Source organism: Numenius arquata, chromosome 10 (assembly GCF_964106895.1).
Source record: "Numenius arquata chromosome 10, bNumArq3.hap1.1, whole genome shotgun sequence".
NCBI classification, from domain to species: domain Eukaryota; kingdom Metazoa; phylum Chordata; class Aves; order Charadriiformes; family Scolopacidae; genus Numenius; species Numenius arquata.
In genome coordinates this window covers 45,191,807-45,263,523 of record NC_133585.1, presented here as the reverse complement: position 1 = coordinate 45,263,523, position 71,717 = coordinate 45,191,807, and the positions used below count along the sequence as shown (strand labels likewise).

At 42.6% G+C, this 71,717-nt stretch overlaps 4 protein-coding genes across 4 annotated transcripts; 2 read left to right on the top strand and 2 right to left on the bottom strand.

The window, feature by feature from the left end:
• Positions 1–21,547: 21,547 nt before the first annotated feature.
• LOC141469484 (kelch-like protein 10) lies at positions 21,548–23,016 on the bottom strand. The gene is made up of 3 exons (XM_074155011.1): positions 22,990–23,016; positions 22,716–22,906; positions 21,548–22,079 (listed from the first exon to the last, which is right to left on the bottom strand). Exons 1-3 carry the CDS (start codon positions 23,014–23,016, stop codon positions 21,548–21,550), a joined length of 750 nt encoding a protein of 249 aa, XP_074011112.1.
• A 6,302-nt stretch (positions 23,017–29,318) lies between these two features.
• On the bottom strand, positions 29,319–49,264 carry SPATA18 (spermatogenesis associated 18). Its single transcript, XM_074154407.1, has 11 exons — positions 49,178–49,264; positions 45,840–45,945; positions 45,613–45,728; positions 43,971–44,089; positions 35,837–35,971; positions 34,559–34,796; positions 33,405–33,563; positions 32,685–32,860; positions 30,614–30,737; positions 30,188–30,262; positions 29,319–29,381 (listed from the first exon to the last, which is right to left on the bottom strand). Exons 1-11 carry the CDS (start codon positions 49,262–49,264, stop codon positions 29,319–29,321), a joined length of 1,398 nt encoding a protein of 465 aa, XP_074010508.1.
• SGCB (sarcoglycan beta) lies at positions 49,263–58,518 on the top strand. The gene is given in 9 exon segments (XM_074154408.1): positions 49,263–49,334; positions 49,337–49,453; positions 49,455–49,655; positions 49,658–49,735; positions 51,799–52,008; positions 52,891–53,076; positions 53,189–53,380; positions 54,760–54,891; positions 55,688–58,518. Coding segments are annotated over 9 exon segments (1,392 nt in total). The 3' UTR covers positions 55,892–58,518.
• A 508-nt stretch (positions 58,519–59,026) lies between these two features.
• LRRC66 (leucine rich repeat containing 66) lies at positions 59,027–67,055 on the top strand. The gene is made up of 4 exons (XM_074155147.1): positions 59,027–59,510; positions 62,217–62,386; positions 62,933–63,263; positions 64,621–67,055. Exons 1-4 carry the CDS (start codon positions 59,027–59,029, stop codon positions 67,053–67,055), a joined length of 3,420 nt encoding a protein of 1,139 aa, XP_074011248.1.
• Positions 67,056–71,717: the final 4,662 nt, after the last annotated feature.

The window sequence follows — 71,717 nt, the reverse complement described above, 5'->3', positions numbered from 1 at the left end:
ACATATGTGCCTAGAAAAGAGGAAAAAAAAACCGCATAGATTAAAAACTTCATGATCTCATTTGGACCATCTTATGTGAGTTACTGCCCTGGAAAGCAGAAAGTCTTTGCTACTGAATATAGGGGGGAAACATGGTTTGCCAAAAAATCCTATTGAAAGATGAAATAAAATTCCTTAAGCAAAAAGTACTCAGAAGCTAGAGAATTTGTATCCATTTCCTATTTTGGCAATAATTGTATAGCTGACTACAGCTTAACCAAACACTACAGAAAATAGAATATTCCTTTAAATATTCCCTTTCACCAAAAGAAAGGGGATTTGTTCCTATTTGGATCCCCAAAGAATCATTTGCCATTGTTTAGCAAACATCTTTTTAATTGCATTTGAGCAGCCAGGCATACCCAAGGCATTTATGTCAAATTTTACTTGCCTGAGTTTATCTCTGAAATATCTTCCCTCTCCATATGTCTAGTTATGAGAACTGCTGTTTGCTTACATGTCCTCCACATTTTCTCATGGGACTAGATTCCCTGCAGAGGTTAGTTTGATTGTATGATCCCAGAATCTGTTCCCTGTACTGACACACTGGAGATCGCTCCAGCACCTGCAGAGAAAAGCGTTGTGAACTCTAGTCCCGGTGAACTGGGGATTGAGACGTCCATTGCCAGAGCAGCCAAACAAGAGAAACAGCACAAGGCAGAGCAGAGAGGCCCTTGATGGACATCAGAGTAAGTGGTGCCCGTCTAGATGATTAAGGCCACTCATGAGATGGGATCAATATCCTACTTTTTTCCAAAGCTGATTAAACCAAAATCAAATACAAACAGGAGTATCTCCTCCTCTCAATCTCAGCCATCCTGCAGAAGAAGAACAGTTGACATATTTTAGTTGTTGTATTTTAGTTATATGCCTCAGATATGACTCTTGATTGATCTCACAGCCTGAATCTTTTATGATGAGTATAATGGACCCTACAATAGAGAAAGAAAAAAAAAAAAGGATAGAATTCCAATTAGGAAAATACTATAGTCTCATTTAAATCCAGGTTGTAAGAATAGTGAGGCAAGGATTTTCTTTTCTTTTTTTTGCACACTGTAATGATAATTTAAAATAACCCATTAAAAACAGTCCCGCAACATTTTGAGGAGTCATCAAAATACCATCTGGGGTGGAATCTCTCTTACTCTGGGAGCCAGTGATTTCGTTAACTTCTCCCATTCTCTATACCACATACAACATGAGCATGTCAAATATCAGCCTCATCAAAATTTTAAACAGTAAAGAACCCCATCTGGGCAGCACTGCCCACGTCATACTCTACCAGCCAAAATGAAACCTGAGCTACATCTTGCTGCAGTTTTCACTTCTCTGGGTAAAGATTTTCCACTTCTCTCATCACAGAGGTCATTTATGTCTTCCCAGTGTCTCCTCTGCAAGACTGGAAAATAATTAATACCTATTCCAATCAATACATTTTCTTCATACTCTGTGAATGGTGACTCTCGAGGGCTGCCCACAAGACAGTGTGTCTTTGCTCACAGCGGAGCCTCTCCTGAAGTGAGCAGGGCATTTCTGGCCATGATCCTCTCCTCCCACTCTCTCTGCATAGTATAATTCTGTAATGACACCCTGCCTCCCTTCAGCCACAATCTCACACCTTATTTTCAGATGTTCACCCTTCCAACCCAAGACCAAAACTTCTGTAGAGAGGCTTTGCAGACAGAAACGGCACACGTTCCTCCACTTGCCTTGCCAGGCATGGCTGGTAGAGCCAGCCTCGGCTACTAACCTCCAGCTGGGAGACGTGATTAAAGCCAGATGCCCTGCCAAGCACACTGTCTACCTTGAAATGCGCTACCTCCCTGCCTGTCTGCTTTCCTCTGCCCTCCTTCCAGCCAGCAGCAGGAGCCTCCCCTGGGCTTTCTCAGGAGGGATCTGCTGGCAGAGCACGGCTCACGTGGATCTCTCAGTTGCGCAAGGTTCCCTCCTCCTTCAGTCGAAGGGCATCCAAGCCCACTGACCTCCGGAACAAGCTGGAAACCCTATCTGTTTCCTCCAGCTCTTTGTGATGGAGAGCAGAATAGATCCTGGGAGCATGTAGACCAACGAGGTGTTTCTAAGCTTCAGTTTTCAAGCAATTGGTTATCATTCAGGGCTTGTGGTAGTGATGAATTACCGTGTTTCGCTTTCTCTTCTTACTGGCTATATTGGTGTTTGTGCTATCCAAAGAATCAATGACCTGATTTTCAGAGGCAGTGACCTCTCATGGCACTTATGTTGCTCAGCACTGTAGAAAACGTAGCTTCCGAAGTCTCTGGTGAGTTTTACTTACAAAGTTTTTTTCAATCTAAAAGTATAAATAATAACTGGTTGTGAAGCCCTCTGGCATCTGTGTGGCTATGAGCCGCTTCTTGCACCTGCAACATGTGAAAACCTGATTCCGAAAGAAGTTACTACTTACTCACACACTAGGTTGCTGGTAACAGGTCGGCCAAAGGATTGCTTCCAGTTCACACTTCAGCTATAAATAAAAAAACGTCTGGAACACTTGCTGTAGATTACTAATCAGGTCAGCCAAGGAATCATGCCTTTCTCTACAGGTCTCATCAGAGCCTGAACAGAGCATCTTTTAAGCCTAAAAAATGACACCAAAGATTTAAATGGCATATTATTCTTAAATTTGAGTGTCATAGGACCTCTGAAGGCCACCTAACTCCATCACTCCCTCCTATTCTGGGACACCTCTTCCTGGGTGGACAGACTCAGAACCTTTGGGTGTTAAGCGGAGAGATAATTCATATAGAATTAGAGGAAGAGACAGTAAACTTTTGAGTGTGAAGTTTACTTATCCTTATCAAAAATGCCTTACATAAACCAGACCTATGCCCAGAGCTGTGTCTCAATTCATAGTAAGCCCTTAAGAAAGGATATGTGCAGCTAATGGAAAACAAATGTCTGTTTTGGCAGGGCCTGCAGCTAATGTCAGTTATTTTCCCCCCTTTGCTAAAGAAATAAAGAAATCGTCAAAATGAAACAGGCTAACTGAAAAGTTCTGGTTTTCTTTTAACTGTTTGAGTGCTTCTCTGATAGGCAACATATGCGACAGAGCTTATCTTAGTTGTTCATGAAGAGAAACAAAACTGCTGAAGAAATCAAGTTCTTTTTCATTAAAACATATAATGTCCTCAGGAAGGAAGTTCAAAGTTGAAAACAGATACGCTCTATAGGTTGATAGCTCTCAGTAAGGACTGTTTTAATTAGAGCGTGATTTCTAGACTTTGTTTTGCTGGAGTCTGGCCAAAACCAGAACAAGAGTACTAAGCAATCTTTAAACTGTTTTCTAAAGAAAACAAAAGCCTAGGGAGGGCAGAATTATTAGCTGTGGCCTAATATCTCAAAGCAAATTAATACAAAGTATAGTTACTGTTCATTTCTCGGGAAAGAACAGTTCTGTCAACACAAGCGTAGAAACCACCAGAAGACAATTCATCATCAGGATTATGGTCACTATCTCATATAAACCATACTAAACCACAAATACTGTTTTTGACCCAGAACACAATTAAGAATGTGACTTTAACTCAGTAATGACATGAATTCGGGGTCACTGAACAGCCTGTAGGATGTTAGCTTGTACCATGGTTGAGAAATCAGTAGTGTGGAAATACTGGGGCAGGCAAGCATTTACTGCATTTTCCCTTCCTTGGGTCCAAAGGGTCTGATTTCCCAACTGGGAAAGACAACTGCCTTGTCTTTACTGGGGCAGCTTGGTTTGCACATCCCAGAAGCTGTGACGGTGTACAGGAGAAGAATCACTTCTCTTCCATACTCCCTTTCCTGTGGCAACTGGTTTGAGCACAATTAGAGGGAGACCAGACTGGCCTTGGTGTCATCAAGCATGGCTGTTGTGACTTCCAATCCTCCCCAAACATGTAACTGAGGGTGCCCACATAATCACAAAACCCCTCAGTGATGCAGATGGAGAGATGCTGCAGAATAATTCTGTGTTCATGTGTCTTCGTATCATGACAGTGTCTTGTCATGAAGTTGAAGACAGTTATAGCCTTTTGTCATTAAGACAGAAAGCACTATTTCATTTTCTGGAAACAAGTAGTCAATAGAGGCCACCTGAAACCTCAGAAAGTGTTCTCCTGCCCATGCAGGAGAGGCTACTTCAAAATTTGAAATATGTGCATGCAGGGGCATGGCATTATCCAGGTGTTACATCAGCAAAAGAAGCACAAAAAGAGAGAAAGAGAGCAGCCAGAATGCAGGCACTGTCACAGAGTCGCTGGTGTGTACCCCTGGGAGAAAGTCACCAGAGAGTTTTCTGGGATAGGTGCTAGAAAACAGAGTTTAGGACTGTAACCATCTGTTGTTGGGCTCCACTTGCGTTCAAGCCAATGAGCTTTGTAAGCTCTTTAAAAGAAGATTTCACCAGAGAAAGCAGTCAGGCAGGTTATAGCTTTCCATACTCAAGGAACAAGGCAAATCACTGTCATGACCAGAAACCCAACTATCGAGGAACAGACTTTCCAAGGAACAGAAGAGACCAGGAGCTTTTATGTCAATATGGAAGTTTTTAACATGAGTCTTGTTGGAGTGACTGATTCCTCAGGCACCATTTATCTACCTTCAATACAAGGAGAAATCCTCTGCAAAACAACAGCTCGCAGCCAGGAATGACCAAGTGTATCTTCTGGAGAGCTTTCTGTCTGCTCGGACACTGTCTCTTTGCTGTGACCTTCCCTCCTCTTGTTTCTGCCCAAGCGCCTTTGTGCATCAGACTTGCCACTGAGGCTTTTTTTCACCTTTGCTATGACTCCCACTTGTCACCTGGCTGCAATTTGTGGGCTGCCTAGTGCTCAGTGCTCACCACATCCTTGCTCTGTCCCTGAGCTGATGCCTCACCTGGTCTCCTTGCTTCTGTCTTCATCAAAAATTCAACCCTAGCCTGCCTGTCTGCTGGGTTTCTCTGCACATGTGTTAGACCTATTGACGAGATGAGCTGCTGATGAGATGATGGAGCTAAGAGGCATTAGATCCACAAAGAAACTAAAGTTCAAAGACCCCAGTCAAAAGTCACTACTTGAGTAATTAATTGACCCACCAGAGAACTTTGCTAGGGCAGGATTTTCACAGCTATTTTGTAACCTATGGAGATCGAGGAAGCAGAGATCAGATTGTCTCAGCTCAAATAAGGAAAACATCTGCTAGTTTAAGGAGACCATTTGCTAAAAGGCTTATTTCTCTCTGTTTGTTATCCAGCTCACATAAATTGCTGGGAAGATGAACAGAAAGGAGTTTCCATCTTGAAGATGTCAACTCTGAAAAACACTAAAAGAAAAAGAAGAAAGAATATTCCAGGATAGAAGCACTCAGGATTTAGATTCGGTTTGGCTGAGTATAGCATGAGGTGGATCTTACATGAATGCCTTCAACATAATTTGAAGATACTTTTTGTTTAGGAATTGTCCTTATCTCAGATGTTATCAACCCTAGAGCATCAGTCCAGCAAAGACTGATGCAGAGGGAAGAAGCTCAGTGAACAACTGCCTCATCATTCAGTAACTGCAAAGGAGCAAGTCATCTTACAGGCCATTAAAAATTGCCTCAAGAGCCTTTTGCCATCACTTGGTGAAGAACAAAGACATCAGAGACCATCTAGGGTTGGCCACAGAGAAGTAAGCAGTGACTGTGAAGGAATTGTATCCTGTACCACAAACAAATGCTACCCCCAGTGCTGTAATGGACTCACTTGTTTTTCCATGCTGGATTTTAAAAGCAAGTAATGACAAATGAACCCAGAAAATAGGGAAAAGCCTAGACAGGGTCTGAGTCAATAGAAAAGACTGTGGTCACAACAACTTATAGGACAGAGAGATCATTTTGGAATAGCTAACAGCTACTGCATGACAGAGCTCTCTAAAAATCTCTGTTGCATCTAAATTCTACCTTGCTGTCTGCTTGAAAAAGTAAACAACATTCAGAGAAGTATAATCAGCAAGGAGGGAATTTCCACAAATAAAAGCAAAATAATACTGTGCAGAACTGGCCAAATTTCTAGCTTTGCAGATGTGCAGAGCTTCGTAGCGTTCTGCTATGACAGAAAATTCATTTGGGGCTTTTACAGGATCCTGGAAAATCTGTACACACTGAGCGAAAGTGGGAGAGCATTTCTCTGGTCACCTGAATGCACTGAAACTTTTCTGGAATTTAAAAAAATCCCTCATGACCACTCCCATCTTGATTTTCTTGTATCTCAAAACTTCTAATATTGGACACAGATGCTACTGCATATGTAGCAGATAAACAGACAAATAATTCTGCCACCCATGAGAACATCTGAGTACAAGTTTCTCCTGGCACAGCTTTTCCAGGGCAGTCTTAGAGGCAGAAGTCTCTGTCTTCCAGGACAGAGCCTCTTTCCCTGCTAGGGATCTTTGTCTTCAGGAGCTCTAAGGGACAATTTGCAACCTGTCTGGAAAAGCTGAAGCACTATAATTTTAGATCACACAAAAGCTTTGGCAGGAGCAGGAGCGGCCAGACAGTGTTGGTAAGAGCTGAAGATGCTTCTGTAGGAGGAAAGGAACGGATAGGTTTCTCAAAGAAGGAGGTGGACTTAAGAAGAAATGGTTCTTCCTTCCCTTAATGCTATTTGTAGAACTAGAAATTGCTTTTGACAAATGCTCCTCTGGTGCTTTCTAGCAGGCATGGGCTACTTCAAAAAATAGCCTCAAACATGTAAACTGGGAAACAGAGACCCTGACAGCAGCAGTAGTTCTCACAAACTGATGCTGAACCTGTCCCAGGGTCTTCCATGCATTCTCCCTTGGTCTGTGTGTATGCTTTGCATTTTAATAGGCTTGTACAACTCCAGTAATTCAGAAAACTCACAATTTCTTTTTGCTGTCATTATTTTGCCTAGGAAGCTTAACAACATGCCCATAATCCAGAGGGAAGTAATTGGAATTCATATCTGAGTTGTAACTTCCTGCAATAACATTTCTTGGTGATTTAGGTCTCCGACCAGCATCTCCGCGCAGCTGCCTTGCGATGCATTTGCAAAGTGCTTAACACCAGCAGCTCTTCTGATCACAAGATCTGATCGTGTGAATGGTTTGATTTCCTGGGACCTGCTGGAATTTCTTAGGAAACAACAGGATCTTATGCCCTCCGGTCACCATCTTCCTGGGCTTTTGGGAGTCTTCCTGATGTACCTGGCAAGTCGGTGCTGTCAGAAGATGTTGTGAGCAGGGTAACCCACTATGAAGTAGATACTGGTGGGAATACAAGACAAAACTGCACCCAGGCATCACTGTGACTGCTGAGACACCCTCTCAGCAGCACTTCTGGCTACATCAGACCGCCTACTCTGTTGGCAACAGCTGAGTTTTCAGTGTCCACCCAGCTTTCCTGATAACACTGCCCTTGGACTGGTACCTCTCCTTTGATGTCCAAGTGCAAGGAAGTAGAGAGGGGACAGAGCTTTTGCTCAGACAAGAAAAACACTGGGAAGGAATAAGTTTTTAAATTACTGACTAAGTAAGTTTTAGCAACTCTGCTCTTGTCAAAGATTAGACATGAGAACTTTTTTTATGGGGAAAAACAGATTAATAAAAAATGGCATACATCTTCATTCTTATAATCTGGAAAGCTTCATGGAAAAGACAAAATCAATTTTTTCCATGTTGCTGAAACCAAAAAGTCTTTGTTCTTTCACTCCCCTAACCAAAGATAGGACAAAACATATCAAAAGATCTTTCCATGTTGTCTTCTGTCTCCCGCATCTTCCCCTGCCTCTCTGTCTGCAACCATGTGGAATCCTGCTAATCCCACCTTTTGCATGGAGGTGAAGAGATCATTCATAACTGTGCACTTAGAGCAGCTCTCTAAGATTTTTTCCAGCAAACCATTCACTATAGTTCTCTGAAAAAAAAAAGTATGAAATAATCTCTCCATGTTAGTATAACATTATTTATGCTTCATTCCTGCTATCTCCTTGTTTCCTGTGGACAACATGTTGATTTATTCATGCTGTCAGGCAACCTCCTCTAACTGTGTTTCCAGTAAAAAACTGAAAGGGAGATTTAGCCGCCTACTCCCCAGATGTGCTGTGGCTCCAGCACTATGGCATCTGTGTAAACATCAGCAATAAACTTCTGACTTTGAGATTAAATATGGGGAGGCTTTCCTTTTACCCCATGTTCAGGCGCCTTGCATCAAAATATTTTAAAGGCACCTTTGGCGTTTTTTGTTATGAAAGCATTTTGCACGCTATTCATCAACAAGGTATGTCCCCAGGAATCTAGCCACCACTGGGAGACATCAAACCATAGGACACCCCCATTAGAGGTCAAAGCCACGACGTTCCCACCAGGGAAGAATACAGGTCTGAGCTGATCAGGGATGAACAGGGCTGCAGAGGCCTGGTTGAGCTGCGGAGGTGTCACTGGTATCTCATAAATGAGGATGCTGTAAGAGGGGTTATCCTAGGGTATTTAAATAATGGTAAGTTAACTATGCTAATTAACTAATGGTAAAAAAAAAAAAAAAGAAAAAAAAATATCTCCAACTTGATGCTTATCAACCTAGTGATTAATTCCCTGAAATCAGGGATCTGATTTAGTATTTTATAGGAGTCAAAGCACTGCTTCTGTTTAACCATATAGTCCAGAAATGGCCTAGAGGAAGGGCACCAGTGGAGCGTAGCTGCCCTCAGTGGGAAGTGCATGGTCTGGAAAGCTCCTTTCCACATAAGACAGGTTCAGTTCATTACCCTAATGACATTTTTTGCTCTACTCGCTCAGCTTGTACAAAACACGTCGTTGTACTTGGGCCCACAACTTGCTGAGGGGTAGAAGAAGGGCTGTAAGAATAAAAGCAACCAGAGCTTGGATGGGGCAGCCAGCAGGGCTGGATGGGGCAGAATAGCCTGGTTCACATGACCCTATCTTTTCCTTAATTGTAGCTTACTGCAGTAGCAGATTTTGTCCTCCAGGACTCTGCCAGGGAAGGGCTCTCCATTGCCTCCTGTATCATTCACTTTTGGCTCTGTTTACAGCTGCTGGAAAAGAGAGCTCAGGCTGGGGGTTATACAGGTTTTCCTGATGCTTGAGTGCTTGACTTCTCAAATGTGGCAATATTTTAATATATTTTAATATAAGAGCTGGAGCAGTTTCTTGTTAAAACCCGCTGAAATTGCCCCTCTTCAATGATGAGTTTAATCCTTGAATTATTAATACCCACCAACAAAAGGCAGACGGTTGATGTTACTGCCCTGAATTGGTAATGTTGCTGGAGGAAGAAAGTGCTACATAACAGACAACAGACAGACCAATGGCTGTAGACTTAGCTTGTGTGGTTGAATTTTCAGTTCAGTAACAGCTGATTTCAATCACTTCTAAACAAACTTCTGAAGTATTTTGTACAACCAGCTAATGTCTCTATAAATATCTTCTGTTTAACTATGGACAAATTATGTCCCAGCTTGAAAAGCTAACCACAGTTTTTTGGGGGGGTGTTTCCTTCATCTGTCTATGACAAGTAACTATCAATAAGAGGCAAAATGTTGCTTTGGAGCTCACCCAGCTGAGCCCCACCATGTGTAATGTGTAGCTGTACAGTACAGAACCACAGTGTCCTATATTGCTTTGTAACTCTGGAAAACTCTAGCAGCTTTACAATTAAACTGCCTGTCTTGCCAGGGTTTACTTTCTCAAACAAACCTCGAAACCCAAGAGTGCCCCAAACCTCAAGTTAAAAAGAAGGGAGTCTTTTGACCCTACTTCACTTTAAAGTGGAGTCCAAGATCTCATGCAATGCATGGTCTCCTTGGGCCAGAGCACGTCCTTGGCCGTCAGACTGTCCCGGCAGAAGGAGCTGCTCCCCATGTGCATCCCGTTGAAGCCTCTTGGGAATTACACAGGATAATGCACTTCCAGGAGTTAATCTCAGCTCTGTGGAGTAGCCCCGAGAGCCCCTGGGATTAAGTACGGGCTCCTGGGAGCGCTGGAGACACTCATCCCTTAGCTGATCTCTACCTGTCCATGTGCCCATTCCGCATGGCACCCCAGTACCAGGCAAGCTGTGTGCTGGCGTTTCCCCTCAAAGCACGTGGCAAGCAAGCCAAAGGAAGACAGGGGGCCAGGACTTTGCTGGCTGATGCCGGACAAGGCCCCGAGCCCAGCTTGGTGGCGAACAGCCATGGCTGGGGGCCTGTCCCCTTTCACAGCCTGAAACCTGCTGCGTGTTCCGTCCCCACAGGAAGATTCCCACTGGGAAAGGGGAGATGATGTAATGCAGGCAGCATCCTCCTGTGACCCCTTTACATTTGGCTTCATCCCCCTCTCTCCCCTCCTGTGGCGTCAGACAAAACATCATAGGTAGGTCTTTCCGACTCAAACACACATTTCCTGACATGTTTTGCAGTAAGCAGGACCTTTAAAACTATTTTCACAAAAGCTGATTTGGCTGCAAGTGTTGTTGCATGTTTTATTTGAGTGAAAGCCATGTCTTCCTCCGAAGAACTTCTGGTAAACAAAAACCTCCTTATAAATCCTGGTGGGAACTACTGTAAGGACGCTGGTGCATTGCACATACCGGCCAAGGCAGAGAGAGCCCACACAACCGCAGCTCTGAACAAATGACCAAATCACAGCTTTCATTTCCACTGGGAATTGTGGCTGCACCATAGAACATGGCTCCTGACAAAGGAATTCATCATTAAAGAAACCCACTGTTTGGGCTAAAGTCTGAGCTTAAATTAAAGAAGTTACATTTCTGTCTTTTCTAAATTCAAAATACACGGTGTTTTGAAAGTGCCATATCCAACTATAAAGGAATTGTCCAAATCTCGATTTATGCTATAGTTAGACCCAGCTTTGGAACATCTGCCCGTCAATGGCCATTATAAGCATTATAAGCAGATGCTGCCTTCAAAGAATTAGACAACATAGAGAGAGAGATGTTTCTTATTCTCTCTCTCCTGTGTGTATGTGTATGTGTATGTACACACATACACAGCAATGAAGGACTGCATTTGAAGAAAAATATGGAGCTATGCCACAGCACCCTGGCATAATAAACATATATATGTCTACAGATATCCATTACACATAGGCGCTATGGCATAGATTCATAACTTTATCACCATGCAGTTCCCCTGGGTTATACTGACAGTCCTAATAAGTTCCAAAGAGTTTGGCCTTCGCTATATCCTGCAGCTGAAAAAGCTTGGCAAGGAATAACTCAGCAGAAAACTTCAATTTTCCCCTACATATACCTTACTTAGAAAAAAAAAAAAAAAAAAGAAAAAAGAAAAAACAACTTTGGCATAATATCCAGGTTTAAAAAAAAAAAAAGGTGTAGCAGTAGTGAAACCTACATCTTGCTGTGATCTGCTGGCAGTCAGAGAGAGGTAGCAAAAATACAGTCTGTGGATGTATCACCTTCTGTTTTCCTCCTTTTAAATATGTGTAAGAAAGACAATTCTCCTAGTAGGACAATAAAGAGAAAACATATCTGAATCTCATTCTTTTCAAGCAGGAAATTGTTGTACACTTGAAAGCTGCTGTGTACCAACAGTAACTAGAATTTTGCTAAAATTATCATTATCAAAGAGTTATCTGAGGAATGCAGTGACTACCAAGCAGCAAGGAATACATCTGGGGTACGTCTAGATAAAAAGTTGGAAAAACACATACCTTGGTGCTCTGTGTACAGAAGAAAACCTCCTTACTGTTACTGTTCACTAACCAACCCTTCATGAAAGGTGCATTTAGACAATTTACCTATTAGATCATCACCAGGCTGTGACTGGCCGTGACACGTGGCACCCAAGCAGTATTTACATCACTACAAATAATCAGAGGCACTGATAAAGACTGCCAGCATCAACTGCAAGAAAATCGAGTTTGGATTTTGAAATTCTGTCTCCGGTTTGGTACAATGGGAAAGAAGATTATTCACACAAGGAGGAAAAAAAAAAAAACTACCCAGACAAGATCTCAAAATCGCTTTCAAATGAGAGAAAGAAATGATTGCTATTGCTGGCAAGGGGCAAACTCACTCACACTTCATTCATGCAGCTGCACTTTCTTCTGCAGGCTCAGGGTTTCCCGTGAGAGGTAACTGGGTAAGGGAATGGCTAAATCCAGTCCATGAGGTTGCTGGTTTTATCAATTTGATCTTGTGAATTATTATGTATCCCTCCTTTACTAATGAACCTGCCGTCTCCAAATGACGCAGATCCGCTTTTTTTTCAATATCATCTGATTTAATATTATTACTGTATGGTCTGCTATGCCACCATTAGCCAAGGCCAATTTTCTGTATGAAAAGATCTAGTATGAGCCTTTTTCTTTCCTCTCAGGGAGGACGTGCAAGTGGAATATTCTCCTGTACACCCATTTTTATGGATATTCTACCCAGCCAACTTTTTGCAAATGAAACCCTTGATATATTGAGTGCCACTCTTTCAACATGCGTGGAAAATTGCTTTTCTTTTGTTAAACAAGGAGTTTTGCACTCCACAAGCCTGCATGATACAAAGTTCAGTGTATAGCTGTAAAAATGTGTTCTGCTGTCTGTGCTGCCCCGGCCTCTTGAGCGCTGAGAAGGCACCAGAAGCCAGGCTGCAAATCAGTCCCTGCTGAGACCTTTCAAATGTTGACCAAATTAATGCATAACCGGGCACCACAATTTTAATAAGCTTGCATTTTATTCCAATCCAGTGCAACAACCACCATTAAAACTCCTAAAAGTTTGTGCAGTAAGAGAGTAACATGATTGCCTCTGCCTGAGCCTTTTTTCCTGTCCAGGGTGAAAAGCAGTCTTGCTAAAAAGCCATCCAGAGGGTTCCAATTATTTCATCTTCTACACAGAGAGGTAAAAAAAAAAACAACCTACCAAAGTCTGATGTTTCTCAGTCAGCTATTACTATCACTTTGTCTGTTTGTAACAGCAACAAAACCAAACATAAATTCCTGTTTCCGAGAGTCACCATGACACCTATAAAACCGGGCAGGCTGAAAGATTAAAATGAAAGCCTAAAAAATGATGGGGTATAAATGGTCCATCCAAAAAGACTTTAAAGGTGGTTTCAGAAAATGTCAACACATCCACATTTTAGAAAAATGATGAAAAGTCTAAGTATCTAAAAGCATTTGATTTATACTGCGTGGGTGTTCTTATGCCAAAAGTGGATATTACTCATAAAAACAAGAGTAAAAGACACTTCCATACTTTTAAAGCAAGATAATGTTTTATCTATAGTCACCCACCCTTCTAAAAGCAAGTAATACTGTATTGCAGTGCACTGAGAGACACCAAACCTGGAAAACGTATCAGATGGTTACAGCATATTAAAAAAAAATATAAAATAAATCAATGATAATGCTCTGCAGAGAGCAGTAAAAAATAATTACTTCAGACAAAATACCTGGCCCATGCAGTTAATGACATTTGTCTGTGTGCTGGCTTTGTACAAAGTAAGAAACACAAAAAAAAAAATTACACCCCCCAAAATTTCTCAGTTAAACAGACCCTGAATCAAAACTGTGAATCTGAACACTCTAAAAGAGTGTCCAGGAACAAAATAACCCCAGTCTAATCTACACAGATGAAGTTTTTCTTCACCTTCCACTTGGTGCAATTCACTAGAAAAACAAACAAACTGAAATGAATTTGTTATCAGTTGTACATCTACCCAAAACACCCCATGGCAGTAGAACATGACCATGTAGGCGATGCTGCAACTCCACGTCTTGGTCCTGTTACTGTTTTCTGTGGGAGATATTCTGCTGCATCCTGTGCCAGATGGTCTTCACATACCACCAAATCCCAACAGCCCAATTGGATGTGTTCTGCACAACGGTAGTGAACAGGCGCTGGTTTTGAAAGAGTCAGACAAGACAACTTATCTCTAGGATCAGACATTTCCTTCCAAATCACCGAGACACAGCAGAGAGGGGATCTCAAAGCCCCCGTGCCAATAGTCATCCTTTGGACATGTACAATGTTTGAAGGAATCTCAACCCAAGAGCTGAAATCTCTCCTCTAGATGAATTACAATAGGTAGTTGCAAATGATGTGGGTTTTTCATCAAAAGCAATCATCATCAACCCTAAAATCACTAAGACAATAGAGCGAGTGCTAAACTCCAGTTTCAGCATGGAATAGCTGATCTTTATCGAAAGACAAAAGGTTTAAGGAAACCAGGTGAGCCATACTCTACAAGCCCTGGCCAGTGCTGGCTGTCTTCTAACAGGCAATAGTTTCAGCCACACAACTGTTTAACAGAGAAATTGGAAACACTGAAAGCTATCTTAGACAGAAAAACTCACAATCCAAAGCTGCTTGAAGTCTCTCCGTCTTCAGACAAACTTAAAGTCCTAGTTAGAAGGTGAAGGAAGGCTAAACAACCTGATGCCTCCCAGATGGGCACAGGATTTCACCATTTCCCCAGCCTGGCCCAGTCCTGCAGAATTTCTTTCTCTTCCTCCTTGTTTTGGGCAGAATGCCTTCTCCTTTGCAGCACCTCACCATCTGGTCCGGTCCAAAGGAACATCCCTGCTCTATCAGTTCAGCACCTCTTTTCACATTTCACTTGAAAATGCCTCTGCTAGATAAAGAGAAATTTCTTCCAGATGTCAGGAACTGAACATGAACACATCCTTGTACAGAGAGGTGATATTACGTGATGGGAACACTCTGGATTAATTAGAAATAGAAAAAAAGTCTTCTTTTAGAGGTCCGTGTTTAATTCTCCATCAAGACATTTTAAATATTTAATGTCTCCGCAGTATTCCCTACCCTAACTATGCCATCCAGAATTTGTCTAAATAAAGGAAGTCTTGGGAAGATTCCAGAAATATGATCTACGTATTGAGGAATGACAAACTGCAAAGATGATAAAGACAAATCTCCCTTAAGTCCAGCTTGGTCCTAGAGTTTATCCTGTCTAGCCTTCCCCCCAGCAGTTTCCCCTAGGGGACCTGGGTGCACCTCACCTCGACAACGCTCCCGCCTGTGGGTAGAGGAGCGAAGAGGCGTCCTCTGTCTTGTAGCTACAAACTCCAAGTTACACACGTTGGGGCATTTTCTAGACGCAAGGCATGTTTACTCGGCTCCTCGCCACTACCTCTTTCCTCCTACAATGGGAGCAAAACAAATGCACCCCTTGTTCCAAACTCCAAGCGCAGTAACTGCACGATTGAATGATTGCTGCCATAGTAGTGGTTTATGACTTACTACATTTAGCCTGGTTCTTTGTAGCTGCATGAATATATATTATTCTGCTTCATATGAGGGTAAGTCTGGTTTTGATTAGGCTTGTAGAGAGCTGTCAGAAAGTCAGACTCGAGCAAATAAGCCCCTGTAGGTTCACTTGGAAAAGCCTATAAAATGTCTGCTGCTCATTTAAATTAGGCTCAGAAAGAAACATAAACCTGAAAGCTGCCAGTGTTTATATATTTGATTAAGAATCTTTTTTTCTTGGGGGGCAGAGGAGGCTGGGAGAGCAGTTATTCTGGGAATGAGCCTAGTCAGAGAGCAGCCTTGGGCCCAGACCCTCATTCCTGCACACAAAGCAAAGGAAAAAGAGGCTTATGCAGGCACCCTGAGCTATAGCATAGCCAGGATAAACCCCTCCCTTGAACCAAAGCCCAGCAGCGGAGGAGCAGCACAGCTACTCTGCACTCATTTCTGAAACCATTAGCTTGTGGCAGTGGCTAAAGCAAGTTCTGGGAATACTTTCCTATACATGGCTTGCTTAACTGCAGTTTTTCTACACCCCTCTGTGCCTCGGTTGAGGAAATCTGCTTGGGCTGCAACCCAGGTGGCAAGGCAAGGTGGCTCATGGCACCTGAGCATCTCCAGGGCTAGCCCAGGTATTCCCATGGGGCTGCCATCCCCAGAGCGTGATCCTTCCCTGTCCTTCACACAGATGCCCCCACATGCAGTAGTGTTTTGCCTTTCTTGGACTGGATACGCCAACCAACCCCTTTAGCTTGTACTGTGCTTTTATTTTCTTAAGTACTCACTGGTTTATATATCCATGCTTTAGCTGTCAGGGGGGGAGGTCTGCACCCCCAGCCTGGATGATGACATTGATCTGTCATCTTCAACTCTCACTCTGTGCTGTCTGAAATGCTACTTACAGTTGGTTTTACTTAGGAGGCATGGCCTGAACCCCCCTGCCTCTGCTCTTTCTGAGCCGAGCAGGCTGGCTGCTCCCTGGCCCTCTCCCTTTCATGCACGCACATGTGCAGCCTCAGCTCTCCCACACCCCCGGCTCACGCATTCTCCATATGAAGATAATAGGCTCAAATCTTCCCTTCTTTGCCTGCCTCTGCCTCATCTGGGTCCCACAGGCTCCAGCACGTCCCCTCCCAGTGTGCGGATCCAGGGTTGTCCTCCAGAGCCTTTCCCGAGGCACCTCCCCTGCAGCAGCCCCATCTCTATGATTTTGGGGCCATATCTCCTGCAGCCAGGCTGCCATAAATCTGGCAGCACCTCCCAAAGCCTCTGGCAGTGTGTTTTTTCACCTGCCCCCCTGCACTCGTGTGCGCACATCAGTCTTCTTTGCTGCTCCTGCTCGGTGCTTTCTCAACATGCTTTTGGCCCCCCAGGCTGGGACAGAGGACGGTCTCTGAGGTCTCTGGGCCAAACCCCTGGGTGCAGAGCCTCCCCCAGGACCTCCACCAGCACACTCCATCCCTGTGCCCTGCCAGCACACCAGCGTCCTGAGCTAGAGGCTGCCACTTCAGGGGGCAGCAAGGACAGACTTCCTCAGGATTTTGGCATCACAACTGCTAATTATATCCCTGGAAGTGTTCAAGGCCAGGCTGGATGGGGTTTTGAGCAACCTGTTCCAGTGGGAGGTGTCCCTGCCCATGGCAGGGGGCTGGGAACCTGATGATCTTTCAGGTCCCTTCCAACCTGAACCATTCTATGATTCTATTTGACTGGCTGGGAAATAAGTGGATCTAAACACAACCTGGAGGTTCTGCACACCAGTGTCTTCAACCACTCTGGATCAGCATTTAAGCCCCCAGAGGGCAAACTGGTACCTTGGACTCCAGATGGAGAGAATTTCTCTTTCCTTTCTCTTTATTTCTGCCTGGCCATCCACTCAAATGCTTACAGAGATGTTGTACCTGCTGCATCTAAGCAACCAGAACAAAGTCCCTTGATGCCCACTGCAGGGTCCTGGGGATAGTTTGGGAGCCTCTCAGAATTGAAACTTTCTATTAATTATTCTTATTGCTGCTAGCAGGAAGGTGGGAAAGCACTGACCTATTCAGCAGGGCAAGCAAGAGGTGCTGCCCTCATTTTTAATCAGAACCTCTCCTTCCTACCATACTGGGGTCAGGCTGCATTTGGCTGAAGACATATACACTAATTGTAGGAAGCAGTTAATAGGCACAAAGAATTATCTGTATCTTATCTAGTGCTGGCATTTTATTAATTGTTCCCAAAGACTGAGGCTTTTCAGACTTTCGTTTTAATTAGAAGGAACAGTTGCCAAAAGCAATTTCTCTCAGGCAACTTTCAGCATTCATTGAAGTCTTCACTTATCTGATATTATTACAAGGCTGGGTTAAAAAAAAATATTAAAAATTTATAAGATCAGCCTGTCTATTCAGGTTCTGAGAAGTCTCCTAGGCAGCAGCTGAGGGGAAGAGCTCACTTTGTGAAAAACCTCCTGTCCTTGGCTCAGCCAAATTTTCTGAGCAGCTTCTTTCCCTGCACGCACCCTGTGCTTCAGGGAGATAAGAGGAGGCTACCTTTAAGCCTGTTCAAAAATATAGGAAAATTGTATGATTACCTGCAGGAACACTTAACGGCCCATTTAGGTTTCAGGGGTGACTTAGGGAGGCTCTCTGCGTAGAGACAATCTGCCTTTTGATCGTATTCCATCTTATCCTCCCTCCCTGCTTTTATTGCTCCTAGGAATTTGTGCATGTGAACACTCACCCGGCTGCGCAGGTTGTTTTTCGTGATACCAGGTGATGGAGCTGTTCAAACTGCACGACAGCTGGGCACAGATAGCGATTGGTGCCATGTGACGGGAAGGTGGATGGGTCCACAGCCATCTCATGGGACCAGGTGAGCACCTTGCAGGCAGCAGCAAGAACAGCAAGGCTGCATCTGATGTGCAGGCACATCGCCTGTGAAATCCATCCCTGCCACACAAGCAGAGGTAAGAAACTGTCCCTGCCCTGGAGATTTTCATGTGAAAGAGGCAAGGAGCTGTACAGTAGACAAAACACAGAGAAAGAACCATGGGGGGGACAACCACATCCTGTGGGTGCACAGAGACTTAGGCACATTGGCAGGATATTTCAGTGGCAGAGGCAGCCCCACACACGCTGCCCACTTGGCTATTGCTGGTTGTGTAGTTCAGAACATAAAGCAATGGCCCCAAATCATCCCTAGCCTGGGGAAAGCCCCATCCAACCAAGGGAACAGACTTTAAAGCTCTGGATGGCCCTGGACTAACGGAGAAACAGCACAAATCCAGAAGCATCGCAGAACATACTTTTACGGGGGTATTTTGTCTGTGACAAGTGACATACATGCATTGTGGAGATGGCTACGATGGCCCTCAGTAAATTCAAGAGATGGGTAAATACGACTGAGAAAAACAACATCCGACAAGAAATGGGAACCATGTCATTGATCAATCAAAAGGTAAAGAGTTAGATGACTTATAAAATATTTCAATTTTATTTTAAGCTCTTGCAGCAAACCACCAGGCACAAAAATTGCCTTCTTTTCATGAGGATTTTCTAGTATTTCATTCTGCTAATACTGACAGAGACCTTGTTCATTGAATGGTACCCTGTACTTCAACAAGTTTATAGTGATACTCTTAGCATTTATTTCTTCTCTTGGGAAAGTGGATATAAACAAAGCAAAATAAGATATATTCCTCTGTGCCATCAAGCTCCAGGCAGTTTTTTTTTTTCTACTAAAACTTTGTAAGGTCGGTTGTTAAACTCCGCTATGGCAACTTAATGCAAGGCATCGCCCTGTGGTACTTTTTAGTAATAGAGGAATACACCATGATGCATTACAGCATCCACAGACACTGCTGTCCTGGCATGCATGCAAATGGATGTCCAAAGTTCAGAATTTCTAAAATTACTGTGCCACCTGTACGAAAGGCATTTAGAGATGGAAAAATCAAGAGACCACAAAAAAGTGTGTGGATGAATTCGTGTTCTAGGGGAAAAAGATTCATCAGTTTGAAACAACTGAGGATAATAAAGCTTATGAATTGATCACAGATATTGAGCCACTTACTACAGAGATGCTACAATGGTGCAATGAAATTGATAAATGTACGATACAAAGCTCTTGTCAGGCCTTATCCTGAATACTGCGCACTATTTCTAGTCATCTGCGCTCAAAAAAGATGGATTGAAACAGCAATATACCCAGGGTCACCCAAACAGGATAATCAAGGGAACAACAGAGGAGATGGAAAGATTCGGCTTTTTTAGCCCAGAGAAACAAAAACCAAGAGAGGAGATGATTGTTCTCATCAGTAGGGCAAATACCAAAGGAGGGAACAAGGACTTCTGAAGATAAAGAATGACACTGGCAGAAGAACAAAGAGATATAGCCTGGAAGTGAATACATTTGGGCTGGGAATCAGAAGAAAATTTCCAAGCATTGGAGAAGTGAAATTCTGGAACACTGTAATAAAAGATAGAGCGTGGTGCAAAACAAACTTCTTTAAAAACAATTGCTGGTGGTTCAGGAGACGCGATTGACCCTGCCTGTTTCTGATTCAGAGACTTTGCAGAATTTATTAGGAAAATACCTCTTTCTGTCATAGACAAAGAGAACAGTGGAACGACCTGCCAGCCAGCCATCACAACTGAACAATCACTCAAAATACGACAATTTTACAAGATGACTTTTTTTTTTTGAACTGGATAAGAACTAGAAATAATAAAAAATGGACAAATGTTAAGAGTAGCTAATTTTCAACGTGATTTTCAGTTTGGGATCGGTTGGGGTTTTTTTAAAGTAAAAGTCTTTGAGAAGATCTATCAGAATATAACCAGGTAAATACCATTCGCTTGAGAGCGCCACATCATTAATTTCAAAAAATTGACCCCAAATAAACCTAAATACAAACCACTTTCTCCAGTAATGGATTGATAGTGAAATTTATCTCATCACCCATATGTCGGGATTTTTCACATCCTTATCAGGCAGCAACCTTTAACAGATCAATCAGCGAGCTACTTCTCCATTCAACATCTGTTCATAACTCTCGGATCTGTAACGTTTATGCATTTGTTTGCAAGTCTCACTTTGGCAACCAGCTTTTTAAAATGCATTGAAGCAAAAACCTGCTTTTTCTGTGCATAAGGCAATAGTGCCATCTCGTGGGAAATGCTCTGCTTCGTGCCTTATGGTGGGCAAAAGAACTTGGAACCTTTCTTCACACAAATGTCTCCTCAAGAAAAATAGGTGTAGATTATTATATTTTTTTTTAAGTTGGGTCCCTCAGGTTAGCACGTAAAATTTCATCTAAAATGCCCGCTAGCCTTTTCTGGGTAAGGTTTTGTAAGGATTTTGCTCTGCTCCAAAATGCTCTCCTACAAACCACGGCCCCTGCATCCTGTTTGAGTACAGCCCAAGAGAGCCAGCAGGGGCCCATGGGCAGGAGCCCAGCTCCAACTCAGCCCCCAGGCACAGGCAATGCTACTCTGCATCCTCCAGGAAGACCAGCCTTGGTGGGCAAGCACTTGCCATGAGTCCTCAGGTCTGCTGCATGTGCACTACACACGCACACACAGAAGTGCCAGTCACATCTCAACCCTGCTTCTCCTATCAACATTTTTGGTCCATTGTTTCTGATTTTGTGCCTCCTTACCTTTTTTTTAGCAGAGCCAAAACACAAACAGCACTTCACACACCAGGGACCACTGGGAACCTTTTTACATTTAAAATGTCACCCAACTTACAGTGGGAAAACAACGAGGATTCATCTATTTCTTCCACAAGCAGTGAAAGAAGTGTAGCAGAATAAGGCCCTTTCTTCCTGCGAGCTCCATGGTGAAGAAGGAAACTGATTACCCCAAATTGGCTTCCTTTTACACAAAGCAGGTGTTAAACAGAAATCAGCTGCCTCCTTCAGACACCAGCCTTTCCTGCAAGGCTTCTCCTCCTACCGCCACGCTGGTCTGCTGTCACTCCTCAGAGGCTTTTAGGGTTTGGTGGACATCACCGTCTCAGAAGGAGCTGAGTTACAGTATCTACCTGGCAGAAAATCATGTGCTCTGCACTCGGCTGAATAGATGCGGCAACACACACAGAGCTTCCACAAGAGCATGCATCCGCCCAGGTCTCGGGCTGCAGAGTGTGCCAGAGCCATTGGCAACAGATGGTATAAGTGAGAACAGCAGTATGAGGTGTGACCAGGAGGACAATGTGAGGGTTTCGTGAAGGAGCTCCAAGGGGAAGTACAAAGGATAAGAAGCAATGTAAGAGAGTTAAGCAAAGTCTTAAATGTCAAAAATGATTATTTTATAAAAAAATATCCCTTCTGTCCATCCCTCCACCCTTCATTGCTCAGCAAGAACACAACGTGCTGCCTCCTGTTCTGCAGGTCATGAGCAATCCATTTCAGAAGGGCCTCGAACACGGCCTCTTCTTTCATATGGACACCATCCTTCTCCAGCATGCGCTCCAGCTCATTGAAGGAGAGCTCCAGGAACTCGGTGGACACCCTGGCCATCTCCTCAAAGTGCTGGAGGATGAACTCATGGGCTGCTTCTCGCAGATCAGGACAGTAGTAATAGTCCGTGAATCTCCAGATGCCCACGCAGTTTTCCAAGCATAGCTGGGATTTTACGAACTCGCAGCACAGTCGCACGAGGCCCATGACATTGAACTGGTCTGCTGCGATCAGCAGACTTTCCACATTGTCAGCCGTGACCGGTGCTGTCCCGGTGTAGGCGAACTCCAGAATGAGCCTCATGGTTTCCGGGGAGGTGCCGGGGATTGTAAAGACCATCTTCTCGGCATTGCTGCAGGTGTTGGAAAACAAGGCCCTGAAAAACACAAAGCAGAGCTGGGGAAGAAAGCAGCCTTGCTGCCTTCAACCCTGATCCATCCTCCCCTGGGCCTCCTTCCCCAGGCACAGCTTTGGGCACCAGCAGCAGCCATGCTGGCAGGCCCTGGACTTTTATCAATTCCTGTTTGATCAGCTGGTTCTTATAGAAAGGAGTCACAGCCTCCACCTGTGGACAGAGAGCTACAGGGTGAGTGGCCATTTGGCTTCAACAAGAACACCAGAGAATATCTTTATTTCTGTGGGGAAGGAAAACCTCCTCCCTGACAGCAGACAGGCCAGGCCGGCCACGCTCCCAGCCCTGCACCTGCAAATCTGAGGGTTCGTCAGGCACCACTTCCAGAGCTGCTGCTGGATCTGAGCTTGTGGATGAATTCTGGTGTGCGGGCAAGTACCAGGACTACGGGGAACTGCTGGAGGAGAGCTTGAGGGCCGAGGGAAGCACTGGAGATACACCAAGGCAGTGTGGCACAGACTAGGAAATACTCTTTGGCCCCCTCCCCTCTGGTTTCACTGAATTTCACTGAATTTTTAGAGTTGGAAGGGACCATAAAGATCATCTTGTCCAACTCCCCTGCTGAAGCAGGATTGCCCAGAGCATGTTTCAAGCGCTCACCTGAAGTATGGACTGCAGCTCCAGAGGATTGTCTTGTGAGCATTGAATTCAATGCCATCCACGCTGATGATCACATCATCACAGAGTTTCCCTTCCAGGCCAAGCCCGTTGAAGGCGGTGCAAGCCACAGCACTCATCTTCCTCTTCCTGGATGAGGAGGAGTACGCGATGGGAGCCAAGCTATCGTCCACCTCAAAGCCCAAGGCAGCGGAAGGTGCTTGTCTCAGGGGTGCTCACAGCATTTTATCCTTGCCCTCCCTCAGAATCCCTGTACATCAGGTGGCTCTGGAACGTGACCCATAATGGCATCACAGAGCCTGGGGGTGGGGGGACCAGAACCGGCTGTGAGCCCCTGCGCACGCCCTCTGTGGGGCAGAGGTGTGGGTCCCAGGGGACCGTATTGGTGTGGGGCAGAGCCGTGGGGTCCCTGCGCTCTGGGGAGGTCAACACAGGAGAGGAAATAAAAGATGGACACAGCACTACGCACTGTCTAGAAAAGACTCCAAGCTTTTCCAAGAAAGCCAAGAAGGGGAAAGAGATTTTTAGCAAACAGGGAAATATACAGAGAAAATAAGTTTTTGGGAGAAGAGTAAAGTCAGGACCCTGAATTTTAGGAAAGCGAACTTCCAGTTCTTCAAGGAGTTAGTTCTCCTGGGAAACTGCCCTCAGGGACAAGGGAGCAGAACAAAGCTGTCAGATCTTTAAGGAGACTTTCCATAGGGTGCAAGAGCTCTTGATCCCCAGATGTAAGAAATCAGAAAAGGAGGGCAAGAGACCAGCATGGCTGAGTAGAGACCTGCTGGTCAAACTAGAGAACAGCAAGGAGATGCATAAGCAGTAGAAACAGGGACAGGGGTCCTGGGAAGAGTACAGGAACACTGCCCAGCTGTGTAGGGATGTGGTTGGGAAGGCCAAGGCACAACTAGAGCTGAGCTTGGCAAGGGACACAAAGAATAATAAGAAGGGCTTCTACAGGTATGTCAGCCAGAAAAGGAAGGTCAAAGAAGGCACACTGCCCCAATGAACAGCACTGACAAACTGGTAACGATGGACAGGAAGGTGGCTGGTGCTCTACAGCTTTTTGGCCTCAGTCTTCACTGGCAGCCTCTCTCCCCACACCTCTCGACTAGGTGGACAACAAGGCAGGGACTGGGGGAGCAAAGTCCCTCCCACTGAAAGAGAAGATCAGGTCCGTCACCACCTGAGGAACCTGAACATACAGAAGTCCATGAGACCTGATGAGATGCATCCCAGAGCCCTGAGGGAATTGGCTGATGTAGTTGCCAAGCCACTCTCTGTCGTATTTTAAAAATTATGGCAGTCAGTGAAGTCCCCAGGGACTGGAAAAGGGGAAACATTGCACCTATTTTTTAAAAGAGTAGAAAGAAGGGCTCTGGGAACCACTGACCTGTCAGCTTCACCTCTGTGCCTGGGAAGATTATGGAACAGATCATCCTAGAAGCTCTGCTAAGGCACATGGAGGACAGGGAGGTGATTCGAGACAGCCAGCACGGCTTCACCAAGGGCAAGTCCTGCCTGACCAAAAATTTTTTACACTGAGGGTGATGAAACACTGGCCCAGGTTGCCCTGAGAGGTGGTAGATGCCCCATCCCTGGAAACATTCAAGGTCAGGTTGGACAGGGCTCTGAGCAACCTGGTCTAGTTGAAGATGTCCCTATTCACTCCAGGGAGGTTGGACTAGGTGGCCTTTAAAGGTCCCTTCCAACCCCAACTATTCTATGATTCTGTACTGTGAAGAGAAGGAATTAGCCCAAAGTGATCTCTCCTTGTTTTAAAAGAAAAAAAAAAAAGAAATTATAAAGAAATTTGAATGCAAGCCAAAGCCCTTTAGGAAGAAAAAATTTCACAGGAAGCAATACTAACAGTGGTAAACAGCATCTTTATGCTGACATTTTACTTTCAAGCAGGTAACATTGCTTTGAGAACTGTGGTTTCACAAGGCAGAACCGTTGCCTTCTCGAAGCCATCAGAAGGTATAAATACACCACCCACTTCATGTGTGTTCATGCCTTCATTTGCCAGCGGTAGAACGACACCAAGTGCTCCACGTCTGTGCTGTTTCCCAAGGGAAATGTACAGCTTTCCACGTAAACAACACTCCGGTGTATCAGCGAGAACCTGTGACAGATTTACTTACACATGTGGTTTTAAACTATCGAAAAACCTGCATAAAATGAAATGTACGTTTCTTTAGTCTACTTGCTAGCTGCCTGACTAAAAGAAATACGGTACAGGCTTGAAACGTAAAATGTTCAATCTGAGCACATGCTAATGTAGCTGCAAGCCACAATGAACAGATTTTCATTTCTTTAATACAAAGCCAGACTATTTAATGCTACAGTAACAAAATAATTGTGCGGTTAACACCAATCAAAAACTGCTGACAAAGGTTACATGAAGCTGAAAGACTATTTAATTCTGATGGCACTTTTACAGGATGACAAACTTTTGCAGTACAACCATGATATATATACATATTAAAAGAGTAAAGTTAAAAGGCTTAAGTCCTAGAGGGTTGTACAGGAATGTTTTCCAGGGAGCATCTTGATAATTTTTGGCCTTCACATTCACTTTCTTCAGGCTGTGGTGTATTTTTGCTTTAACTTACCTCTCATGTCCAGAGCCTCCTATAAGACTGAATCAGCACCACAGCTCACTGACAGGAGGACTTCACCAACCTCCTGCTCCCAAATTACTTTATTCTATCAGGACGCTGGAAGAATCTATCTAAGATCATTTCTGAATTTAAATCTTCATTGTGCAGTCACAACTTTAGCTGAGCCATTTGCCCTCAGTATCTGCTAGCTCTGCAAGAGCCTCCACTTTATGTTATTGAGCTGCAAACATTGAACAAGGAAGACTGAAGATATTCTGATGACATTGCATTTTCCCAGAAACAGGTGAAAAAATACCCACATTTAGACGGACTCTGGGACAGCCTTTGAACTGAGACAGACGTTAATTGGCCTTCAAAGAGCTGACCCGCAGGAGAAATTCTCCAGCAATCACAAAGTCCTTCATAAACATGCGCTGTTCTACAGGAACACCTTGGCCCAAAGATGGTGCTTTTTTACATCCTGTGCAGTCTCGTTTCCATCAGTCCATCTGCACAGAGTTTAAATTAGCTCAAAAACGAGCCCCCTTTTTCCTGGTATTAACACTTTGATCATGGTCATGCTGTTCTAAAACTATCTTGTAATAGAAGCCTTACTGCCCTTTTTTTTTTTTTTTTAATTTGTCACCTATTAGAATAAAACTTTACTGTTTCTACTTTGCTGTATTTACAAGTGTGGCATTATCCAGGCTTGTGATTTAGAGAAAAAAAATATTTTTTAAATCTTTCTTAATGTTTTAAAAACTCTTATTAAAATGTCAAGTCATCAGTTTCACATTCATGATCCATTCTCTCACAGGGTCTTACAAGCAATTAGAGAAGTCCCTTTTTATGTTATTTTGCATTCTCTGCACTGTTGTTACAGCAATAAAGAGCAGCACAGGAGCTGTTAGTGTCTAAATTGACACAAAAAGCAACCTTCTATCTGACCTAGAGATTTAATTGGCTATGAATAAGCTGCGCAGGCAACAAGTACAAAACAATATATTCCTACAAAAAGACTACAGGCTGCAGAGTACAACTGAGGAGAGTAAGGTTTGTTTAACTAATTAACTGTTACCATGCTGTGGATTGACTTCCTATTTTGCTGAAAATGGCTTGCTCTTCTCTGAAACATTATGCAGTAAAAAAAAAAAAGATCCTCTTTCTCACCACCAAAACAAGTCACTGGTTGTCACTTCATTAGTTTTCTCTTTTACTTTGAGACTAACTAGTTCTCTAGGTACCTGCTAGGGGAGTAAGATGAGATGGTCCCCCAAGCACCATGAATTTGTCTTTTATGGCGATTTTAGCTCTTTGGGAATACTAATTCCCAGTGGCATCACAGGTTTGTGCAAGTCTGGCACTACCCTTCCTCTCATGCTCGTCAAGAAAAACATTCTTCCTTGATGTAGTCTTAGTTTTGCCACAGTTGGTATGGAAACTTGCTTCAACTCAAAATCATAATACAGACAAATCTCGGTAATTACATGCAGAAGACAAACACAAAACACCTAATTTTTTAAAAAACCTACATCTCTTAGCCCTTGGTAATTACAAGATTTTGAGAAAGTCTTTGTTTTTCTGCTCAAAACCATACTTCGGGATATCCAAATATCTTCTGTTGCCAAACAAGTTGCAGGTGCTCGGTTTTTCCAGAACTGTGGTGGTTTTAGTCATGAGATCAGTGCAGAAATACGCAGTTTTATTTCAAGCCCAGATCCATAGCTGTGACCAGCAACTAGGCTCTTGGAAAAAGAAACACTGCTTTGCGTGTTCTGTTGTGACTTCCTTAGATAACAAGAAACTACACCACATAATGTGCATGTGCCTTTGTGTCCCCTCAGTTCATTCAGAGCGGCTCTGGGGATGACACCCAAGGTAGAGGACCTCATTCTGCTCTCATTGGTTACTAATGGGCCTAATTCCAATAAAAACACATCTGTAGAACTCAAGTCACAGCTGATCCATGGCCCATGAGGACCAGTGCTAAAGTCTGCCTGAAATGCGATCCTGTGCCAAAGGGCCTTGTGCCAAAGTCTTAAGCCGCACAAGAAGTAGAGAGAAAGAGCAGAGATGTGTAAATCCACACAAGATCCCTGGAAAGGGATCACAAGATCTGCTCCCGTGACTTGATTTTAAGGACTAAAGAGTTTCAGAACTAATAAAAATATTTTTGCTCATGTTTTTACATCAGTACTAATGTGTCATGTTCTGGGGCGTAGGCTGATTAAAAGAGGAGGCAGAAAGGAACTTTTCCTCCTTCTGATTGTTTATATCCCAAAATTGTGGAGATGAATTTGGGGAAAGCACTACATACCTTTGAATCATCAGGTATCAACTGGAATGAGACAGTGGAGTTGGGAATTACACATCAGCCCCGTTATGACAAATCCTATGTCTCTACGTAAATGCACAAGGCCCTTTGTGTGGCTTGTATTTAAAGCTGGCCCCGCAGATAAGGCTCTGAGAGAAAGGCAGGATCAGTTCTCTCAAAAACAAAAAAAGCTGATATCTAAATAAACATATACAGGGGGAACAAACAATATTTAAAATATTTTAAATATTTAAAATTTAAAACAAATATTTAAAATGCCAGAATAAAACCTGTTTCTGTCTCTAATTTTTACAGTTAAAATGTAATAAAAGCCCACAGCAAGAGATAACTGGACAGGTGGTTTTTTCCACTGTGTTGATAAGAATACTAATCTATCAGTCTGGTATGAAAGCCCATGAAAAGCGATACTGAATAGGCCACCTCGAGCAAATATATCAAGCCTACAAATCACCAGTGGCACACTTTCAAAACACTTGAAGTTCCAAGCTACAATTTTTTTATGATACTCCTTTCTAAGTAACAATGGATTTAACAAGGACTATTACTGCTTTGCTAAAGCTCACACCTGTGTTTTCATAAATAAATGTCAGTAAAGCCCTGGGGGTTGCTGGAGTATTGGTAATTTATGATTGTTCTGAGCAACTTTTGCATTGTAGTTAGAAATATCAGTTTACCGCAAGGATGTATTTAAAAGGAGGCTGTGTGAGACTGGCACATCCTACCATTATTGCTGTTTTCTAAAATTGCAAATAAGCACCAATTAATGAAATAATTGTTTTCAAGTAAGAGCTAACCTCAACATTCCGCAACGTTCACCATTTGGGTTATATTACACATTCTATCGAGATAAACTGCGTCAATTGGTATCCGTGGAAAACACTCTAGATGCAACGATTCTATCTCCATCTGCAGGATTACAGCATGCACTGCTCTGCAAATTTCCCCAAATGAGTATGATCCTGTATTGCATGCACTTTTTTTTTTTTAAACCAGAAGGGTTGAATTAGTTTCTACAATTACAGATAAGCCTTCTATGATTCGAAAAAACACACTGAACACAAACTCCACGTGGAGCGACAATTGCCATTCACATTATTGCGAGATTTGAGGTATTCTTGAAGAGAAAAGGCACCAGTGAAGTTGTTGGATCCAGATGTACTGAATGACAGGAAAGTGTTCAATTAACGCCCTATTGAAGAAAAAGACACATTTCAGTACAACTTTTTTTTTTTTTTTTAAAATCTCTAAATTGGCGTGGCTTCAAGATAGGCACACATCCACACCGCTTGAAATCCCTCAATTCAGCATTATCACTTAGCTACCTATCTCTTTGGATTTGGAAAGGCACGGAGCCAGCAGGCACACAGGTAACTGCCTCTTGTGCAGGAAAGAGAACAAGTTTTACTTACAATAACTAAATAAAGGCAACCAGCATAGAGAACTTATGAGAGTGGACTGAGCAGAGTGGAAAACAAGCTCTCTTCCAAGTTAGAAATTTCAGCCTTTTTCCACACACAGAAAAAGAGGCTACCCATTTTAAAAATAAGGCTTGGGCAAGTATTTTAGAGTCAAATACCTTCAGCACGTTATTTTGTCTCTTTGCTCAGTTGTTCAAGGGTTTAATGTGTGAAGACCGTGAGTCATTATGAACTAATATGCCCACTTACTTGGGCTTCCGCTCCTCACTGGTGTAGGACTGCGGCTTCGAGGCAACTGCAAGGCAAACAGAAAAGGGAACTCAGGTGTGCTAAAGAACTGCACCCAAGAAAGCACCCGGGGACCCAGCAACGTTCAGAAAATTCGCACGTGTTACTTCATCAGCGCAGCTCCACTGCTACCAAGTCAAATTCAACAACTGTCTAGTTTTTCTTTCACATCCTGCACACACACACAAAAAAGCGAATCTTACCCAAAGCCTCTCACATTTTCAATGTTCACATTTTAAGTTGAGGGCACCTATGTCAATTTAATAAGACGAGCTAACGATTAGAAAAATATACATGATTTTTTACAGAAATAATTTAAAATATTGTGTAACTGCACCATGTGCAGAACTCTGATAAGGTTTCACATAATTTATTAGTGCCACCTCAGTTCTTCCCCTCCTGCCCACCCTACACTGATTTTCTGCTCCTTCGAAGCATTAAAGGGTAAATTCAGATTACCAATTCCAGGAGGCAGGGACCATATGCTGTACATGTAATGCAAGATGACTAAAGCACTTCCAGATGATGCAATTAGTTATTCAGACGGATGCTGAAGCAAGGGGGAGTAGGGGGAAAGCAGAGGGAGATCCACAATTGACACTTCCAAGAATTTAACAATGATCTACTTATTTCTCATACAGTATCTCCGCTGATAATTATACCAGGCAATAACTATCTGTCAGTTCAGCTTCACCAGCAAAGGCATTTATTCCCAATGCTAAAATATACATTAGCGTTTTTAAAACACCGCCTAGATTCTGAGTTTAAAATACTTGTTGCTATTAATACTACAAGCATTCAGCTGGGGCTTACACGATGAGACACAAGAGGACTGGTGCTACGGCTGCGGCTGCGGCTTCTGCTTCTACTTCTACTTCTGCAAGACCACTACGAGAGAAGAGTTTGACAAACTCAATAAATGTCCTTTCATAAAAGGAAGACACACTCGACAAGCCGACCTGCCATGCCAGAGACAAGGCTTGAGGACAAAGAGTAAACACAGCAAACTTTGTTCTTAGAACAGGCTCTGCCAACAGTCATACACCTGCATAATGAATACATGAAGGCAAATGGAACTATTCATCCTAAATACAGGATGAGGCACTAAAACCTAACTGACATTTGATTCACACAGCTCCAGCCATCCAGGGAACAATCAAGAATTTATCTTTTTAAATCTTAAAACACTGTTTCAATCCAATGACTTCCCTTAACGTGTTCCTTAACAAAAGTACGTACCAGAGCTCCTCTTTTTGTGACTGCCTCTCCCTTCACAACTACAATGTCGTTTTCCATCAGAGCAGGCCATACATGATAGGCCACCAAGGCAGCTGTGAAATCAGAGTCAAAACTACGATGGTACCTGTTGAAACGCAGAGTACAAGAAATATCTACATGTAAGTGCCAAAAGATAAATACGATGCTTCAAGTCATCAGTGCTGATAAAAAGCAGAATACTAGTTACAGGTCATAAACATCTTTCTTGACAATATTTCTGTATCACAAAAATAAGTACTCTTTAAGTGAACCTGTAAAAGAAATGCATTTGTAAGACAGATTTAGCAGAATATAATGCCTACTTATACTGAGAGACACTCCAATAAAGCCATCTCACACCTCAGAAGGCCACTTATTCCTGCATAAGCCCCACTCAAGGCAGGCTCAGTGGGTCCACCAACAGATTAAGTCTCCAAAGCAGCATTTTGGCATCTTTCTGAAATATCTTGCTAAAACGAGACCACTATAAAGAATATTACAGAAATACTCTATCTCAACTATAAAGTTACATCCTAGCATCTTATGAGACTGAAGAGGCAATTTTATTAGCAAGATCCTCAGATATTGATAATGGAACAGTGACCTTTGAGCTAAGGAAAATTATTTTGAAGGCCTGTGTTACTATACCAGATATATATTACCTCCCTAAGTCTGCAATATTGGCTGAATAATACATGCCTGCTTTGTGGATTCAAACTTAAAATAAATATCAAATAACCAAAATAAAAAACAGCAATAATATAGCAAAAGCAAAAATACTTGTGTATATACACTACTAATGTATATTCAAATGCAATTTATATAAAACAATGTTGTAAACAGAGGCATGAAGCTCTGCATGGAGGACAGTATAGGGTATTATGAGGTTTGGCCAGCCCTTTTATAGAATGGTATCACACATAACTGACAGAACTATTTGAATTTCTACAAGTTTTGCTCCATTCCCGAGTTCCACATATATACACCCCATATTTATCTATATAGATGGATATACATGTGTATACGTCTCCCGCAGCAGCACATATACAGACATTACACCTGTTTTTTGAAGGCCACACACATCAGGTAGGTGGAGAAAGCATCCCAAGACTTTCCCATAGCCCTGCTGCCTTCTTAGTTCAGCCAATAGCTTTGGGTATCAAGTAGCTAAATGCCCGGTATCTGGACAGAATCAGCAACTACTCATGTATGACTGCCCTCTCCTGTTGAAGGGCTGCTTTTATCTTCTCTATTTCTCTCCTTTGCTTCTCAAGCTCTTCCACATCTGGGTTCCATTCTATTTTAAATTATTATTAGAAACCTCCTTATTGATGTGGCTTTTCTTGCTTTGGAGAGCAATTTTTTTTTTGAGCTATCAATTCCATTAGTTTTCTTGAAGGCATGGAAGTACCCTACAGTTCTCTGCCAGAGAACAAAGCAGCCAGCCCTGACCCTATGCAAAAAAGAAAAACTATGTTGTGGTGTGCATTTTTTTAAACAAAATCCCCATTTTTAAAAGGCACTTTTTCTTTTTGCTCAGCTCTAAACCAGAAGAGATGGGGAGTGCATTAAGATCCATATGTTGTACAGCAGCCACAGCCTGGAGGTCACAGCACACATGTTGATGAACCTGGTATCAGACAACAACTACCAGATCTCAGTAAACTTGACTTTTACAAAATGGGTCACAAAGGAGGAACAAAGATGCACACATTTTATGAACACTGGAGGCAGATAGAGACTAAACAGGGAAAGGAAAGCTGATGATAATTTTCCTCTTAAAGTGTCAATTAAATATGCTCTAGAGACTGAAGTTTATCCAGAAAATTGCTCTGATCTTCGTTAGAAAAAGCTGTTAACAATGGTCTACATCCTGGAATTTATATACCATCATAAACCTTAAAGACACACTGAATTCACTACAGACCAGGAATATTTGCCCCACTTTAATGTTTAGCATCTATCTTAAACTTTTATATTAATTAGGAAAGAAGTAGACTACTGGTGGATTTTTTTAGTAGTAAGAATCCAACTGAAAATAGAGAGTTCTTACTTGGTCTCACTGAAGAGTTCTCCATCAATACCAAAGGCAATATCAAGAGGAGGACTGAGTGTCTGCATTGAAAAAGCCATACGGCACAACTCTCGAATCAAAGTGCTGATCACAATGAAATCAATTTCTGGTGGAAATGAAATCTTTGGGTTGACGTTCATGGAGCGAATTACTTCCTGTAAATAAACACAACTGAGTAATTTGAGCTCACTAACACTTTTATTCACGGGCAAGTATGGAAATCCCTCTTAAATATACCTCTCAACTTTCTACGTTTAAAAATCAGTATAAGAAACTCCCAGCAATGCTGTCTTAGGCTATTCTAGAAAATATTAGCTTCAGAAAGAATGTGCTGTTATTTTAGAAATAAATAAGGTCAATGATGTAGCCCTTACGTCTTAGGAGGGAAATGCAGTTTTTCAGTAGAGCACAGAGTTTAAGAAAAATCCAAAGTTTAGCTTACATTTATTTTATTAAGGCAGTTACACTGTATCTTGCCAAAAATATTATTCTGGCATAGAGACACTGAGGCAAATAAAACAAGTGATTACTGGGCCATAACACAGTATTATTTTGTAAAATAAACAGCTAAAAGACATAATCCATGCACCAAACTGTTTTTCTCCTTCAGGTTGCAGCGCATTTCTAGTTTACACACTCCAAATTTATTTTGCTACTGAAATAGATCAATAAGTTACTTCCCCACTGCCCTTGACTTACATTGACACTGGCTTGAACGTCATACAGATCCTCGTGGCGAACTATATAATCCAGGACAGTGTCTTCAAGAGACTCAGGCCCTGAGTGACCTAGAGACAGAGTCTCTCTTACACGTATTTTGAACTGCCTGTAGGCCATCTTTGCTGCATGAAAAGACTCCTGCAAACATAAAGCACATCCAGTTAAATCCAGGAGACTGAGATTAATTTTTTAATCAATTATCTGAGAGGATGAACTTAATCCAGTATCATCATTGTAAGGAGGAATACAAAACGCTGCTGTAAAAGTGAAAGTTAAAAATAGTACTCATCTGGGCAGACTTCTCTGATTAAATCAAGTGTGATTTATCTGCAGAGGACAGGATTGAAAAGCTTCCCACATAACCTTCTATTTTTATGTAGAATTCCATCACACACCAACAATCAGTGGAATCACATTCAAAGACATCAAGAGCAGAGCCGAGTAATAGCCTTTTATGTGCCACAGCCTAACATGTTGGACAGGAGCACCTCTTGTCTCTTGGGAAGAAAGGTTGAGCTGGAGAGTGTTAATTGAATAACACTTGTGGTGAAAAATAAATAAATCAGTAAATTTACACACTGGCTCTCTGACACAGGTACACACTACATCAATTGTATAGAAAAGAAGATTAAGCACAGAAAAATGAAAACAAATTTCTTCAGACTGAGCTCACAGTAAATTGAGGTATCTAGGTAATTTCAAGGGACCCAATAAAACTAGAAAAGCACATAGCTACAGGTAAGAGGGAAGCATGATATGGCAAGATTTTTAGCTTTCTAAAACGTAGTATTCCCAAAAGAATTCAACTAAATGAGGCGGTGTTGATTAGTGCAGGAATCATCTACCTTTCAGAGCCATTCAGTCTTCTTAGCGCCCTTTTTTGGCACCTGTGCTGTAGATCACCAACCCTGTTCGAATGTTGGGACAGGACAGTCAGAAAAGGACACTAAATTGAGAGTTCAATGTAAAAGTGTGAGGGAAAGAAAGAAAAATCAAAAGGGAAGAAAGAAGAGATGTTTTCTTCTCCATACTTCACAGAAATGGTGATTTGCACACCATTTAAACTAATCTAGCCATAATACTTCATAAAACATCTCTGGTCTGTAAACCAAGAATTATTTTTTTTTTCTTACCACAGCTGCAATGTATATTATTCTCTGCACCATCTCCATGTCACTGATGTATGTCCTCAAAAGGGTCTCTGCATCCAAGCGTTCTTCAGCGTAGATGTCACCAAAGCGAGCTATCAGGCAGGCGCGACGCGAAGCATTTGTACGCCTGGCTCGGCCAGGTGAGCAGCTCCTCAGACAAGGGGGACTCGGTGACCTGTTCTCAACACGCCTCGGGGAAGGAGAGCGGCTCCGTGCAAGCCTAGGACAGACAGGTAAAGAAACATGAGGTCACTTCACCATCCTCACATGCTTTTGCCTAGTGCAGAGTTTTGTGTCAATTTAGTTATTACCAGGGCAAGCTGAGATTTTTGAGCCAACATAATTAAAGATGTGAAGCTGCAGCTGGTTAGTTGAATATGAAGGCATTTGTATCAATACACTTTATGAGCTAGAGCCTGAACAATAAAATTAAAGTAATTCCTAAAGTGTGTACAGCCAAGCACTTTGTTCTGGGGAAACACACTTTTAAATACACAACTTTCTGCAACTTTCTGAACTACCTTTCCACAACTACCTGAAAGGAGGTTGTAGAGAGGTGGGGGTCGGTCTCTTCTCCCAAGTCACAGGCGATAGGACAAGAGAAAATGGCCTCAAATTGCACCAGGGGAGGTTCAGGTTGGATATTAGGAAGAATTTTTACACTGAAAGGGTTATTAAGCATTGGAATGGGCTGCCCAGGGAAATGGTTGAGGCACCGTCCCTGGAGGCATTTAAAAGAAGGGTTGACATAGTGCTTAGAGACATGGTTTAGTGATGGTTTTATCAGAGTTAGGTTGATGGTTGGGCTAGATGATCTTAAAGCTCCCCTCCAACCTAGACAATTCGATGATTCTATTAATAGTAATACTTTGGAGATTTGTTTCTCTTTCAGCACCACTGAAGAGTTGTAAAGTCAAACAAGTGAGAATATAAGAACAAGTTATGCCCTGTAATGGTACAGTATTCAAAGAGGACTTATAAACAAAAAAAATTACCATCTCCTTTTATCCGGTACAGCTGCTCTCAACATTTTGTAAAGCTGCTCTTTGCTGTTTTGCCAGAAACCTCACATAGCTGCCTGAAATTAAAACATTTGGGCACTAGGAGAATTCACTTAAAGAGTTTATGTCCCTTCAAAACAAAGTACAAAAGCTTCGCTTTTGTTTATATTTCATTTTCAAATGAGGAGGGAATTCATGCTGCCTAACATGATCAATTTCTCTGTCACAATTCTGTGACTTCTCTGAATAACGCCTCTACCTGCTCTGGAGAACAGACTTTTGGGCATCCAGGATAGAAATCTCATCCCGCAGTATTTGAATCTGCTGCTCATAGTCATTCAGACGTTCTAACTTCCACAGGGCATCCTTCTCTTGGGCACGGGAAGTCTTCAGACTTAACCACACAGAATAAAGTCAGTCACAAGATGTCCTTCTACCAATGCAAACCATCTATCAATTAATCCTCCTCATCAAACAGAAAGAACAGAAAAAGAGGAGAAATATTGATCAAGCTCCTTATGCTGAAATACAGGGAAATAAAGAGTTTAAAAAAAATGCATACTCCAAAGCATACTCTTAATTACACTTTAAAAAGTAAAACTGTACTGGGGCAGGAGACTGGATACACTACACTTTATGTTACAGGAGAGATCCCTGGTGAACATTTGGTGTCCTTGCGCAAGCTCAAATGATGACGTCTAAGACAGAAACTGGTTTCTTTCTCATATTTAAGATATTAAGTAAAGCAGCTCAGTTTTCTTTCCTACAGTTCAAGACTCCAGGTATTTTCTTGCATCAGGTCCTCGGGTTCTTTTCTTTGCTGGAACGTATCAGTCAGTCAAAGGATATCACCAATGATGTTATTCAAGCAATATCAAAAGATTCCTCCCCTGCTCTTCCCAAGAGAAGCGGTGTTTCTTAAACATTGGCAGACAACCAGTTAAGCAAGTTTATCTTCTGTCCTCTACTCTTACTTAATGTTAGAAAGTATCCCAGCATCTCTGCTTTCCCTCCTAACATAGATAGTGCTGCTGTTCGCTTCTTTCCAAAAGAAAAATAATTACAAATGGATGCTTTCTATTAATTTTGGAGGCATTCAGTCAGTCCTTCCTTTCCTTTACTGAGATTTTTGAGCAGCTGAACTAATGGAAGCTGTAGCACCTATCGGTTGACAAGCTTTCTGTTCCTACTTTTGAAGGAGCAGGGTGACAGAGAGGACCACAGGTAGTAAGGCCAGCACATCTGCTAAGAGGAAAGACTGTCCTTCTAACCCAGGTAGGAAAAGCTGCAGATACTATTACAATCCCATGGCCATCCTTAGTCAGCTGCTCCAGCAGGGATTTCTAGCAGAGTCCTAGAGGGCTAAAAAATTCTAATTTAAAGAACAACTGGGAAAGGAAAGTAGATTTGGGAAGACGAGTTCTAAAGATAGAGATGGGGAGAAATCATTATGTACCAACCAAACAAAAAAAAGGTGAAAAAAGTACAACACTAGTCAGACCTTCTTTAAATTGCCATGATAGATAACGTAGACAGACAATGCAGTGTTAATATCTATACTACAGAAAAGATAAATAAAAAGTAATCATTTCACTCCTGTATTTTCTTTTTGTTATTTACCCCTATTCACATGGGATTTTTCAGAAAGTTTTAAAGCAATTTTTGATGTTCCTTATCTCACTGCTGTGAGATCCACAAAGCTTTCATCTTTTCATCATCACAGCAGATAATGATTACAAATACAAACAGATGCTTAATTATAGATCTATCAGGAGAGGGGGGAAAAAACCAACCCAAAAAAAACCAGGAGAGCATATGACAGACTGAAACCAGCAGAAATACCTGCATCTTTCATTGTTCATCACAAGTTATATGGTAAGTCGCAAACATAAGAAAAGCTACCAAGGAAAATCAATGTTTCTCTCTTTGTAAGAAAAACTAAACAACAAAAGGAAAAAAAACAACATTAAGACAGACACATTTATGAATTACCCATGCTGACTTTTGTAAGCCTTAACATTAATCCTTTCCATGCTAATTAAATCAGTTTCCCTTGCTTTATTGTTCATTCACTCTACTGCTAAATAATAATCTGAAATGAAGAGAGTACTATCATCTTTCTGTTAAGGTTAAAGAGATGTAGATGTTACCCCAAAAATACTGGAAACAAACAAGTCAAAATATAGTTCTTAAAAAGCAGAACAGTAGGTTTTTATAACCCACATTTTTTTTTTTTTTAAGACTATAACTAGTGTTTTAAACCCCCCCATCTAACCATTTAAAAATACAATAGATGGCTTCAGCCAGTTTTCTCAGGAGAAAATACAATAGTGTGTCAAGTATCTGCTTAATGCCGTTTGGATAAAGCAGCCCACTACTACGCTCCAGTTTCAAGCAATTCATTAGCCATAAACTCCCTCACAGTTCTCCCCAGTCCGTGGGGTAAGCTCAGATTGCCTTGAAATGCAAGGCAAGAATAACTCCACCTATGTCATTTTGGGCCAGATGCCTGTTTAATCTATTTTTAAGAGCCCCCTGCAACTCCGATACCGCAAGGTCTTAAGGTAACCAATTCAAGCTACCATATTGGCTGGTATTAATTACAACCATGTTTGTCAAAGTTTCTTCCTGCCAATCTATATAACAGGTCCTCCATTCAGCAGATCAAGAAAACGTCCTCTTGACCTCATTTACTTCAAAGTGAGTTGTCTGACTTTGTTAAGCTCGATTAGACCTTGGCACGAGGCTAAGCACCCTAGTAGTAAGCTTCTATTTATAATAGTATTAATAGGATTTTGTTCAGTCTGCATATAACAACAGGTTTCAGTACACTATATTTTTTGTCTTCCCCTGAATAACTTCCAATTACTTTTTAAATGTTGATCATTATTCACTTTAAAAATTTGTATTTTCCTTCATAATTCTGCAGCAAATAAAATAGCTAAACCCTGTTACAATTAATATGTTAATGCAACAACAACTTATACTGGCTATAGAATTGAATTAAATTGAGTTTAGAGCACGTTTCCTCTAATAGCCCAGGAGACCAAGATGTCTTGCAAAACATGCTTTCATTTAAGTGTGCGAGACAGCCAGACTATAGACAAGAGGAATGAGATCATTCCATCACCAGCTATTTCAAAAGTCTCAAAAAACAAGTTTACAGACAAAGATGCAAAGGACACTCCTGGCAAACTGTTCCTTGTGTAAAAAAGAAAAAAAAAAAGAAAAAAATCCTGTCCTAAGTGTCACAGATCAGTCCGGACCTCACTTTCTCTACTTTTAGAAGGATACTGGTTTTGACAGGCAGGTGAAGACTAGGCAAATCTGATTTCACCCAACTAAAGGGGTTCAAATTTTGAAAAAATGATTCACAGAGCATGAAAAATAGCACCTTTGCTTCAATCAAAAGTTGAATGCCCAGGCAGAAGATGCAAGTGCAGAGTGTAAACTAAACTGAGACCGAACATGAACCTTAAGTATGTGGAGATTACAGAATTCCTGAATTCGCAGGAAGACAAGGATGTTTTGTTTTTCTATCAGTAGCACAAATGGCAACATGAGTTTCTGTCCAGTCTGCATTAAGACCTACACACGGGAATTGTGAGATGCTTTATATCCTACTAATGGTTTTAATTGGGAAGACAGCAGTCAGGTTTTACCTAAGAATCAAGGAGTTATATGAGCTACTTTTCACCCAACAAATCAAAAGAGACTATTTTATGGGAATAAGAGTTTATACACCAGGTAGCCATCCAAAAAAATTAAAATCCATAGTGATTGACACTTGCTAGGAAAGTCCATGGGTGAAATCTGACAATTAACATTATTCTAGAAGCAATTATAAACATCCGGAGATGAAGAAGTGATATTCAACTTGATAGAGGAAGAAGAGACTCTAACAGCCTGAGGTTTTTTTGATTGCTTATTCTTATCAGGAGTAACTCATCCTCTAAGTTGCCCTAAAAGGAAAGATAAACTCATGGACACTTACATCCTTTCATACAGCATAAGTGGCAAAGTCAAGTTTCCTCCATTTTGAAGAGCAGCAATGTTATTTAACTGAAAGGCTGCAAGCATTTATTTAACAAGCGTGACTATATTTCCATTGTTGAAATGTCAGTTATCACAAGAATTAACATGCTGTTGGAATTAATTTCAAATACCTTTGTATTCTTTTCTGATAATATAACACACACAAAAAAACCAAACCAAAACAAAAGAAGACGTGGGCTACATTTCATAACAGTGAAGAATTATTACTGCTTCTAGAACTGCCTGTAGGTCAAGCCACAAAAGGAAATTAGTTTTAAGGACCCCGTATTGAAATGGAAAGGTAGGTTCCCCAGCTGCACCTTTACTGATCCAGATTAACTTCCCAGATGTGACCAACACTTAGAAACTCAAAAAACATTTTTAAACCAGAGACATCAACATTACCAATAGCTGTTACTTCTGTGTGACAGACAAAAGGATTTGGCAAAAATGTTCTAAAAGAAAAAGCTGTATAAAGAATTTTATCTTAAGGCAGACAGACTGAAGTGTCTTTTATTTAACACACACGCTACTTTCAAGATCATTACAGCAAATTGCAAATAATGGTTTCTGGCTCTATTCAATAGATGGTTCTCTTGTATTTAACTTCATCTACAAGATTCAAATGCTATAAAGCTGCTAGTTTCAAAGCAATCCTTCCTCTGTTCTAAAGAAAAAAGGAGAGAAGTTCAGCCATAAGGGTTCTTCTCATGTGGATCTACTTATGCTAATTCTCTCTCTGTAACACCAAGAAACAAAGCTACAGGATGTTAAGGGGCTAGACCTATTTTTTGCTATAGCATAGGACAGTGTAGAATAACCAGAACCCGTTCAGGTAAATGACAAACTGTGTCTCTGCATGCTGATTTTCTGCCATAATTACTCCAAGATTCAATTTTTCTTACACTGCTTTTAGCTGAACAATTTCATCTTCTGCTGCCAAAAGAGTACTGGCTGATTTGGTCTTTGTGTCTTCAAGAGCCAGCTGGGTTTTTGCCAGACTGCAAGAAAAATTAATAACCTTCAAGGTAAAGGCAGAGATTCTACCAGAGAATTTAATATGACAAACTGACTGTTTAAGCAGATCAAGTCCATACCAATTTAACATACGAAAACAATCACAGTGGGCTTTGTGCAGACTATCAGCACACAAATAGCTTACAAAAAGTTATACCTGACTAGATAATAACAGAATTATTTTGCTACGACCCATTATTTTTCATTAAGACTCAATTCCAGTTTCTCCTTTGACTTCAACAATTTACAGCATTCAGAATGACTTCATTGTCCATAGATGGGGTATCTTGGGACACGAACTCTCTTTCTCCTGCACTGGTCCCCTGCCTGCCAATAACTACACAATCAGGACTCCATACTGCATCTCCTTGAAAGGATCCGTTCTGAAACTATCACACATGGCTTCATCTCTGCTTGAATTACCTCTTCCCAACCCGCCTTTGCAAACCACAGCCAAAGCCTCTCTGACCTGACTGCACAGAGAAATGCAACCCACAAAAGCTTTACCATTGATTTCCCAATTCTCACAGGAACTAGCCCAAAGTGACTTTTTCCTGTACTGCAAACTGCCACACACTCACTCCAGTCCATATTAGTGAGTAACTTTCCTTGTACTTCTCACCTTGACCATCGAACACTTTTCTCCAACTCATCAAATAATCTCTTTCTATCCACACAGGAGCATAGGATGAAATGCCTCACCCCTAAACCAACCCTCATACATACCTCAACCACAGAAGGGTTGAGGTTGGAAGGGACCTCTGGAGGTCATCTGGTCCAACCCCACTGCTCAAGCAGGCCCACCTAGAGCTGGTTGCCCAGGACCACATCCAGTCAGCTTTTGAATATCTGCAAGGATGGAGACGTCACAGAAAAAAATGGTTTCCTGAGGTTCAGAGGAAACTTACTGTGTCCTGTTTGTGTCCACTGCCTCTGGTCCTGTTGCTGGGCACCAGTGAAAATAGCCTGGGTCAGTCTTCTTTACACCCTTCCTTCAGGTATATAAATTAATGAGATCTACCAGTCTCCCATAATTCTTCTCTATAGTTACAAATATCAACAGAAAACAACTCCTTTGCTTATTAAACCTTCTAGGCTGAAATTTTTTGCAAGATTACCTAATCCTGGGAAACCAGTTGAAAAGCCAAGAACAAAAAACCTCTCTCTTCTTCCAAATATTTTGCGGTCCTTCTCCATCCCACCTTGTCGCTTTTGATACTTAATGTATGCTGCGCCCTCTTACCTTCTTTTCACTGATCTTTAACTGACTCATAGTTGAATGAGAGATTTTTCTGATGGTGAAAAATTAGAATTCCTGCCTTCATCCATGATGAAACATAACAGGTACTAACGTGAGTTGGTGAGTAAGGGAAGAGTAACTGATGTAATCTCCCTTGCCTTCTGAAGGCCTTTGACACATTCCCATACAACACCCTTCTCTCTAAATTGGAGAGATACGGATTTGGTGGATGGACTAATTGATGGATAAGGAAATGGCTGGATGGCCATGCCCAAGGAGTTGTAGTCAACAGCTCAATGTCCAAATGGAGATGAGTGACAAGTGGTGTCCCTCAGGGGTCTGTATGAGGACTGCTACTGCTCAGTATCTTTATTAATAATGTTGACAGTGGGATTGAATGCACTCTCAGCAAGTTAGTGGATGACACCAAGCTGTGTTGTACAGTTGATACTCTCGAGGGAACAGATGCCATCCAGAGGGACATTGACAGGCTTGAGGAGTGGGCACATGTGAATCTCATGAAGTTCAACAAGGCCAAGTGCCCCTAGGTCAGGGCAATCACCAGTATATACTGAGGGAAAACAGTGGATTAAGAGCAGCCCTGCCAGGAATTACATGGAGATAGTGGTAGATGAAAAACTAGAAATGAGCTGGCAAGAAAGCCAACCATATCCTGGGCTGCAGAAAAAGAAGCATGACCAGTAGGTCAAGGGAGGCGATTCTCCCCCTCTACTCCCCTTTTGTGAGAGCCCATTACATCCAGCTCTGGGGTCTCCAGTACAAGACAGACGTGGACATGCTGGAGCAGGTCCAAAGGAGGCCACAAAAATCATCAAAGGGTTGGCATATCTATCCTATGAAGAAAGGCTGAGAGAGTTGGGATTGTTTAGCCTGGAGAAGGAAGGCTTCAGGGAGACCTTATTGCAGCCTTTCAATACTTAAAGGGGGCTTATAAGAAAAATGGAAAGAGACTTTACTTTTTACCCATCCTAGTGATAAGACAAAGAGTAACAGTTTTAAACTAAAAAAGAGAAGATTTAGACAGGATATATGAAATTCTTCACAATGAGGGTGGTCAGCCACTGGAACACGTTGCCCAGAGAAGCTGTGGATGCCCCATCCCTGGAAGTGTTCCAGGTCAGGTTGGATGGGTCTTTGAGCAACCTGGTCTACTGGAAGATGACCCTGCCAACATCAGAGGGGTTTGACTAGATGATCTTTGATGGTCTCTTCCAACTCAAACCATTCTGTGATTCTACAATTCTATGAAAGCAGGAGATATCTGAAGATTAGGAAACAGGATGAAATATTCTATTGAACCTCTTTCCTCTGATCTAGCTAATACAGTTTGTAGGTCCGATTCTTGGAATCACTTAGTAAGAGCATTAAATTATATCACTTATTGTACTGACCCAAGCACTGTGAACATTCATTGATCTCATGCTAATAGGATGCATGAGAAAGTGTCTGTCACTTGGAGCTACCTCTAAAATGGCCCTGGAAGTGGCACTAACAGCACAAACTTGTTTCTGAAGCAATTACATCTTTTTGAGACTACAGTGCTCCACAAAATATATTTTATGCAAGTGGACAAAAACAATTCGGTCCTAGTAACTTTATTGAAAATTTGTCTTTCTCACTCCATTGTACCACCATGGGTCTTGAACTTCTTAGATGTTCACATACCGATTGCATACCATAACTAATTATGACACGTTGTAGGTCCTTCAATAAATATTGCACTATAGCTACTCAATTGATTTTTATCAAGGTTTGCTCAGCATGCAACAGTCCATCACCTATGATTCCACTGGAATGGTCATGCACCATATAAAACCCTTTTGTCTAGAGTACTGGTGTGTTTTCCAAATCCTCTGCCAGAAGTAAAACCGATCGAGTCAATCTATGAATGCAGCTATGACTGTATCACTTGTACTCTGCTTTGGACACACTGCTTTTGGACTTTGAAGCTCTGATTTTAAGGCAGAAATTAAACATTTCACAAATCTCCATCAGCATTTAGATGTCAAGAGAAAAATATGGTTTGTTGTTGAAAAGCAAAAACCAACCAAACAAAAAGAATCACAGTTAATTCCCCTACTCTTGTTGCACATGGTTGAGCTGTAGACGAGTTGAAGTCAGTTCTTCCTGCAGCTCTTGCAGCTGAAAACTCTGACTGTTGGCCAGCTCTCTCAGCTGCCTCTCTCTCTCAATTGAATCCTACAACGAAACACAAAATCATGCTGCTTGAACGTTCTACCTTACAGAATCCTTCACAATGTAGGACAGCATTATTAGCAGACGTGCTTCTAAACATTTCAGTAAAGAGCATTTCTGAAGTACTTGAAAATAAAATCAATTGGATACCTTCTAGACACATAAGCAAGGTACACATTTTGTACCTTGCAGGCACAAAAAATAACACCTCGATTGTATTAGGAAAAATATTCACTTCATTTACACCTCATGATAGAGAATGTGGAAAGTCTGCTTATGAAGATTTGCTACCTGTCTACACATCATCTGAAGAAAGTGTTCTTGCAGATGCGCCACATGGGTTCTTTTCCAGTCACCTTCTGACTGACTATATCATCAACTCAAGTAAAGTTTTGGGGAATTCATGTTCACAAAATAACAGAAAAAATTATTAGAACAGAGGCGGCAGCTACTGTCATTCCAGAAAGCACACTACTACACATGCAGCTCTGTCTTTAACAACCTATAGAGTTGCCTGATACTCAAGAATGAAATAGATAACTGTGCAGCAGACTCTTTAATTGAATGTCACATGCAATGACAAATCCATAACTGTTGCACCATCACTTAGTAACACCATTATTTTACATTTTGGGGTTTTTTTGGCAGAACCCTACTCCTGCAACACACTAGAATCTGACTCATAAAGAACATAATTTTTCGTTTGTTCTTATTTTAATTGTGAAAGATTTTGACAGTAGAGTTGTAAAAATGAGAAGTCAGAAAACATGCAGACATCACTGTTAAATCTCAAGATCTTCAACATTTTCCCCTAGTCTGCATGAACCAACACTCTTGTCTTCTTTCAAAGCATAAAATCACAGCAGATCTGTCTTTCCTGCCAAACTGTCAGTACTACAGCCCCTTCAGTAAATACCAAATATATACTAACTCCAAACATCAAGTTAGGTGCGTGGTGGTATCATGATGGACATGAGCACTTTTCCACCCACACCACCCCCCTTCTGGAGGTATTATGATGCTCAGATACTGAACTAAGATATTACCTTATTTCTTAAAAAAAATAAAAGGAGCTCACAGATAAATGCATGGAGTTTTATACACACCTTCAGCTTACTCATGTATTTTCACAGTGTTAGGTTTTTAATAATAAAAGTATTTATGCCATATCACTAAGATGTTGTTGCAAATGTCAATGTAGCATAATTCTCCACCTAGAATAGGAAAGCAGTAGAGGAACATAGCTTCTCTTACAAAGCAAATTCCTCCATATTGTCACTCATTGTTGTGAAACAGCAGAAACCCTAGAAGGACAAAAGTAACCTTAATGACCTCTTTGATTTCCCTTTCAAAGGAAATGTAAGATGAGACAGACAAATAGCATAGTTGTCTCCAAGAGCAACTAAGGACACATTTCATTAAGCAAAATCAGGGAGGGAGGCTATTATTAACAGAAAGTCACTAAAACTCTCCTGTAGGTATAAATTCACACAGCTCTATTCCCTTAATATAAATTTCCTACATACCTGAGTGAGAGAGAGGTTGGTTTCAAAGAGCCTTCCTGAAGAAGCACAGGAAAAACAAGTCCCTAGCCATGGCAGGAGACGAGTTTTTATTGTTTCCACACCTGCATAATGCCCACCTAAGAAAATACATACATTAGGAAATTGTGAGAACATGTACAGAAACAGCCACAGCTTGAAAAAATGACACATGTGAAACGTGTTAGTAATAAGACAAGGCACTGATTTACCTTCTTGAGATGTTTCATTTAGGATTGTGAAGAGCTGCCCTTGAATCTTAGAGTTCAATTCTATTATTTCACAGCATCGGTTCAGATTCTGATCACAGGAATTAATCTGTAAATTAATGTGTATTAATACATCTGTCTGGGCTTTCTTAGTTAAAATTATTCCCGTTATGATAATGACATTTTTTTTCCCTATAATTACATCTTCACAACCTTTTCTTACTGCATCTGCAAATGATCGGAGGGCTGGAGCACCTCTCTCCTATAAGTACAGGCTGAGAGAGTTGGGGCTGTTCAGCCTGGAGAAGAGAAAGCTCCGGGGAGACGTTATTGCAGCCTTTCAGTACTTAAAGGGGGCCTACAAGAGAGATGGGGACAAACTTTTGAGCAGGGCCTGCTGCGATAGGACAAGGGGTAATGGCTTTAAACTAAAAGAGAGAAGATTTAGACTAAACAAAACAAAAATTTTTTACACTGAGGGTGGTGAAACACTGGCCCAGGTTGCCCAGAGAGGCGGTAGATGCCCCACCCCTGGAAACGTTCAAGGTCAAGTTGGATGGGGCCCTGAGCAACTTGATCTAGTTGAAGATGTCCCTCCTCATTGCAGGGGAGTGGGTTGGACCAGATGACCTTTAAAGGTCCCTTCCAGCCCAAGCTATTCTGTGATGTTATTACTCATCTTTAAAAGGTTCACATTGCTAACAGGCAAACATTAGAACAAAGACATCAGGATTTCTATCACCCAGTTAATTCACTACTTGAGAAAACTTACTCCTTTCCCCATTCATAAAGAAGATGCAATCACAAATATCTCTAAAAGAAGAATCATAATAAATGCAGATCTGTGTTAAAATCTTTCAACGCAGAATTTTTAAACTAATAAGATAGGAAATTGTTGGATTAAAAAAATGTATTAGTCCAAAATCTGATTTTTCATATTAACTGAAATAATACATATAAGGTTATTACCTTCCTTTGCCATATGAGGCTTCCATGCAACTTCATCTGATTTTTAAGAGTTACTAACTAAAACAACTACTGAACAACGGGCAAAATCCAGCATCATGCCTGGGAAACAATAGAACAATAAAACTACAGCATTTTCAGCAAATGCAATTCTGAAAAAGAGTTGACGGGATTAATCTGTCAGGGATGCTACTGCACCTGCCAGGAGAACACATACTTTCAACCTGCTTCCTTAATCTTTATCTGTAACCTGTGTATCATCTTCAGCGTAGATCACCCTCTAGGTCTTCAGGCTTTAATGGCTCCATATGGTTTTTACAAGCTTCCAAAACAGCTAAAACTGTTGTCCCACCTGTGTCCCTGTCAGTTTGCATTTTGGTTGCTGCAACATGCTTTCCTCTGGCCTTGAGGAGCACAGACTCACCCTGCTAACCTCCACCAGAACACCACTGCAAAGTGCATTTTTCCAGCTCATTACACAGACATAACACCCATGGTGCTTCCATCTGCCAGATCCTCCTTTTCAGCAACGGCAGCCTGAAATGTCTTCATTTCCCAAGACCTCACAGACTAACCCCCCTCACTTACGATGGAGAGTTCAGCTCCTGCTATTGCTTAGCTCTCCCGAGGTCTACCTCCATCATCCATTTGCAATATTTTAAAACACATGCCTCTCTTATTCCTCCTCTGGTGTCCTGCACTCTGGCATAGCTTTACCAGCTACACTCAAACTCCTTCTTACAATCATCCTTTGCCATGAATCCTGCAGAGAGCTACACCGGCTATTAATATGCTGTAACTCCTACATACCACAAAGTGAAAAAAGAACTGACTTCCCTTGAAAAGGCTGCATCTCTGCTCAGCACCTTTTCTTACCAACCACAGCACAAGGTAGACGGTTACAGGCTCATGACCAAAACAACTATCAGTGTCCTGAACCTAACGAAAACTGGGGACACAGGAGTGAGAACACTGTCAAGATTTTCCGCTGAGAAAATTCACAATTTTCAAATCTCATGTCCCTTCATCTCATCTTTCCCTAATTTTACACCTTCTCTACTGCTTCTGCTGTTTTGGCTTGTCAGTTTCCTCTTACCTCTTCCTCCTCCATGCATACCATTACATCCATCTGCAGCCTTCTCCTCACCCATATCCGAAACTCTTCCCTCACGCTTGCTGGATAACCCCATTCTCACTTTCAACACCGTTTTTCCTCATGTTTTCCTGACTGTTCCCAAGCCACAGGAGATTCCTTCTGAGCTCACCCTCACTCAGGGTCCTCCCATCTGCTGGTCTTTTACCGCAAAACTCTTTCCTGATCCAGACTCAGTCATTACAGCATGTCCTGGTTTGAGCAACACCCAACTAATTTCTCTTCTAATGCTTTGGAGAACTGCACTCTTAGAAGACCCTAGTGGCCGAATTTGTGACAATATTTATTTTATAGCCAACTAGGCGCTGTGGGATTCAAGGTCACAGTGTTTTCAAGCCTTGCCAGGTGCAGGGATGAAGAGGAGCGCGACCCGTGCACTTGACCCAAGTTGGCCAACAGGATTATTTCATACTATGAATGCCACATTCAGTATACATTAGAAAGTTTGCTGCATAGTTCTCTCTCGCCCTTGATGACGGTGGTCCAGAAGACTCCTTGCCCCTGAGCCCTTCCCTTCCTCCCAAAGCCTCAGCGCTCACAGTGTCCAGTATTTGCTGTCCCCTGCTGGGAGTGTACAGCCTCCTATGATGGAATGGACTGTGATCCTTGTGTATTTTATATTGGTATTGGGATCAACACTGGTTCTTTATTATTACCGGTAATTATTTAGTCTTATCCTATTCAATCTATTTATATTTCAACCCTCCTGTTTCCTTGTTTTTCCCCCGACTCCCCTTCCCGGGGGGGCAGGCATCACTGGGTGATAGAATAATTTGTCTAAACGACAATAAATTGTTGTGGGTTTCTCAGACCCTAACACAGCCCAAACAGCACTTTTAACCACCAGGCCTCGCTTCCAGCCGACCCTGCCACAGGCAGAGGCAGAAAGGAAACGGCCGAAGCTGCGAGCACCGCAGGCACTGGGTGTTAAAATGGTGACAGCCGGGTGGAGGTGCGGGTCGGCGTCCCAAACCGGCCCTTTGAACCCCGAGCAGGCCGCCGCTACCCGCAGAGCTCGGTTGCCCCGGGGCTAATGTCCCCCCGGGAGGCGCCGGGGACCGCCGCTGCTCCGCGTCCCACCGTTACCGCGGAAACGGCGGCCCGGCCCGGCCCGGGCCCCGCGGCCTCCCGCTCCCCCAGGGCCGGCGGCATGAGGCGGGCAGCCCTCCCTTCACAGCACCCCCCCCGAGCAGAGGCGGATCCCCCGCCACCGAGGGCCCACCTCGTAGTCCCGGTACCAGCTCTCCAGCTTCTCCTGCAGCACCCGGCCGCTCTCCGCCCCGACCAGCCGCCTCAAGCCGTCGGCCATGGCCAGCTGTTCGCTCGCTCCCGGGGTTGGGGTAGGATGGGATGGGGCTGCGTGTGTGTCCCCCCCCCTACCCCGGGAGCCCTCCGCGGGCCGGCGGCGCGGGGTGGAACTGATACCGCCGGCCCGGGGCCCGATGCTCTTCGGGCGGCGCCGCCTTCGCGCCGCCTTTATAATCGCGATGGTAACGTGGGGCCGGGCCCGGCGCGGCGGCGGGTGCCACGGCAACGCCGGCAGGGCGCGCCTCGGTTGTGGTAACGGGGCGAACGACCCACGGGGGTGCGGGGGAAAAGCCTTCCTACGGCCGCCTGGTAACGCGTGTCCCAACCGGAGGGGCGGACCCGCCTCTCGGAGCCGCACCGACCTCCGCCCGCACCCCGCCACAGCCGCCCTCCCCGCGCCGCCAGGGGGCGCCCTCCGACCCCTCCACGGCGCCGGCGGAGGAAGAAGATGGCGGCGGCCGCCTCCGAGCAGGTCTGTCCCCGCTGAGACGCAGGCACGGGGAGGTGGCGGGGCCGTCCCCGTTGGGGCGAGGGGGGGAGCGAGGCCGGCCCGAGCAGGCGGTCCGGTTTGGGGGAAAGGGACGCTGCTTGTGGAGGGGGTGCCATTTTTCGCTGCGGTTGCCGAGGTTTGTTTTGATGCCGGAGCCCTCCGGCGTTGGGGGGCCGCTACGGGCCGCCCTGGCCTTCCCTGGCTCCCCACCGCCCCGGGTACCCGCCGGGGAGGGGAGAAACGGCGATTCCGAGCCGTGCCCGGCGCTGTCTGGGAAGGACGGCCTTGTCCCGGCGGGGGCAGCCGCCTCAACCGGGGGAGAGGGATCCCGAGCCCGCTGTGGGGGCCTGACAGCCGCAGGGTCTCTTGGCAAAAAAACCCACCCTACTTTCTGTTCTGGAAATAAGGTGTTCTGGCGTTTCTGCAGAGGAATGTAACTGTCTTGGCTAAATAGGCACTTGCCGCTAATTAGTGAGGCGGAAAAGCGGCGGTTGGTATTTATGGGACGGTGCCGTCAGTCGTCTGGTTAGGCTGGCACAAGTATGGGAGCCTGGCGGCGGTGGATAAATAAGGCCAAAGCTCCATTCGGGCTCCCCATCCCAGGTCTCACAGAGGAGCGAAAGCTAAATTTGTCTGCGGGGGTGTCACTGTCACCCAGTCGGAGGGGTGGGACAGGGACTCTGTCAGCACCGTGCAAGCCGGAGGGAGAACTGAGCTGTTGAAGGGCTCATCTTTTGGAAGCTCCTGCATCACCACAGGACTTTTAATCAGAGTCAGTTTGTGTAGGGGCATGTGTGGTGGTGGCAGCAGGAGGTGGGGAGCCCCAGATTCCTGAGGGGTCCTGCAGCAGCCCCGTCTCGGGTGCCACGGGAAGCGCTGCCTAGTTCTGCATGGATGCTCCGGCACTTGCTCCAGCAATCACCATTTCAACCACGTTCTCCCAGTCCTGGTACTGTCTTCTGTTGTCCTGCCTTCCAGGGTGAAAAAACTATATTGGAGTTTTATCTCACCGTCACGTCCTTTCAAGACCACTATCCTCAGGACAAGATACTTACTGTCCTGTTGTACAAGGTGTCCATTTGCTTTTCCCCAGAGCACAGACCTGTTCTCTCAGTTTCCCTGTCGAGCCAGTTCTGAGTTTAGTTTCAAGGAAGCCCCCCATAAACCTGTTCAGGTCAAGCACCTTTCTCAGCACCATTTCCTTTTTCTTTGGTAACAGAAGACAATGACATTTTTACCAGTTACACCAGTGTAGACATGCGAAGATGCAGTAACCATAAGATGCAGCTTCAGGATTCATTTCAGATGAATAAAGTTAATCCCATCAAAAAAATCAAGCCCCTTCTTTGAAGAATTGAATCCTTAAATCGCAACCTGTTCCATTCAAAGGATGTGGAACAAAATTTTGGACAAAGTGACAAAAATATATTAAAGGTTTATTTTCCATATAAATATCTACAAGACGTGTAATTTGTCACATTGAAGAGATGTTCTTTGCAATCTTCTTTGCAAGCCTTACATTATTTTTCTTAACACTGCATGCAAGCAACAGAAATTGCATGCAAACCCTGTGCTGTCAAAGTCACTTTGAAACTCTATCCACCACACTCCTTTTGGGTAGATTCATTTAGAGTCTATCCCACATTAGCACGGAGGGAGCTAAAATCATGTGCACTGGTAAATGACCTGCAGGATTATGTTCTGTATTGTCCCTAGGAGGGAAAAATTTGAAGTTTTTTACAGCTGATTTTTTTTTAACTGCATCTATGCCATTAATAATTCCTACTTGCCATGATAAAAATTACATACAAAAACATAATTGTCTGAAAGTACCTGGATTTTAATTTTAGTCATAGTGTTAGCAGAGACTGTAGTGGTTGTAAATGTGTATTCTAAGTATAGAGTGGCAGACAAGTGTAATATTGAATATAACATGTAATATGTTCCACTAGTCAAATCAAATTTATGGGTTTTTGCATACACACGTTTATCATTTTAGTGGATTTACATGCCTTATAACAGCTAATCCATGCTTTGCATTATAGCAAAGTTCTAATGGCCCGGTGAAGAAGTCTATGCGAGAGAAGGCTGTGGAACGCAGGAACGTTAATAAGGAGCACAACAGTAACTTTAAAGCGGGATACATCCCAATTGATGAAGACCGTCTCCACAAGACAGGCTTACGTGGCAGGAAAGGCAACTTGGCCATTTGTGTGATCGTTCTTCTTTTTATTTTGGCTGTCATCAATCTTATTGTGAGTATAATACTTAGGCTGTAAGCAACATTAGGACATATTTCATTTTGACTGTTTATTACAGAAATAAAACTTACGCCAGTATGGCTTAGAAGGACTTAAAATGTACCGAAGGAGATTTCTTATTTTTCTCATTTTTTTTTGTTGTTTTGTATTCTGAGCAAGATTAGATGGAAGAATCTTTTAAGTTCAGTCATGATTATTTCAGTTATCATAGTCCCAGCAAGGAACCTACCATTGATGCAACACAGAATTAGGAACCTTGAAAATGTCTCTCTATTCACCAAACTCAGTAACAGCAAATGTGCCAAGTGTTACTAGCGCAGGACAAATACATGCAGGAGAAACTGTTATGCCAGGAACATTTTACCTATAATAACAGAGCTGCACGTGAGCATTCAGGATTAAGCAGCCACTCGCTTTAAACCTTGGTTGTTGTAACTAACACCTTTTTATTGCTTCATAAGTGAGAAGTAATTAATTATTTTTCATAATTGGACATCCACCTGCGTTCAGGGGTAAGTACATCCTGAGCTGAGCTTCTTTGTTCAGGAAATTTGTTTAGCTGATGATACCACGGTTACCCTTAAACAGGAAAAAGATGTAATTATGGATGTGATTTAATTTCCTATATATATACACAAATTGTTTTAGTTACCATTTCAGAAGAGTCTAAAAATCATGTAAACTGCTTTTCGTAATTAAATGTGTTCTGATACTTCCAGTGGGAATTAAATAGACTAAAGTAAATTGAGACCTAAAGCTCACTTAAACACTAGCATTAATAATTATTTCAAATAAAATACCTAGTTAATACAGTATTTGTTGTGGGAAGGTCCGAACAATCAAAGTATTCTTCAAAAATGTGCGTTTCTCTTTCAGATCACACTAGTTATCTGGGCGGTGATTCGAATCGGTCCCAATGGTTGTGACAGTATGGAGTTCCACGAGAGTGGCTTGTTGCGGTTTAAGCAAGTTTCCGACATGGGCGTTATACATCCATTGTATAAAAGCACTGTAGGAGGCAGACGCAATGAAGATTTGGTGATCACCGGAAATAATCAGCCTGTAAGTTATGTCATTAATTAAAACTTCGTGAGCAACGCTATGGAAGTACACTCAAATTATTCATAAGAATTATATTTGAAACATCATTAACTTAATGACTTTGTTTCCGAAGATTGTGTTTCAGCAAGGAACAACCAAGCTTAGCGTGGAAAAAGACAAAACTTCTATTACCAGCGATATCGGCATGGAATTTGTTGACCCACGGACACAAAATACCTTGTTCAGCACAGACTATGAAACTCATGAGTTTCATCTGCCAAATGGAGTTAAAATCTTGAATGTACAAAAGGCCTCTACAGAGAGGGTATGTCTCTTTTAACTACCCCTTACTTTTTGTAAAAGCTCATTACAGAATTGCTGTAGTTGTAGGAAAAAAGTTTACTAGTACGATCTTTCAATCATATTTAGAAATTTGACTAAACATAGCTAAAAATGCAGCTCTGAAAACGTAAATCACCCAAAAACTAGAACAGAAATGAAAACTGACATCATTACATAGAATCATAGAATGGTTCGGGTTGGAAGGGACCTTAAAGATCATCGAGTTCCAACCCCCCTGCCATGGGCAGGGACACCTCCCGCTAGACCAGGTTGCTCAAAGCCCCATCCAGCCTGGTCTTGAACACCTCCAGGGATGGGGCATCTACAACTTCTCTGGGCAACCTGTTCCAGTGTCTCACCACCCCCAGAATACCATGCCAGCTAGGCTTGTGTGTCTTTTTATTAAGCATTTATCCATTTGTTTGTGCCTAGATAACTGTTTCAGAAATAAAATTTCTGTGAAAAGCTTCTGTTTCTATAAAGAACTTAGAAAAATAATTACTAGACCTTGATGTATCATTTTCCTTCTATTGGAGGTAAATGTTAATACAATCAAAATTTCAGAAGTCTGAGAAAAGTGTAGAGAGCAATCACAGTGTTATAAGAGTTACATTAGTTCTAGATTAAACAAGTTCTTAGTTGGTTTCCACATTTTTTTGTTTTCTGATAAAGCATATTTAAACCTGAATATCGCTGTGCGTACATTTTTCAATGTCAGACTGAAATCTGTTTCTTGCATATCGTCACTTACGATAAAGGCTTTACAGATAAGAGTACAGCCCCCAGTTCTTTTGTATAACATGAGCAGAGCAGTATCAGTGGTTTTACGGAGGGTTGAGCGTGCCTTAGGAAGCATTGAGCAATCCTGGTTAGGACAAACAAAAAAGAGAAATTTAGTTTGCTCTTCTTTGTGTTTCCTCTGCAGGCTAACAATTAAATAGTCTGCTCCAGAAAAAACAAAACAAAACCCTTTAGCTTTAAATACATAGGAGGAAGAGATTAAATGAAAATAAAGGAGTAAGTTTACACAATTACTCCTAACCGGAAGCATGTATTTGCCACCAGTGTTAACTGTGTATCCCATAAAATTGTCATATGAATTGTTATTTTTATCACCAACAAACAGTATGCAAACATAAAGTATTGTACATAACCTTCCAAAATTAAGTAGTCCTTGATTTCAAATGTGAATGTGGAAATTGGTAGAAGCTTCATAGGTGTGATAGGAGAAGGGCAAAAAGTACACTGAAGGTTTTTATTAAATTGTGTAGCAATGTTTTGAAGGTAATTAAAGTTACTCAGACAAACCCAAGCAGCACATGTTCATTGATCTGTAAATACACTTTTTTTTTATGTTGTTAGATTACCAGCAATGCAACCAGTGATCTAAACATAAAGGTCGATGGCCGTGCTATTGTCCGTGGAAACGAAGGTGTTTTTATCACAGGCAAGACCATTGAGTTTCGAATGGGGGGAAACATGGAACTGAAAGCAGTAAGTATTTCAAATCAGCATTTTTTGAACAGCTTAGTTTCCAATACAGGCTGATAAAAAACTGATGCAGCTTTATATGGATTCAAATTTTATATAAAGTAGTCATGCATAAAAGCTTAGTTGCAGTCAGTGCATTTAGTAAGGTTTTTAAAAGATGGATTATTACTTTGCTGTTAATTAGTGGTTCAATAGTTTTCCAGTACTATCAAGATGCTAAAACCCCACAGTGCAATTAAAGCTACACTACTGGCCTCTGCGCTGAAACTAACACCAAAGGGAATTCATCCATCCTCTCTTCTGGAGGTTTTACTGGGGACAGACAGCAACGTGCTAGCATTCATTTGAGATACCTGGACGTTGTGAAGATTGCAGAGCATATAGAGTGATGGAAAAGGTTAAAGGAAGATAAGAAATAGAGATACAGGCACATTTTGTTTAACACACGAATGAATTTCATATATGAATTGAAACACTCATTCCCATTTCATGTACATATTTTTAGCTTTACTGCATTTGCTAATAGGTTTGTCAAGTGAAAAGCCCCGCTACTGCTGCCGCTCTTAGTATCGATCTACCACTGGAATAGCAAAGTACATTGCTGGTTATAATTGAGAAATTCATGGCCATTACTCACAAATTTAATTAATAAATGAAACCTTGTCATAAGCACTTTTTTTATTCTGTTGATTTCTACAGCCATCCCAAAGATTCACTAAACCAGCCTGTCCTTTTCAAAAACATCCTGCCTTGTCTAAATTAGAAGTTGTGCTTTTTTTTTTTCCCTTCCTCTTAATAGGAAAACAGCATTATCCTGAATGGAACTGTGATGGTCAGCCCATCGCGACTGCCAAGCTCTTCTTATGGGGAACAGTTTAATAACGGCAACTGGCTGCGTTTCAAGCTGTGTATGTGCGCGGATGGGACGCTGTTCAAGGTTCAGGTGACGGGCTCCAACATGGGTTGTCAGACTTCTGTCAATCCCTGTGGAGCCACGTACTGAAACACCAGCCACTACCAGGAGAGTTCTCTTTGGTGTTTACATACATTTGTATGAAGTAATTGCATGCCTTCAAGGATTTCTGTTTTTACAGCAGTTTATACTAACATTTATTACATAATATTTTTAAGCAAAGGCTGTTACGTTCAGCAGTATTATGTCACCATCCTGCCATAACAGTGGCACTGATTTAGCACGCCTTCAGTCTACACGCCTACTGAAGTACCTTCCTGAAGTGGGATCGGTAGAACATCTTTAAAGAATGTGATCTTAGCAACAACCTTGACTGCCTTCACTTGCCTTTAGAGGAGCTTTTTGTCCTACATCCCAAGACCTTGAAGGCTGCTGAGGACACAACTGCGATCTGAAGTACTTCAACAGGAATGTCCATTTGTTGTTGGATTTGCCTGAGATGGCTGAAGTAGCAAAATTTGTCTTCTCTTCATTTCTTGCCAAAGGTCAATATAATGATACCCCTCCAAAATTATGCGGTTTACCATATGTGTACTAAGAGAGGGGTAATGGCAGATACACTTCAAAATACTGCATTATTTCTGCCATATATTCTCATGTAGTTAAAGAAAAAATTAGCACAAATAATATTTGCAAAGTAATATTGAGTGTGGAAATGTAACCAGTTTTGGAATAGTCTTGTGGTTATTGAAGCGTTGCTTGAGCTCTGTATGTGCAGTTTGGGCATTCTACACTTGCTTAATTTACATAAAGTATTTATAAAATGTGTTTATATTAGAAGTACATTTTAAAAGATGTACTTATAACTTGCTCACTACCCAAAAAAAGTATTTTCCTGGGTGCTTTAACATGAAATTCAACAGGTACTAATCTAAAGCATGGTTGTCGCAGTACTGTCTGAGATCGGATCTCATTTTCCCCAGAAATGTCAGTACTGACGCGTTACTGAGAACCTCAGAATTAAATTCCAAAGTTAAACTGCAGGTCTGTAATTCTAAACGTGATGGTAGCAGATCCTGCGACAGCAGAGTAAATCCATGTGTGTCTGAATTGTGAAACTGTGTCTATGGTGAGCTGGGGCCTTAGAGAAACTCTTACAGCCTGATGATAACTGCTTTTGCAGAGGTAGGGTGTTCTGTACTAAAAATAGTCCAGCTTGTTATAAGTTTCCCACTCCTCCCTCCCCATGTATTCTCTTCAGTTGAAAATAGTTTTGTTTTGCAGTAGCACCAAGTAACCTTAATAATGGAGGCCACAGAGGTGACTTTGCAAGTAGCTTTTTGACAAGTTTTTCTAGATAAGCACATGCTTCTTTTCCTAAAAGTTGTGCAAACGTTATACATGAACTTCAGAATCGATCGTTTGTCACGGGAAGATAAAGTACCTGCCTTTGTTTGATAGTTGTCAAAGTGCATAGAATTCCACAAAATACAAACCAGCTCCTGCTGCAACAAGAACTAAGGTCCCAGTTCCTGTGTTTGCGAGAGGTCAGCAAGGCCTCACGCAGGACGAGTGTGGGTGGACGTGATTTCTAGAGGGGCATCCTCAGCTCGGGCACTGCCCCGTGCGGGAGGTCGGGAGAGTCACATTTCTCTAAGGCACAGGTGGGTTTTGGTGCTCAGGAGTTGCGGTTTTGGGGAGTGGACGGCAGTGGAGCTGTTCTGACAAAACCAGAGTAAAACGTAGCAAAAGCCATCGAATTGCTCACATTAAAGATTATGGGGAAGTACTGACGTTTTGCATCCTGCCTCCACGAACTTCATAGTTTCACTAGAGTTACTGTTCATTCACCACTTCAACATGCATTTGCTGAAGACGTGCCCCCGTCTTTGCTGCTAAGTAGTGCCCTAATTAGTATCTGTTATGATTAAGAGGAGGAAATACACTATAACATTTTTAGAATTTTCACTCACGTTAATGGAACTTTGTCACTTTATTTTTATATATATAAATACACACCTATAAAAATATAAGCAGCAGCATCGTTGAAGCTGAAATAGATCTTAAAATGACAGCTACTGCCTCGGTCAAGTAGATTACACATGAAGAGCACATTAAAGCTCCTCTTTGGTTACTACTGACGTGCCTGTATGCTATTATTGGATTCTTGTAATTATCAAGAGTTCTTTTTAAAATACCGTATGCAACAGAGCTGAAAGATTTGTCACAAAGGTACTCTTAAATCATGCTCTGGAGAATTGGTTTGGAAGTGTGGATTTTTTTTGTCAAAGTGTAGCAAAACTGATCATACAAATACCAGATGAAATGAATTACCAATTTGTTAGCCGCTGTTTATGATTTGTTAATACATTTGGTTGCCTTCACTACACAGTTTGAGAAATGTTGGCACCCCACGTGCCCTGTGTTGCGTATTTATTTGTTGTTTATCTCCTAACTGCCTAACCTACATTTCTCTAGATGTATTTAAAACGTCGTGTGGCACATTATTTATTTCAGTCCCACAGATGCACTGAAGGTTTTGTGTGTTCAAGGAACGTTCTACACGCCTCTGTGTAAGATACCGTACCGGGGACGCTGAAACAACTTAACGTGTGACGAGTTCTCAGCGTATGTAACGGCAGCGGTTGTGTCAGTAGGTGAAAGACAACCGAATTTCTAATCTTTGTTTTGAAATGAACCAATAAATTCGAAGATGCACCTGTGGTTCAGAAGTGTTATTTATAAGAATATAGTTTTTCATTAAAAATAGGCGGTTGTGTTATTGAGAGGGGAAGGTAGTGTTTTATTAACTGTAAGTATGAAAACCATTCCGCATCCATTCGTCATGGATTGTATCAGGTGGACTTTGCTCAGCGGTAATTGTGTACGATACCTGCAGCAGAGTTCAAAAGTCTCCTCCACTGCTCTTAGTTCCCGAGTTCCTGAGAAGCTGCGTTTGGCGACCGAAGGGCTGGAATGAAGGACTGAAGGTTTGGATTGTTTTTTGGGAGAGGTGGAGGGAGGGGGAAGGTTACCAGTTCATGAATGTTCTTTTTGAAACATATCTACTAACTCCAAAACCCAATGTTTAAGGCAGAATGTTGGTAATGCTTCGGGTATTTGTTTAGCGTTTAATGATTTTTTTATGTCAAAGTATTTCCGCTTTCTATTTAACTCTTGTTGCGCTGAACTTAACCGTAATTTTACATTTTACATCCAGATACGATGGATAACTTTCACCTGGGTGTCATTGCTGTGGCCCTTTACTTTCATCTTCCTGGATCGGTGGGAACCAAGTCACAGCAGAGTCTTCTTGACGCACATCACCGTTCTGGCTGCCGGTGGGACGGGGACTTCTCAGTGAATTGTTCTTTCACCGGAATATCTGCTATTCCAGAAGATCTATCACAAACAGCAATAACGGCTGATTTTAGCTATAATAATATTAAAACTTTTACGTGCGCTGATGGAAGACGCGAAGAATGGATGCTGAAACACCTGAACCTCAGCAACAACCTAATTTCTGAACTCTCCTTAACTACCTGTAGAAATTTACCCCTTTTGGAAACTCTCAACCTGAATGGAAATGCCATCCACGCCTTCGCGCTGGACCTACCCACGCCTCAGAAGGACGGCAAAGTTGACCGTCTCCTGCCTGCTCTGAAAGTCTTGTCAGTTGAAAGAAATAATCTCAACAGCGTCCCGAGAGGTGAGCGTTTCGAAATCCTTAGGGGCGAGCTGGGTTTGGGGACGATTCAGTTACGTCTTGCTGAATTCAGAATCCAACTCTCATTTCATTATACTTCAGTTGAGGGAAAGTTCCAGGTGGGTGCAAACACAGAGACTGAAGCGAATGGGTTGTTTCAAATTAGGTTTAGGGGGTTTTTTTTATAGTCTTTGCAATCGTGATGCCTTAATGTCAGTCAGATGTAACCAAATTTATCCTCTGGGAGCCCAAGCAGTGTTTTTCTTTGTTGTACAGCAAGGGAAGAAAGGAGCTTTGGAAAAGCACCAGCCTCCACAACCCAGTCGTGAACCTCAACGTCAAGAAAATTACAGATAATGAATCTCATACTACTCTTCAGAAAAAAGTAAATACTTTCTCCAATAAAACTTGCTCCAATTTCAGTATGTCACAAAGACAGGAAAATACATTCTGTTCAGTCAAAGCAATTTTGCTCTGTGCCATCTGTCACCCACCCAGAGCGACACCTTCTAGCGACAGGAGAGGGCTGGAAGGTTTCGGTAGACTTGCAGAAAGTGTGTGCTGGTCACTGAGCTACGGGAGGCGTCGCAGCCTTGGTGGCAGCCTCTGTTCTCATAAACCGATGGTTCACGTTGTCCAAACGGTGGCTAAATAAGGCAGAAGCCGTGGTACGAGCAGCAGTGTCCCGTGTGGTGTCTGCCCAATTTAAGTGATCTCTGATAATGTTGTCAGATTCATTAGCTCTAAATTTTGAAAATACTGGGGGGGGGAGGGCAAACCAAAAACCTACTTATCTCACAAAGTCAGACAAAGGGGATAATTTTTATAATTTTGCATCTAGGCAGCGTCCTCAAAGTTCTATTTTTCTCCTTTTTTTGATACTAAGTAATTCTCTGGTACGCAGGAAACCGTGTCACTGAATTATTTTGCAATATCGGTAGGGTTCCACATAGATAGTATAGAAAAGCTTACATTATAAAATACATTGATGTAAATTTGATTTGTTTTGATAGATAAATATAACTACTCATTATGGGATGCCCCAGTGGGTCAGACAGATCAACCCTTTCCTCCAAGAGACTCCATTTTTCGATGTTTAACTGTGATGCATCGTACCCCCATACTTCAGGTTGTACTTAAATCCCATACTCATCTAAATGCATGTTCAGAATTTTATTTTTCTCCTCCAAAATCCCTCACTAACATTCTAGTTTTTAAGAAAACATGGAATTTTAAGAAAATCTGAATTTCTAAAGCGGAGGGGTTTGGCCACAGAGAATCCCTCCCCACAGCCGCCACCCCCCGGTGTCAGGCTGCTGCTGTCCCCGTGTGTATTTCTGGCACAAATTTAGCTTCAGGGAAGCATCCCAACTACGACTCTTCATGCAGGTGCAAGGAAGCATTTATGACTGCCAGAACTTCTGGATGCATTTCCTGCCTGCTACCTCTGGTTTCACAGCAGGAATGAATCACTCCTACTGCTTTTCACAATAAACCCAAAGATCAATTCCTCCGCAAACTGGAATAAGGGATTTCCAGTAAACCAGATGACACCAAGGCTAAAATTCTGAAGGAAAACTACTATCTTCTCAACAATGCCTCACGATCAAAAATCCCTTTAGGGTGACATCGAGGTGTTACAAACAGCGGTGATGCTGAGTGTACAAGTGCCTGCCCTTCCGGGCCGGAGCTCTGGGGCTGCCTGCGCAGCAGCTGAGAAAACTGAGGCATCTCCAGCATTTAAAAAGAGCCACTTACGGCAAGACGGCTCCTGTCGTAACTAGGACGTGGTGAAGAATATGCTGCCACGATTGGTAATTCACAGGCAGGCACAAGCAACACCACAGTTCTTAGTCAGGTTTGCATCCTATGGATAATGGTTCAGATAATTCCACATACTAAAAACTCCTGTGAAGCTGCAGACAGCAATGAATAGGAGATCCTGTATCACCTTTTGCATCCCCATCTTTTATTTACAATTAATGTAATGCATATTATAGAATCATAGAATTGTCTGGGTTGGAAGGGACCTTTAAGATCATCATGTCCAACCATCAGCCTAACTCTGAACCATGTTCCTCAGCAATACGCCCACCGTCTTTTAAACGCCTCCAGGGATGGTGACTCCACCAGTTCCCTGGGCAGCCTGTTCCAGTGTTTGACAACCCTTTCGGTGAAGAGATTTTTCCTAATATCCATCCTAAACCTCCCCTGGTGCAACTTGAGGCTGTTTCCTCTTCTCCTATCTCCTGTTACTTGGGAGAAGAGACCGACCCCCACCTCACTCCACCCTCCTTTCAGGTAGCTGTAGAGAGTGAGAAAGTCTCCCCTCAGCCTCCTGTCAAACTGAGCAAATTCCACCCTTTTCACACTCCTCCTTTCCTGCCTCCAGTTCTCCAGAGAATTGCGATGAAAGTACAGAGATCACAGTCGGAATAATTTTGACAGCACAAAGGAATGTTACTGCTTTTATGGAGATGGGAATTTTTAAGACGTGCACTGACTGTGAACACATTAGCGCTCCTGCTGTTGATGCCACGCAACTTCTAGAGTGGGACAATCACTGTCCAGGAAAGGACACAAACTCAAAGCTTTCAGCCGCTTGTTGCAATAGACGGGAAGGGAAGGAATTGTGTCGCAAAGAATTATAAAAAGCCACTTGATGCAATTAGGAAAATGAAAAATGTAAAATCATCGTGTTCTTCCTAGGACTGGGCCTGCTGCAGTCTTTACAAACTCTCCGCTTGTCGTCCAATGGCATAGGACAGGTTGGTCCGAGTGATTTTGAGAACTGTTCCCAACTGAAGGACATCGACTTGCAAAACAACAAGATAACTGAAATTCACCCGGACGCCTTCAGGCATCTCAACAAATTACAGGTTGTAAAGCAATAGTACAACTGTTTCCATGTGCTGTGTTAATCACTGGTAGAGATATTAATTATCAACTTTTCAGCACGATTATATTGGCCACAGATTATTATATTAGCATACAATTATAAAGACTAAATCAAATGGTGAAAATAATCATTATTTTTATATACTTGCTTTTCATATACAGGAAAACACACACACTTGTAAATATAGAAAATATAACCATCAATTCACTATTTATCTGTGCCACAAAACAATCCATAACTGGCTTCAGCACACACACGTCCTCTTCTGCCCCCATCCCTTCCACGGCGAGAGCCCTGCGGCTTCCCATTCACACGGAGGTAGTCTTCAATGGGAGAATTCTAAATATACTACAATTTAAACTTTAAATTAAAAAACTTAGAACAATATTCTCAACATCCTAGCCAGATGTATTGTTCCCGTAACTGCGAAAGTGTGTGTATACTAAAATAAATGTTATTGTTGACATTGCAATTGGGATTCCCTTGTAAAGGCTTATCAAATTAACTCTAAATTGTTTCCAAATAGGTTGTGGATCTCCGTGAAAATGCTCTGGCAACCCCGTTACCACAGATATTAATCAGTTTGAACTTCTTTCGACTTGAAGTTGGTTTGTCAAATAACGCCTGGATATTTAACTGCAGACCAAATGCTTTCAAACATTTATTTCGTTTTCTTTTTGACTCCACGAGGAAAAAATGGAGTATTTCATACAATGTATCTGCCACCGACCCACAGAAACCTCTGCTGTATCTCTCAAGCTTCCATTTAAACTGCAGCGACGGTGTTTTGCTCAAGAGGGCTGTCATCCAGACAGGGGGGACATCGGTGCTCAACTGTGACTTGGACAACACGAGGGGTATGTGAAACAGGGACTCTCTCCACGTGCTGCTAAAATCCAAATGTGTGCAGAATGATCACAGAAACCTGCTTTAACCACACATACTATTTAAAAATAACCGAACAACAATTTAACATGCAAATTATTTCATTAGAGGGTAGTAAATAGGTTAGAATATTTGAAAGTCATGTTTCTCAAAAATAGTCTTCATCTCCTTCCTTGTGATGCCAAAGTGATGCCAAATTATACACAAATAAATGTCAGTAAGCAGTACGTCGCAAATGTATCCATTAATTTTGGAAAGCAAACGAGGACCAGACAGTGGGGTGTCACTGCTGGGGCATGCTGCAGGAAACCGAGAAGGAGCCAATAATGTTTCTAAGTATTCAGTTACAGCAAAATGGAATTAAAGTTTATGTGCAAGGGAAAAGATTTATGTTCTTTCCAAAAAGTACCAGCTACTGTAACACAGAGTTCACGTAGGAAATTAATTCAGCATTTACAATTATGCAGAGCACGTGACATACAAGTGACAAAACCTACAGAGCTAAGACTTCCCATGCAGAAGGAAAACTCGGACCAAAGGTAGAGCAGAAGGTCTGTTTGTCACGTGCTGTAAGGTTTAGCTCTGGTGGACTAACAGCACGTTGAGTATGGTTTTCCCCCTTATCCCCAAATGAAAATACATAGGGTCGATCAAAAATGCCACCTGCTTTGTTTATTAACGAAGTCATGGAAACTCTGACCCTGGGATTAAAATCCACCCAAAGCTCCACTGGGAACACAAGCAGATCCAAAGGCAAAGGTGTTTCATACAACCTTGAGACAAATTCCAAAAGCCAACAACCAGCCATGGCCCCCCACTAGCTAAAATTTGGAACAATTCCTCTGCAGATAAAAATATCCTTGGTTTTCACACCATTTTGCTGCAGTCAAAGCAGTAACTACAGGAGAATCAGAATGGTTGAAACATTGTCAGTTAATTAATGCAATTTTATCTCGGTGACCGTGGCCACGCTGGAAAACGGCTGGCCATAAATATGGATCTTCCAGGAGGGAGAGCAGCAGGAGTTTCTAGAGTAACCCAGAACATACTTAAATCATTTCACCCGCACCATTTTTCTTGTAAAGTCTGCTAGTAAGACCCCGTACAGACTGTGTTTTAAAAGCTGGGGGGAAACATATGATGGTTTAACACATGCTCGGTACCACGCGAAATGACTAGGGATGGATAAAAAGAAAATAGATTTTATAATAAATAGTTAAGATTGTCAAAGATAGATCGGAGTATGTTCTTATAGAAGTAACCTCACCCTGCAAACCAAGTGTCTTATACTATTAAGAAAGATTTAGTTTGCATTTTCTTTTATTTCAGGTAATGGAGTCTCTTGGTGGACACCTAAAGGCAGAATTTCAAAAGACAATAGTGTTCCTCACATGACACTGGATAAAATGAATAATTTAGTGATACACAACGCCGAGAGAACTGCCGAAGGGTTATATTTGTGTACTTCTAGTACAACCGAGAAGAAATACCTCATCTACAGCATACGGCTGACAGAAAGGGTTTCGACGTTTTTGCTTCGGAAAGCCCGGGACACTACCGCTGTTTTTCGGCAAGGAGGAAGGGAGCAGGACCTGGCGCTGGCCGTCTCCCTCTCGGTGCTCATCACCTTCGTGTGCGCTTTCTGCCTGGGTGCCTTCGCTAGACCCTACCTCGGGAGCCTGTGGAGACTCATGCGCAGGAACAAAAACTCAGGGTCGGAACACGCTTATTCTAATCAAGGTTTTTCAGATGAAACCTCGAGCGGAGAGCGCTCTGCAAGCAAACCAACAAATACGCGGCCTGATTTGTTCACTGCTGATGAGAATTCTTCAAGAAGAACATGCTTTTTTCCTACCGAAGCCTCTGCTTTGCATGAAAATGCCATTGGTGGCAGCGTACAGGCACCAAATACCGAAGAAGAGCACCAGAAACAAAGCAATAATGACAACGCCGTGATTTCAGACATCAAACCCAGTATCAGCAATTATGAAAATACAACTGTTGGTGATAATGGACTGTTTTCTGGCAGGGTAGATTACAAGAACAGCAATGAAGGAGCACAGTCTGAAATCACAAAGGCTACACCAGATTCTCCCGAAAGAAAAGGTATTTCTTCACATAACGAACCCATGAGCACTACAAAACTTATGCCTGGAAGGCAAAGCTGCGATGAACAACTTGGTCTAAATGGTAACATAAATACAACCAGCGACGTGGGAGGTTTTGTTTTACCCAGTAGCTGCAAGAGAGATCCAAATACGGAGAATTTACATCTCCACCAAACAACAGAAAACTCTCCTCTTACAGAGTACGACTGTGAAACGGACCGTACCAAGGAAATATACGCTCCAGCAGATATATTTGGCGACAGTTCTTCAGATGAAGGGACTCCGTTCACAATGAGCGACTGTAGTTCTTTAGCAGACTTTGAACTGGAAGAACCCGACGTCAGTGACAACCTGCCGGTCTGTCAGTCGTCACTAGAGGAAGCCGATACAAACGGTGGAACTGAGAAGTTCTCTGCTCTGCCGGAGTCTCCGACCATTGCTGCGGAACTGCAGCGTATTGGGGAAAATGAAGACGAGGGCAATGCCTATTTTGAAACCTCTGTTAATTATGGATCAGATACCATCCTGCCCGAAACGGCATCCCCTTACGCTGATAAATGTAGTGACCACGTGAGCATCTCAGATTCAGACACAATGAGTTCTTCGAGTCAAGAAGTTCCCGCTACGTTTGATTGTTTCACTAATGCAGAGCCAACAGGGCAAACCCCTGATTCTCTCCACAATCAAAGTACAGATTTTGGTAGCACGTTCCTTTCGTTGCAGCGTTCTCCCACGTGTGACACAGACACAGAGGAGGTTCCTGAAGAGGCTGAAGTGGAGCTCTATCAGTTTCCTGTTGAACCAGAGCGTTCCCTCAGCTCCACTCCCCCTGCACTAAAAGAAGATGCACCAGAGGGAAGCTCAGAGGAGGACGCAGAGTGGAACCCCTCTGAGAAGAACCACGGTGAAGGGGACGTTACATTCAGAAGAACCACGAGTACCTCTGAGGACAGTGATTTTATTTTTGCTCCCCTCGATACCGGTTTGAATGAAATTGTTAAAAACACCTCTCCCCTGCATTCCAGCGACGAATCATCTCTTCAGTCTCTGCCTGAACACACCGCTGAAAACCATTTTAGGGTTGTTACAGAAGAAGACGACTTGGTGCCACAGGGGAAGGAGGTGAACACAGCCGAGGCTTGTGCAGAAGAAACGCAAACGGGTTTTAGTGAGGAGAACTGTGATGGATTCACAGAATCACAGGACACCAGCAACTGCAGTCTGCCCGAAGAAACACCATCTTGCAACCTTGGGGCAGAGTTGCTGCATCTTCACTCTTCTGGCAAAACACAATCAGTCTTCAACACAGAAGACAATTTCCAACTGGGTCAGAAGGAGGAGGATGCATATCCCCTCTCGGTCCCACAGGGCTCCTTCCATGAAAGCACACGATCTAGTTCACGGCCATTCCCACAACAGGCTGCAGGAAACACCAGCTCCGGAAGCACCGACTCCAGCAAGAGGGAGGATGACGCTACTCGGACAGGGCTGGAGAACAGCTCTACAACAGCCGCCAACCCCCAAAACTCAAGTGAAAAACTCGGTCAAAAAAGTCAGGCCAATTTAGGACAGGGACAGTTTTTTGTTAAGAAGAAAAGGGCGTTTGATGGATTTGCTAACCTTTTGCAAAGCAGGAGAACAAACTTCAACAGCTGAGACAGGAAAGCGTAATCCTAAACTCCCACCGTGTTTATGTCACGGAGCAGGCGCAAAAATCATTGGGTCTTAAAGTGAAGTGTGTGGCTTTTAATAACCGTTAAATACCACGGGTTGGTTTTGTGTGTTGCCCCCGCCCCCCCCCCCCCCAGTCCATCTGTCTGCCTTTAGCTTCAGAAATCCAAATTTTGGAACTAGACTTAACAACAACGAGATGTACAAAGCCTGGATCTACCCGATTTTAAAACATCGTAATTCCCAAGGGTAATTCAGGCCAGAAGCCATGGACTTTTTTTAAAAAGGTTACTTGTAAATAAATAGATTTTTATGAAAAACAACTCTAGAGTAACTCAAATGAGTGAACTACTCAGTAGTTACAACTGATAATAAAGCTTTTGCTGAGTTATAATAATATTTACTTTCTCATTTCTGTTGGTTCTAAGGTATTTGTTTCCCTTGGAGTTTGCCTCTGGTATGCACTGTTTTGTTTCTCTTTGTCTAAAATAAATGCAACGCTGAAATTATCATTACATTATTACTACTATTGCATTTCCCCGTGGGACTTGCCCTATAAAGTGAAATCACAGAATCACAGATTTGGTTGGATGGGACCTTTGAGATCATCGAGTCCAACCAACAAAAACAAAACAAAAAAAAACACCAACAAAAAAACCCCACCACACCCAAAAAATCCCAGAACACCACCACCAAAACCAAACCAAACCAAATGCCCACAGCCACACACCACACCCACCCACAAACAGACACAACCCAACAATCCCGGGCACTAGATCGTGCCCTGAAGTGCCATGTCCACACGTTTCTTAAATACCTCCAGGGATGGCGACTCCACCACCTCCCTGGGCAGGCTGTTCCAGTGCCTGACCACTCTCTCAGTAAAGTAATTCTTCCTAATAGCTAATCTAAACCTCCCCTGCCGCAACTTCAGACCGTTTCCTCTGGTCCTGCCATTATTCGCTTGGGAGAAGAGGCCAACACCCACCTCTCTACACCCTCCGTTCAGGTAGCTGTAGAGGGCAATGAGGTCCCCCCTCAGCCTCCTCTTCTCCAAACTAAACATGCCCAATGTACATGCAATAGTACGCGTTACCGTCTTCTGCTCTTTGAACCAAATTTGCCGATTGAGTATCTCCGAATTCCCCCAGTTTTGCAAAGACAGGTAAGGTTGAAGCAGTATTCCATTACATTTTAAAAATTACTTTTTAACTTGGCAAGACAGAGAGGGTAACGAAACCCAGAGAGGGGCAAATCAAGTTTGTGCCCTTTTCCTCTTGTCCTGTCGCTGGGCACCACTGAAAAAAGACGGGCCCCATCCTCCCGACACCCTCCCTTTAAGTATTTATAGGCATCAATCAGAACACCTATGAAGGTCTGTTGATCACCTCCAAGGTCTGTCACCTTTCGGCTGTACCAGCTGCTAATGAGTTAAGAAATCTAACTACGTGAGCAAGCCAATTTCATGGATCGTGGGGGAAAAAAAAAATAAAAAATAAAATGTATTTGAGCGTCTCTACTGATGTCTCTCCCACAGCCATGTTTTGTCATTCGCTTCTGCTACGGTTCAGGCGGCTTTCAAAATAAGGTATTGGAAAATTATTTTCTCATCTCTTCTCTGCCCGTGGGAAGGCTGCGCTGGCGATGCAGACAGTACAGGGCTTGGGAGAAGCTGTGAGTTTTCTCCGCCTCCCTTTATGCCATAACGTCATGGCAAAAGGTTATCTGCTCTTCTCATCAGAGAAAATTAAGTTTGCTCCTTCATCAAGGGATTTTTAACATGTTTTAACATTGTTTCATTCTACTGCCAGAATATGGCTGAAGTTCTGTCTCAAACTTACCTTCGGATTTCTGCCTGATCTGGCACCTTCCCTTTGCTCCTCATCACTCCAGACACTCTGATCGTCACTTGGTCGTTCAAACCCAAACGCTCAGCTGCTTCTCCTTCATATCAGTTCCTCACTTCATTAGCAATTGCTCTTAAAGTTAATACAAAACCTTTTTATATTTTCCCTGGCTTCCACGCAGTTCTCTTCATACCCTGGTCCTCTCCACCCATCCCATTTCTCCATCCCCTTCTGTGTGCAACAGCTACACGGTCCCCCACTTGTACTTGGATAATCACCAGTTGTTTGCTGTCGGTACAAAGCATTTCGATCTTTCCAGAGCAGGCTGATAACTGGGCTGGAAAATAACCCTTGAATGTAAAGAAAAGACATTCACATTTAACCTACGTATAATTAACATCAGAAACTAATTGGGTGGCAGTATTAAAGTTCTCGTGGTACAGACGGCTGTGACTCACCCCCTCTGATAAACGCCATCAGCAGGTGACACCCTGAGAGCTGGGGAGGGCGATCCCAGCCTTCATCACCGACACCAACGTGATGGAGAACCCCTTCTCTAGAACGGGCTCCACGTGACAATATTCTAATTGCAACCTAAACGCGTTCAACTTTAAATCATATTTTAAGTCAAGAGCCTTAGGACTGGTAGCTCAAACAGTGTGAAGTATTTTAAAATTTCTTGTGGAACCTCTTAGATGTGGTTCTTTACTTTCTTTGCCAGCTTTTAAGTCTTGTTTCCTATTCAAAACCAGATTTGTAACTCTGCAAGCAACACAAAGTAGTACAATTAACTAATGGCTCCTTTAGAAACCTAAATTTGCGAGTGTATTACAGACATTTAGGCTATAATTTTAATGTCGTACTGCTAGCAGCTTTTCTGCTACTCTGCTTAGATACTATCACTTCTGCTTTACAAAGATCGTGACAGTTCATTACAAGCCAAATAATTGAAAAAGTCTTCTAAAAAAGAAGAAAATCACAAGTGTTTAAATGATGAACAGACCCTCAGATCAAAATATCACCACATCTAAGTGCTACGAGACTGGTCTTCTCTTCCAGCATTACATCTGAGTAACTCGGGAGAATTTTCTTTAGCATATGCTTTTGGAAATCACAGAAGGGTTGAAGTTGGCAGTGACCTCTGGAGGCCATTGGGTCCAACCCCACTACTCAAGCAGGGCCTCCTAGAGCAGGTTGTCCAGGACCATGTCCAGACAGCTTTGGAGTATCTCCGAGGATGGAGACTACACAACCTCCCTGGACAACTTGTGACAGTGCTCAGTCCCCCTCACAGTCAAAAAGTGTCTCCTGATGTTCAGATGGAGCCTCCTGTGCTTTGGTTTGTACTCACCGACTCTGTTCTGTCACTGGGCACTACTGGAAATACCCTGGCTCTGTCCTCTTTGCACCCTCCCTTCAGGTATTTATATACATTATTAAGATCCCCTCCAGGACCTTCTCCAGCCTAAACAGTCTCAGCTCCCTCAGCCTTTCCTCCCAGGAGAGATGCTCCAGTCCCTTCATCACCTTCGTGGCCCTTTGCTGGACTGTCTCCAGTATTTCAGGGTGTCTCTTGTACTGAGGATCCCAAAATTGGACACAGTACTTCAGGTGTGGCCTCACCAGTGCTGAGCAGAGAGGAAGGATCACCTCCCTCGATCTGCTGGCAATATTTTGTCTAATGCAGCCCAAGATACCATTTGCCTTCTTTGTGGCAAGGGCATGTTGCTGGCCCGTGTTTAACTTTGTGTCCACCAGGAATCCCAGTCCCTTTTCTGCCAAGCTGCTTTCCAGCTGGGTGGCTCCCAGCGTATACTGGTGCATGGGGTTGTTCTTCCCCACATGCAGGACTTTGCACTTCTCCTAGTTGAAGTTCATGAAGTTCCTGTTGCCTCCTGCCTCCAGCCAGTTGAGGTCCCTCTGGATGGCAGCATGACCCTCTGTTGTGTCAACCACTCCTCCCAGTTCAGTATCATCAACAAACTTGCTGAGGGTACACTCCGCCCCATCATTCAGGTCTTTGATGAAGACGTTGAACAGGACTGGACCCAGTATTGACCCCTGGGGTACACCACCAGTTACTGGCCTCCAAGTGGACTTTGCGCCACTGACCACCACCCTCTGGGTCCAGCCATTCAGCCAGTTTTCAGTCCACCTCTCACTGGTTGCTCATCCAGCCCATCCATCAACAGCTTTTCTACGAGGACCTCATGGGCCAAAAGCCTGTGTTGAGGTGAGCGGGGTAATCATCATAGTTCTTGTAGAATTTTGCCTTAAGAGACATCCCTGCTCAAATTGACTCTTTTTGTTGAAAACCTTGGTATCACAATACTGTTTTACACCCACACGCTCCTTCTGAAACATACCTTTTTCCAACAAAAGCTTTTAAATACCGATTTGCCTCACTATTAGAAATAAGGCTGACAAGATTATACATACAAGTTCTCCCCTACTAAACGATCGAGGCTGATGTGATACATGCTCAGATATGAGAACTCCTGAAGTATGAACCACAGAAAAATCTGAAGTCAGTTGCTGAAACCAACACAAATACTGTTTATTTGTGGGATGCCATTTTACATCAACACCAGCAAAAGACCTAAAAATCAACCGGTTGAACTCATGTTAGGTGGCGTAACAGTATTTTCGTCAGGTCGTGAGTCACAGGAGTTTAGCGCACCTTATTTACGTGATATCCAAATAACTAAGACATAAAGCATTCACAGTTACAGGTTAACTGCTGTTCCTGCAACAGCAGCGTCAGTGGGTACTGTTTGGTGACAACACACGTACACACGCA

Coding starts and splice junctions, on each gene's coding strand:
- LRRC66 (XM_074155147.1), top strand. CDS start 59,027: ATGGATAACTTTCACCTGGGTGTCATTGCTGTGGCCCTTTACTTTCAT. Junction 62,387..62,932: donor GGCATCTCAACAAATTACAG/GTTGTAAAGCAA, acceptor GTTTCCAAATAG/GTTGTGGATCTCCGTGAAAA. Junction 63,264..64,620: donor TGACTTGGACAACACGAGGG/GTATGTGAAACA, acceptor CTTTTATTTCAG/GTAATGGAGTCTCTTGGTGG.
- LOC141469484 (XM_074155011.1), bottom strand. CDS start 23,016: ATGGGTCACGTTCCAGAGCCACCTGAT. Junction 22,907..22,989: donor ACGTTCCAGAGCCACCTGAT/GTACAGGGATTC, acceptor TTGGGCTTTGAG/GTGGACGATAGCTTGGCTCC. Junction 22,080..22,715: donor AGCTGCAGTCCATACTTCAG/GTGAGCGCTTGA, acceptor TGTGTTTTTCAG/GGCCTTGTTTTCCAACACCT.
- SPATA18 (XM_074154407.1), bottom strand. CDS start 49,264: ATGGCCGACGGCTTGAGGCGGCTGGTCGGGGCGGAGAGCGGCCGGGTG. Junction 45,729..45,839: donor AAATGAAACATCTCAAGAAG/GTAAATCAGTGC, acceptor GTATTTTCTTAG/GTGGGCATTATGCAGGTGTG. Junction 33,564..34,558: donor TAATATACATTGCAGCTGTG/GTAAGAAAAAAA, acceptor TTATGTTTGCAG/GAGTCTTTTCATGCAGCAAA.